This window comes from Cervus elaphus, chromosome 14, assembly GCF_910594005.1.
Source record: "Cervus elaphus chromosome 14, mCerEla1.1, whole genome shotgun sequence".
Lineage (NCBI taxonomy): Eukaryota > Metazoa > Chordata > Mammalia > Artiodactyla > Cervidae > Cervus > Cervus elaphus.
In genome coordinates, this window is record NC_057828.1 from 76355322 (window position 1) to 76425289 (window position 69968).

General features: G+C 51.1%; 2 protein-coding genes across 8 annotated transcripts in view; both read left to right on the plus strand.

The window, feature by feature from the left end:
* Positions 1–11323, plus strand: part of CD34 (CD34 molecule) — a 23028-nt gene extending 11705 nt beyond the window's left edge. For 2 of the 3 annotated variants that reach the window (XM_043923458.1, XM_043923457.1), the window contains exons 4-8: positions 247–327; positions 8234–8372; positions 8600–8652; positions 8958–9122; positions 9829–11323. In XM_043923458.1, coding sequence (XP_043779393.1) covers positions 247–327; positions 8234–8372; positions 8600–8652; positions 8958–9122; positions 9829–10014 — 624 coding nt within the window. In that variant the 3' untranslated portion in view covers positions 10015–11323. Of the gene's footprint in view, positions 1–246; positions 328–8233; positions 8373–8599; positions 8653–8957; positions 9123–9676 lie in introns of all 3 variants that reach the window. The other variant, XM_043923460.1, reaches the window with a different exon arrangement.
* Positions 11324–29292: 17969 nt separating this feature from the next.
* Positions 29293–53636, plus strand: LOC122707640 (skin secretory protein xP2-like). 5 transcript variants are annotated; one of them, XR_006344871.1, is made up of 4 exons: positions 29293–30205; positions 30905–31148; positions 34826–34927; positions 53052–53636. XR_006344871.1 is itself a non-coding variant. In XM_043923355.1 (4 exons), the coding sequence occupies exons 1-3, from the start codon at positions 29418–29420 to the stop codon at positions 34916–34918; spliced, it is 675 nt and encodes a 224-aa protein (XP_043779290.1). In that variant the 5' UTR covers positions 29293–29417; the 3' UTR covers positions 34919–34927; positions 53052–53636. The 5 variants fall into 5 exon arrangements, 4 of the variants coding, with proteins under 4 accessions (XP_043779290.1, XP_043779288.1, XP_043779287.1 ...); XM_043923355.1 differs by having other exon boundaries at positions 29293–29755; XM_043923353.1 differs by lacking the exon at positions 53052–53636 and adding an exon at positions 41985–42381 and having other exon boundaries at positions 29293–29755.
* Positions 53637–69968: the final 16332 nt, after the last annotated feature.

Here is a 69968-nt window from a genome sequence, read left to right on the forward strand (position 1 = left end):
TTACCAAGATTGCAAATAGCTACTTGCCTGCAAGCCCAGGCTAGTAACTAAAGTTTTGACTATCTGATGTGTTAAGAAGTGAGGTGAAAGAAGAGTATGTCTTATAACTTTCTAGTCTCCTAACAGCATGTTTAAATTTCCTTTTTTTAAAAGCCTCTTTAAAAAGTAGCTCATAGAAATCAAACCAGAAAAGAGGTGGGGAAGAAATGATGCTGACTTGTTTACTTTTTTTTTTTTTTAATACAGAATGAAATAAAATGTTCCACAGTCAAAGAAGTGAAATTGACCCACAGCATCTGCCTGAAGCTAAATGAGACCTCCAGCTGTGTAAGTCAAACCCCCCTGCCCAGTCTATCCCCCTCCTTCTCCTCCCGAAATTACTTCTGAACCTCCTTAAAGTGAGTCTTGGAAGGACCGAGTTGGGTGGAGGCGGGGCAGTTTAACATGGACAGGCTGCTTTGAATACTGAGCTTTGGATTTAAGGGAGTAAGAGGCCCCATCTGGTGGACAAAGAAGGCAAAGATGATTTTATTTAAATTTACTTTTCCCGTTCCTCTATTGTACTATATCGGCTTCTCAGGTGACTCAGTGGTTCAGAATCTGCCTGCCAATGCAGGTGACATGGGTTCCATCCCTGAGTCGGGAAGATTCCCCTGGAGGAGGAAATGGCAACCCACTCCAGTATTCTGGTCTGGAAAATCCCATGGACAGAGGAGCCTGGCAGGCTACAGTCCATGGGGTTGCAAATAGTTGGATGTGACTGAGCACGCACACGTGCATATTGTAATATATAGTCCGATTTAGGTTTGCTTTTATGTTAAGAAAGTCCTTCAGGAAATATAAGCTAGTCACCTAAAAAATCAATTTATTTATTATTATTTTCATATAACTCTTTAGTACAGAAAGAATTTTTTGCTGTAAATTCTTCATTCTCCATATAACCAGTTCCCGTAACATTTAATATTTACTCAGTGATTCTCTCCTTTATTGACTGGAGTTCCCCCTTTAGTTTGTATTAAATTTTTATGTGCCCTGTGCCGTGCTTAGTCATTCAGTCGTGTCCGACTCTTTGCGACCCCATGGACTGTAGCCAGCCAGGCTCTTCTGTTCATGAGGATTCTCCAGGCAAGAATACTGGAGTGGGCTGCTTGCCCTTCTTCAGGGGATCTTCCCAACCCAGGGATCGAACCCAGGTCTCCCACACTGCAGGATTCTTTACTGCCTGAACCAGCAGGGAAGCCCAAGAATACTGGAGTGGGTAGCCTATCCCTTCTCCAGGGGATCTTCCCGACCCAAGAGTTGGCCCGGGGTCTCCTGCACTGGAGGTGGATTCTTTACCAGCTGAGCTACCAGGGAAGCCCTTATACTTTTATACATCAACACTTTCAATATCTAGCCAAGTAGATCTTTGCTATACAAAGACCTGTGTATAAGGTCTTTCATCTATTTTTTAGAAAAATTTTAGAAACAACAAGTCAAAAAACCCCACAAGACCATTAAAATTTTAATTGGAACCGCTCTGAAATCTCACTGTTTTTTTTTCTTCTGATTTTCCTCTGGTATTGTTCTGTGTCTTTTTATTTTTTTAATTTTTAAAATGTTTTTTCCTATAAGTTTTATGGATTTCTTAAGATTTGTTTATTATATAGATTTTCCACGATATATTCCAGTTGATTCTTTCTTGTATATTAGAACGTTCATTGAGTTTTTTATATTTATCTTGGGTCTAGCCATTTTCTTTAACATGCTTATTAATTCCAGGAGTTTTTTTAAATGGCTATTTTTCATTTTTAAGATAAACCATCATGCCATTTCTCATAACATGTTGGTTTTCTCTTTCTGTGTAGTAGTTTCGCCTCTTCTTTCAGTTTCAGGCCTTATTGCGTGGCAGACTGTACAGCATGGTATTAATTTTTGATGATGATAGCAGGTCTCCTTGCTTTGTTTCAGTAAATCCAGTTTCCTGACAGCAACAATATCCTGGATGAAAGATGGGATGATAGGAAGAGTGATATTTACTTACAGAAAAAAGCATTTTCTTACAAGTTGGGAACCCATTTAAGGGAACCATCTATATGACATGTGACATGCATGTATTGGAAAGAGTCTGGGTAAATACTGTAGTCTGTAGAGGGTGTTACGTTACTTATTTTTGTCTAATTTGACTATTGGTATCTTGTGGTTATCAGCTGGGTCATTCTGACTCACAGGTCTTCTAAAATAATACCTAAGAAAACTATTTAACTTACAGTTTTAAGAAACAACAGAAATTTGAAAGACAGAGGTTCAGGCAATGGGAATAGCTAAGTGCAACTTGTAAAGTAGTTAAGCGTGAATGTACCGTGTGTACACGTTAAGATTCTGTGTTTCTGATGCTGATTTTAAACTCATTTAAAAAACATTTTTTTTCCCCCAACAGTTTGCTAATTATAGACCAGAAAAATGATCATCTTCTCTCTCTCTCTCTCTCTCTCTGTATTATCTTGGCTGAGCACTTATTTTCCTGTGCATCACAGTGGTCTGTGCCAGAATACTAATTCTTCGTACAAACGATTTAGAGCTAATCGCACACGATTTATTCTAAATGTCTGTCCACTGCTCTTCAAAGTTCACATTTAACGAGGGTCATCCTACAAGATAAGTGCCAGAAACTTACTGCTGCTCCAGAAATAACTGCGTTTACTGCGCCGCAGTCTCTCTCTCTCTGTCTGAGGCCTTTACTGTCTAACCTACTTTGTGCCACAGCTGAAAAGATCCGCACTCTACTGTAATTTGGGAAGAATCTGGGAGTAGGGATGTGGAAAGATGGTAATTCCTCCAATATCCTAAAGAAGGCTTCTGCGCTGCCCGTGATCAGTCAACTCGATAGCAGCACCTCTGCAGTGCTGTTTTGTCTTTTCTTTTTTTTTCTTTTCCTTCCACCACTGTTGACCCCTCTGTCTTCCTGGGGTTTCCTCTTCCCCAGCCCTCAAATAGCATTGCCTCCTGTTTTCCTCAGTCGGAAATCATTCTTCCAGAATTTTGGGCCACAGCTCCTGTTTCCGATTCCTTTTCTGTGAGTCCTACTGTGTGCCTCTCTGATAATCAGCCTCTGCCCCAAAGTGGTGTGGTGCCTCCTGATTTTCCTTAGGTTGCTTTTGTACCTTGGGCGTCAGAGGGCCTTATGGCCCTGGTTCTCATCGAGGGGAAACTCAGGCCTAATGAGAAGCATGAAGGACATGGGTCCCCCTAACATCACACCCTCGAGTACTTATGTACTGCTGTCCTGCTCTTCCATCTAATGTGTTCCCATAACAGAAATAGGCATTGTTTCCAGCTCTCCAGACACTCATTTCACACTGACAGTAAGGATCCAGCCTGTTAGCTCTTGCTATGGGATTACTGGGCCTGCCTTCTGTACACGCGTTCTCTAGACATTTCTATCCCAGCTACTCTCCTTTTGCTGCGGTGCTTCACCTCTAGATAGAGGTCACCTACGTCAGCCAGAGGACAGTAATCCCATCCTCTTGTCAAGCAGCTGTTACTACATCTCAGAAGCCTCATTAGCAGAACGTATAACCCACGTCTGACGTTCATTCTCTCTGCTGCAGCGTCAGGTTAATTTACTCTTTGGTGGTTGTGGTTTCCCACATAGTTTCCAGAATGTAAGCTTACTTTATTCTGGAGTGTGTGTGTGTGTGTGAGTTGCTCAGTCATGTCTGACTCTTTGTGACCCTGTGGACTAGGGCCTGCCAGGCTCCTCTGTCCATGGAATTTCCCAGGCAAGAATACTGGAGTGGGTTGCCATTCCCTTCTTCGGTGGATCTTCCCCACCCAGGGATCGAACCTAGGTCTCCCACATTGCAGATAGACTCTTTACCATCTTCTTTATCAGCTGAGCTACCAGGGAAGCCCTTATTCTTATTTCATATCTATTGATCCAGGGGAATCTACCAAGGAATCATTTTAATGGTGGTAAAATATACATAGGATGAAATATACCATTTTAAGTGTGCAGTTCAGTACTGCTGAGTACATTCACCTTGTTGTATGATTAATGTTTAGAAGTTTTTCATCTTCTAGAACTGAAACTCTCCACCCATTAAACAACTTCCCTTCCCCCCCCCCGCCGCCTTCTCCCTGATAACCACTATTTTTTCTCTCTCTATGAATTTGATTATTCTAGGTACCTCATGTGAGTAAAATCATATAGTATTTATCTTTTTGTGACTGATACATAATCACTTAGTCTAATGTCCTCAAGGATCATCTATGATGTAGCATGTGTCAGAATTTTCTTTTTTAAGGCTGAATAATATTCTATTGTGTGTTCATATCCAATTTTATTCATTCATTGACCTATGAACACTTGGGTTGCTTCCCCCTTTTGGCTTATTGTTAATAATACTGTTATGAACATGTTTGCTCAGATATGTCAACACTCTTATTTCATTTCTTTCGCTATATCTCCAGAAATTGAGTTGCTGGATCATATGGTAACTCTATTTTTAATATTTTGAGGAATCACCACACTCTTTTCCATAACAGCCGCACCATTTTATGTTCTCACCAATGGGACACAGAAGTTCTAGTTTCTCCTCATGCCCACCAACACTCATTATGTTCGATTTTTTGATGGTAGCCATCTGATTGGATGTGAGGTGCATGTGATTGCCATTTCCTAATGATTAATAATGCTGAGCATCCTTTCATGTGCTTACTAACCATTTGTGTGTCTTCTCTGGAGAAATCTCTATTCAAGTCCTTTGCCCTCCAGTTTGTCTTTCAGAACTGCCTTTCTTTAGAAGCACATATGTTTACAGGCAGAGATGATATTTACTCATTTAGCTCACATCCCCCTTGCTCTGTCACATTTACTTCATTGGAGGCAGGCTGCCTGCAGATAATGTCCCCCAGCCCGTGTCTTCCTTGCCTTCTGCTCAAACACTAAAGGTCAGTTTCCATGCAGAAAAAATAACTTGCAGATGGGTGACTGATGAAGACAGCGTGTCTTCTGGAAAGAACCTGAGACCTGGGACACCCTAACTTTTGGTCAGCTGCCCACTTGTGTGACTTGTAATGGGTGCTTTAATTATTCCAGTCTCTATATGAAAAGAGGTGTTTCAGCTGCATTGTCAAGCTCACACCAAAGTCGATAAAATACTGAGAGAGGGGGAGGAAGGGAGAAAGAGAGGTGACTGATCTTAGAGTCTTAACATTGGGTAATATCTTAAAGTTTAGAAAAATACCTGTCCCTTTCTCCCCCTACTCCAATATTTAATGTGCTTCTTTAACATGCTGAGAGTCTTTGCAAAGTTTGAGAATGTTACTTTAGAAAACTTAGGTGGTTTTATGATGATGATGATAATTGGTTTTATAAAATATCATGTGCTAGCCAGCGCAGTTAGGGGTCCATAGTCTGATTCCCATGAGCAACATGGTGAGACTGTGGCCTCCTCCTGCCCACTCTCCCGTGATGCCTGCCTGCAGCCTCTCTTGGGGGAGGATGTTTATTTCAAGCATCCGGAGGCGCATTGTGCTTTGTTCAGGATCCACCTGCTTCTGTCCAGGCCCAAACACAATTCAGTGATGCTGTTGGATTCCAGAGTAGGAGGGAGGCTGGCTGGCCACTGTTATTCCCCTGAATCGAGTCCAGGAAACTAAACAAGGGGCGGGGGGCCCCTGTGTGGAAGTCAAACCACTTGGGACCTTAAGACGAAGAACAGCTCACTGAGTTCTTGTCTCTCTGGCACTGTGCTCTGTGCAGTCTGGGTTCAAAATTGTTTAGTGTGCACCCACTTCCCTCCCCCTACTAAGAAGCCTAGCAATCTAGTCACAGAGAAATGATAATAGCAGTAAGGCAGAATGTGATTCAACATCGACGTGTGGATTCTAGACGATGTGGTCTGGGAGGTGTTGCTTCAGGACAGCTGCCATTTAACCCGTGCCCACTTGGTTCCGAGCACCTTGTCGGACGCTCTTCACAGAGCAGCCCTCCAGTCTCCACCCCTGCTGAGTCTTCAGCGGAGCAGCCTCACTCTCAGATGAGTTGTACGACTTGCAAAGAACCTAGTAAATAGCAGAGAAAGGACAGATACCCAGTCTGCTGGAAGACAGGGACTGGCTTCTTTGAGGAGGTGAGGTGGAATCCAGTCTTGAAGGATGAAATTCCAAGGGGCAAGGCCATGTGCTTCATTCCCCAGGCAACCCGTATTGCGAAGGCTGCCGGCTCATACGCGCCTGGGCTTCCTCCGGGTGGCACCCACTCTCCCAAGGCCCTTCCCCAGCTTCTCCTGCATACATTCTATCCATTCTGTGAGGCCTATTTTGAGATGTTTCTGATAACCCCGAAGCAGGTGTGTGCCTGCTTACCACGTGACTAGCGCTGTCAACTCTGAAGTCTCTTTGTGCCTCAGTTTCTTCATCTACAAAATGGGGAGAATAGTCTCATAGAGTTAGAACCAGTGTCTGAGACATAGGAAGCGGTGTCTATCTTCATGGCCGTGCGTACACACCAACAGCTCTGACCGTGTGGAATTCATTGCTAGCCCCGCTCCACACACAGACCACACACACGACGCACGCAGAGGGATTCACGCAGTCCTGATCACCACCGGAACAGCTGAGTCTGATCGAGGCGGAGCTTCTTAGGACTCGGCACACTGAGGAGGTGCCTCCTTGTTAGGCTTGTTTAAGATTGTGCAGGAGCCCCATTCCCCTGCCTCTCTTGGGAAAGAGACACATGTCAGCCCGAGACAGCTGAGAAGCCCAGAGTCATCCAGGCAGGGAATTCCCTCCTCCTCATCCACAAGGTGCTCATGGGGTAGCAAGACAAGTCCACGGGGACGTGGGCCCAGAGAGGAAGGAGACTGCTGATCACATGCAGTGCGGTGCCCAGACTCCCCACAGCGAATGCTGTTGTGAGGAGCTCCTATCCTGGGACTTCCCTGGAGACCTGCCTCATCAGGAGCCGTGGCCTGAGGACTCATCTCTCTGTAACCTTGGCTCCTGGGGACCTTCTGAGGTTCCCACTGGACTCCTCTCTTCTGTGATCCGGAGGTTAGCTCACCCTGCTGTCTGGCCTCCCCAAAGCCTTGAATTCCAGCTGGCAGAAGAAAGCTGGGACGTGAGGCCAATCTTGACCTTGCCTTGTGCGGGAGCAAAGGAGCCTGGGTTTCACTGCCTTGGGCCACAGCAATAGGAAAATACCCAGGCTGCTTGCCAAGCTGGGAGGGCCCTGTGGCCTTGCCCCCGGAGCAGCGCCGCTCCGCAAACAGGAAGCTTTCTCCTCCACGGAGGCTCAGCTCTGATGCCCCTCACACGCCCCAGCAGTTTTCCCCTCACAGGAAAGCTGTCAGAGCTGCTCAGGCATTTCCTCCCCCGCCATCTGCCATCCGGACAAAGGAGAGAGTCTTGGTTTTGATTCCTTTTCTGGGTAGAGCAGGCCACTCCCTTCAGAGGCTGCTGGAATAAATCCTAGAAGACTGAGGAGGGGGAACAGCCAGGGCTTCTAATTCATCCCTTTCCTGGGACTTGTCAGAAGAATTGTCAGAGTCTGTCTCCTGAGTCTGAGTGCCTGACTCCCGTGGACCAGTCAATCAGCAACCTGGAGCGACCTGTCCACCTCATGTAAAACTGGGTTCCGTGTCTCTAGTGGGGACAGGGAATGGAAGACTAGACAAGAGCCCCACTTGAATTTGAGCCATGCTGTCTGTGAGACCCCTCGGAGACTAAGAGGGAAGGGACGAGGATCTATAGTCATAAATTTGTTGCATCTATAGTCATAAATTTGTTCTCTACTCCTCACCTCCCTTGGGTTTTCTGTCAATATTTGGGCCTCTTATAACCTTGAAACAGAGGGTTTTATCTTCATTTGTATTGCACTGTTAATATTTTGTGTTATTGGTGATTTCTTTTGAACTTAATTTGGATAGTGTATATTTACATGGGCAATCCTTCAATAAGGTAATAGTTCCTAAATTTGTTCTCTGACATTTTAGAGCACCGGCTAAGACCACCTTTTGGTCTTGGAAAATTTTGGAGTTTGTTTTTTTTTTTCCTTATCATGTTTTTGCACATATGAAGTTTGCAAGATTTTTTTTTTCACTTGGAATTTTAGGGGGAAAAAAGGATTATTTTTGTTTTGAGGGTAACAGTGTGACTTTAATCCGAATTATTGCCTGAGCCCCCAGATACAGTGCAAAGGATACCAGCAAGCTCGTCTCCTGCTCACCACTTTTCTCTGTTGTCCCAGGAGGAGTTTAAGAAGAACAATGAAGAGAAGCTGACCCGAGTCCTATGTCAGGAGGAACAGGCCGAGGTGTGCTCCTTGCTCCTGGCCCAATCTGAGGTGAAGCCTCAGTGCCTGCTGCTGGTCCTGGCCAACAGTACAGGTAAGGGACAGGTCTGTGCTGAGGCCAAGAGGGGGACAGGCTGAGGTTAGAGGATGCTGGATAGAAACCAGGCATCATAGCTCAAGGGCACAGGTGCGGGGGAGCAGGGCCGTGCTGAGTTTGGGAAAGACCTTCCTGAGATCTACCCTCACCATCAGAACATCTAGAACAGTGCAGGATGAGCTGTTCCAGCTTCTAGATTCAGCATACTCCTTTTCTCATTCCAGAATGTTCCAGCAAGATCAAACTTCTGAGAAGGCACCAGTCTGACCTGAGAGAGGTAAGTTCTCGGAGATGAGGGGTCTCAGGGGAGAAAGTAATCATATTCCCCAGACCTACCCTTCCTACCTCTCCACCCTTCTCCAACAGTCTTTGCCCTTCTATCTTTGGAACAAAAGTTCACAGTTCGACTTAATGAAGAGATACCAGTCTTAAGTCCTGTTTAGAACATCCCTGAGGTCTATGTCTCCTTGGGTCTATTCAGCGTTGAGTCACACAGAGGGGTCTAGTATGGGCTGGGCTCCTCTTCTAGAACCCACGTTCCACAAGTGGAAGGCTCCCTTTTTTCTACGTCTTCTCTTCAAGATGGGCATCCAGGACATCTCTGAAGAAGATGTCAGCAGCCACCAGAGCTATTCCCGGAAGACCTTGATTGCACTGCTCACCTCGGGGATCCTGCTGGCCGTCTTGATCACCACGTGCTATTTCCTGATGAACCGCCGCAGCTGGAGCCCAACAGGAGAAAGGCTGGTCAGTTCTGGGCTCCAGGGCAAAGAAAATGAGGAAGCTAGGTCTCCTGGGGAGGTCCATGAATGTCACAGAAGGGGAGGAGAAATAGCAGAAGAGGTACTTCTGTGCAGGAATGTGTGTGCACACACATCACTGTATGCGTGGATGAGGAAAAACAATATATAATAGACTGGGGAGGGGGGCATGAACTGGGGCCCTGCTCCCCACCCCCATGGTAACAGATGGTTTATGTCCTCTATTTATTGTTTTCCCTGGGATAGTTTAGCTGGGTACAAACCAGAACAGGCAGCTAAAGCAGCCACTTCTCTGCAAGCATATTAAAGCCCCACGGGTACCCAGCGTCTCACAAGACGGGGACGTGTGGAAGGAAACTCGACTCTTGAAGTGGTCTAGCGGAGGGTGGACAAGGCCAGGGCTTGCCTGTTGGTCTCTGGCCCCTCTACCTCCTCTGGGGAGGTTATTCCACCCTGGGGACGGCCCAGTTTCTGGCGCGAGTTGGCTCTCAAGCTGCCGTGGCACGGTGAGGTGCCTCTCCTCTGTCCTTTCTCCTCTAGGAGCTGGAACCCTGAGCGCTCTTCAGGAAGAAAGGAGCCTGCACTTGCAGCTGCAGCCCCCTCTCCCCTGCCTCTGCCTCTCCTCTTCCCCCTACCCCTCCTCTTGCTCCCGTGCTTGCGAGATAATGCTCCTTTATTTATACACCATCCAGGGGGAAGACCCTTATTACGTGGAGAACAGTGGAGGCCAGGGCTATAGCTCAGGCCCTGAGGCCTCCCCCGAGGCTCAGGGAAAGGCCATTGTGAATCGAGGGGCTCAGGAGAATGGCACCGGCCAGGCCACCTCCAGAAACGGCCATTCAGCGAGACAACGTGTGGTGGCTGATACCGAACTGTGACGTGGCTGGGGAGGGGCGAGGCCGGGTGGGATCCGGGGGAGGAGCCCCTCCCTGGGTCTGAGCGCTTGCGGCCTCTGCGCTGGAGCGGTGCCCCCTCACCGCCCACCCTTTCCCACTGCACACACCCACGGAGGCCGTCCTCGGAGCCCCGCCCTGTACCAGGCCGAGGGGTCTTCCGGCCCTCGACACATTCAGCTCCCTGCACCCACCTCCGGGCTGCTCTGAGGAAAGGTGTGATGCGCACAGCCAGGATGCTGAGAAGCTCCTCGGGGGTGGGGGTGGGGGTGGGGGGTGGGGGGGTGGGATGGTCTTGCAGCTTCCATGCGGGGGGCCCCTTTCCTCCCCTTCCTCTCTGCCTCATTATAGGAACTCCCAGGGGAAAGCAGGGGCTTTTCTGGGCTGTGACTTCGTCCCAGGAGGTGTTACCTTTTCCTGTTTCTTCCTTGTATTTTTTCTTTCTCTACTTTAGGAACACCAAAGCAATCCCTCACACTTGCCCCTTTGTACAGAAAATCATGCCGTCTTAACCCGTCTCCGTTATCCCCCTCTGAGGCACTGAACGTTTGCTCATCAGCACCCTCTTGCTCTCTAAGTTCCCCGAGCTCCAAGGTAACCCCCCCCCCCCCCCCACCTCTGTGGGCCGAGGCCTCTGCAGCTTTTCTGGCTGAGCCTGGAACCAGACTCCAAGTTTTAGAACAACCTCCAGAGTCTGTGTGTTTGGAGGACCTGGTAGGGATACATGTGGACACGTGTTCCCACTCAAAGGGCAGAGGGGTGAGGGCCCACAGCTTGGTCCCGGTCCCTGCAGGGCCACACGGAGCCTCTGCTTGGGCTGCTGTTTCTGCCAGCGGGTCAGAGTGGACAGGACCATGGGACCAGATCTCTGAGCCAGGCCTCTTGACCCATGCGCTTGGAAGGAAGCCGTTTGCTCTGAGGCTAGGTTCTGACTTTCACCTCTGTCTTGACGGCCTCCTCCCGTCTCTCCCTGACTCCTGGGTTGAGCTGTGGCCTCAGTCTCCCAGCAGACTCCTTTCTATCTCTGTCTCCCCAACCCTGGACCCTTTCACCGCTCTGCACCCCATGCAGTCAGGGCCCCAGGACATCTCCAGAGGACCCTCACCACAAGCCACCTTTTCTGCAGGTGACCCAGGTCCTCGTTTGTTGTTTTTTCTTTTTCCAGAAGGGTGAAAAGGGATCCTGATTTCAGTGGACGGTTGGAAATAGAACTTTCCAGAGATAGGAAGATGGGGTGGATTTTTTGTTTTGTTTTGCCTATGTAAATAATGTAATAAAGTGATACTGAAACACATCTGTTCTGTGTTCTATGCCAGCTGGGTTTGTCTGAAGACCAGAGCAGAGGTCTCCCCACAAGACCTAAGGGGACCATGTGGGGACATGGGGGGAGGGGCTGGCCATCTCAGGGTACCAACCAGGATGCTGCCTTTCGTCTGGGCCTACTGACTGCTCCCCTCTCTGGCGGGGAGACAGGAATGCTCTCAGGGAAGCTGATGCTCCTGGTTGCAGAAGGAAAAGCAGAGAGAATGCTGACAACTTAGGAGCCACGCCCTTCGTGAACACCTTCTGAGAAGAGGCACATATGCAAAAGATGCCAGGCCACGGAGAGGAACCAGGGCCTGTGAACCCTCAGCTGTCACACCATCCCTGCCCCCAGGTGCGGGCACAACAGTGAGGGACAGTGTGGGAATGTCTTTCTGAGAGATCTGGCTGCCAGCCCCTGGAGGGGGTGGTTTCCACCTCTGCATTAAGACAGCAGCCTAACTGCAAAACTATCCGTAAGCCCCCACCACCCGCAGAGCCCAGACACCCCCAGCTCCACCCAAGCCCATAGGAAGTGGGGGAAGGGGAGCTGTCGGACAGTCAGGACCTTTGGGAAACGCTCCCAATTGTGTCAACAATGGCAGCGGCGGCTGGGGCCAAACAAAGGATCCTTCCAGGCTTATCTGGCCCAGGCCAGACCTTTCCCCTCAGCAGCACACCCCCCACCACTTCCCCCTTGCTTTTCTCCCACTGCTCTAACCAGACATTCCTCCCCAGGACTCGGGGAGGCAAACGGAGGAAGTGTTGAGGTTTCCCTAGAAGGTGACGGCTGGGGGTTGGAGAAAGGGAAGACGGTTAATCAAAAACGTCAGGCTGGCCTCTGTCTGGTGACACAGCCTGCCCTGGGAGTGACTGGAGGAGAGTGAGGCCAGGTAAGACCGGTGGACAGGGTACAGACTCCCGGGAAACCAGGAGGAGGAAAGGCAGCTGGGTCTTTGAAACCCCTACAGCCTCAGGCTCAGTTCAGTTCAGTCGCTCAGTCCTGTCCGACTCTGCGGCCCCATGAACCGCAGCACGCCAGGCCTCCCTGTCCATCACCAACTCCCAGAGTCCACCCAAACCCATGTCCACTGAGTCGGTGATGCCATCCAACCATCTCATCTTCTGTCATCCCCTTCTCCTCCTGTCCTCAATCTTTCCCAGCATCAGGGTCTTTTCCAATGAGTCAGCTCTTCGAATCAGGTGGCCCAAGTACTGGAGTTTCAGCTTCAACATCAGTCCTTCCAGTGAATACCCAGGATTTATCTCCTTCAGGATGGACTGGTTGGATCTCCTTGCAGTCCAAGGGATTCTCAAGAGTCTTCTCCAACACCACAGTTCAAAAGCATCAATTCCTCTGCGCTCAGCTTTCCTCACAGTCCAACTCTCACATCCATACATGACCACTGGAAAAACCACAGCTTTGACTAGATGGACCTTTGTTGGCAAAGTAATGTCTCTGCTTTTCAATATGCTGTCAGCCTCAGGCTCAGCAACCTGTAACAGTACATTACCCTGAGTTTGTCAGAATGTGTAGGCTTCGGGAGCCAGCCGTGTGTGTGTGTGTGTGTGTGTGTGTGTGTGTGTGTGTGTGTGTGTGTGTGTGTGTGTGTGTGTGTGTGTGTGTGTGTGTGTGTGTGTGTGTGTGTGTGTGTGTGTGTAGGGGACAGCGTGGGGTGGCAACTAGTTCTTGATGCTGGACAGCTTGCCCTGAGGGACTCTGCTTTCTCGAAAAATCAGAATCCGCCCCCCCCCCCGCCCCTCACGCTTTGCTTTGGGCATCTTGGTGTGGCAATGGCTCCACCTGCTGGCCACGCTGAGCTCCTACCGCTCAACGGGCTTCAGTTCAGTCGCTCAGTCGTGTCCGACTCTCCGCGACCCCATGAACCGCACCACCCAGGCCTCCCAGTCCATCACCAGCTCCCGGAGTCCACCCAAACTCATGTCCACTGAGTCAATGATGCCATCCAACCATCTCATCCTCTGTCGTCCCCTTCTCCTCCTGCCCTCAGCCTTTCCCAGCAGCAGGGTCTTTTCCAATGAGTCAGCTCTTCGCATCAGGTGGCCCAAGTACTGCAGTTTCAGCTCCAGCATCAGTCCTTCCAGTGAACAGTCCTACCGCTCAGTTTGGCTCAACTGCCTCCATGTTGGGTTTCTCTCCCCTGCAGCCCGACCCTTCAAAGAGCCTAATCCAGAGGATTCTACACCTGAAGCTCCTTTAATTATAGACAGTGACAACTGGAAGGCATTTCAAAGATATTTTCAAGTCGACAACCTATGGCATAGTTACAGACTCAGGCCCTGAGAGGGGAGGTAGCTTGCCCAAATCACCTGGAATTCAGAAGTCCTGAATCCAAAGCTTTCCCCACTCTTCCGCTGGGACCTCAGGGTTCCTGCAGTTGAATGTCCTGAAGCTGGTGAGGGCAGGGTCAGGATAGGTCTGGGGCTTCATGTCTGGGCATTTCCTCAGGGGGCGCTCTCCCAGGTCTGAGCAGCCAAGCAAGTCCCCAGGCCTTGGTTCCCTCTGCTCTGCCTGCAGTCAGCCCTGGAGAATTCACCCTGGACTGTTACATAGTTCACTGTGGAAAATGGACCTAGACGTATCTTCTGCTAGATTTTCATTTCATGGATAAAGAGGACTGTCCCCTAAGCCTGGATATATGTGTTGGTGACAGGGTGGCCCCCTGGTTTTTCCCTTGAAAACGCTTTATAATAATGCAGAATAATTATATATAGAAATAAACTGCACAGTAAAGGTAACGTGCACCCCCAAACCATTCCTCTTCCTCAGCCCGTGGAAAAATTGTCTTCCACAAATCCAGAAAGGGCTGGGCCCACTGGACTGCAGTGATGGGATCAAGAATGGTCACAGCTGGGAGCAGGGTGATAATAGTGGCGGTAGGGAGACGAAGTGGAATTCAAAAGGACGTTTTGAAGGTAGAGTAGGTAGGACTTGCTCCATCATTTATTCCTTCAAATGATAATAACAAGAATCATTCAATCACTTATTGAATACTGACTGTATCAAAATTTAAATAGTGTGTTTTTGGTTTAGTAGCCACAGAACCCCTATGCAGTAGGTACCGTGATCTCAGGAAAAAAAATGGAAACTCCCTGAGAGTAACAAGGACCATGCTAGGGACTCGGTGGCAGAGGCAAAGATGAACAGGATGTGAGTTTGCACTCGCGGACCTTTTCTGGCCCCGCGGTGCCGCCTACTGGCGGGATCCTAGGCCCCCAACCGGGATCAAACCCGCACACCCCAGCCTGCAGTGGAAGCATGGAGTCTTAACAGCTGGACTGACAGGGAGTCCCAAACCCACAGAGTTTTAAATCTTGGGGCAAATACAAGTGCATTCAAACAAACAAATAAAAACAAAGACAGAACTTCCCCGGTGGTCCGGTGATTAAGAATCCGTCTGCCAATGCCGGGGGACGCAGTTTCAATCCCTGAGCCAGGAAGATTCCTCGTGCCAAGGGGCAGCTAAGCCCACACGCCAAAACTTCTAAGCCAGGGTCTAGAGTCCGTGAGTCTCAGCTGCTGAGCCCGCAGGCCGCAACGACTGAAGCCCTGGGCTCCGCAGCAGGAGAAGCCGCCGCGACGAAAGCCCTGGCAGCAGAACAAGGGGTGGGCCCTGCCCGCTGCCCGCTGCCCGCTGCCACTAGACAAGGTCCGCGTGTAGCAATGAAGACCCAGCGCAGCCAAAATAAACAAACGTATGGCAGAGAAAAGATTAAATGAAGTGCCGTGTACCCAGAGGCGGGCGGGACCCCTTCCAGCAGGGGAGAGCAGGGGCTGGCTGGTCACGGCGAGGCGATGTCTGAGTGGGGCTGTAAAAATGGGTGAGAATATTTGAGGCTGAGAGAAATGCATACATATGTGTATGTGGAGGTGGGGATATAGAGAGATAAAAGGTCCTTTCAGAACACTGTCTTCTGGGCCTTCCCTGGCGGTCCAGGGGTTAAGACTCTGCTTGACCACTGCAGGGTCTTCGGAGTCTACCTCTGGTTGGGGAACTAGTAGCTCACCAGCCCCATGGCACTGCCAAAAAAGAAAAAACAAAACGAAAGACTGTGTTTTCAATCTTATGGTTACCAGAGGGGCAGGGGGGAGGGATAAATTGAGAGACTGGGACTGACATATACACATTAATTGTATAAGATAGATGACTGGTAAGTCCTTGTACAATGAAGTCAAAGTGCTAGTCACTCAGTCGTGTATGACTCTCTGCAACCCCATGGATGATAGCCCGACAGGCTCCCCTGTCCATGGACTTTTCCAGGCAAGAATACTTGAGTGGGTAACCATTCCCTTCTCCAGGGGATCTTCCCGAACCAAGGATCGAATCCGAGTCTCCCATATTGCAGGCAGATTCTTTACCATCTGAACCATCAGGGAAGCCCAGTAGGTCCTCATTAGGGACCTACTCAATAGGGAACACTACTCAATACTCTGTAATGACCTATGTGGGAGAGGAATCTTTTAAAAAAGAGTGGATATATGTATAAATGATTCATCTGGCTGTACATCTGAAACAACATTGTAAATCAACTTTACTCCAATAAAAAGAAGCTTTTTTAAAAAGAAAGAAATTAATAATTGTATGTGACAAATAAAAATTGCTTTGAAGTTCCAGGAAAACACAGCACTGTGTTTTCCAGTGCGGCAGAGGAGTAGGAGGTGTGAAGGGAAGCCAAATACCAAAAAGACGTGTATCACAGTTTGTGTAGGGCATCTACTGCCTGACCACAGGCATTAATTAGATTTAATCAATCAAAGAGAGAGTCACTGCAGAGTTTCCATTTATTCACAGATTTCTTCATTTATTCAACAGCTTTCTGAGTGCTTATTTTAAGCCAGGTACTGTGCCAGGCACCTGCAATAAGACACAGGCCCTCTGGAAAGTTTTTACACCGGGCAGGTGCGGAGGGAGAGAAGACAGAATAACTGGAGTTGAGTGTGAGTGCTATGGTGTGGGGAGCTTTCAGGGGGAAGGGGCAAGGAAGTCAAGGAATGCTTCGCAGAGGAGGTGACATCTCAGCTGGCCCCAGGGACAAGCAGGATTTAAAAAGGAGAGATGGGTGTTCTAAGAAGAGGCAGACACCTTGGCCCAGGCACAAAGAGAGGGCGGTCATCCCAGAAACACGAGTGGTACTTTTAAGGCCCAAGTAAAGGATATGATCCTTCTTTCTATCTTTTATTTCTGTGCTGAGACTTTCTATTTGTTCCTTTAAGTCATCCTTTATTTTAAGTTATTGAGCAATGCTATCATTGCTCAGTGAAGCATGTTTATGATGGTTGTTTTTAAATCCTTGTCAGATAATTCCAACATCTCTGTCATCTCCGTGTTGGCATCTGCTAATTGTCTTTTCTCATTCAAGTTGAGATTTTCCTGGCTCTTGGCATCATGCACGATTTTAAATTGCATCTTGGACACTTCAGGTATTGTGTTGTGAGACTGATCTGTTTCATCAGGGCCCCTTTTCTACTGCTCTGCTGAGGCGGGCGGGGCGGGGCGGCAGGTGACTTCCTGGTTACCGCCAGGTGGGGGGTAAAGTCCAGGGTCTCCATTCAGCCGTCGACACACTTGCGGAGTGGCGGGCGTCTCATTATTGCTGGACCAGAGCAGAAGTTCAGCAGCCCGTCTGGGTCTCTGCTGATACCACCTTGGTGACGTGTCACTCCTTGAGTCCTGAGGTCCCTAGCCTTTGCTTTACCTTTCAGATGTTGGTTGTATCTGTGATATTCAGGATTTTAGGAAGCACTTAACCAGAGGAAAAGGGAGAAAGTGGATTTGCTTCATCTTGGCTGGAGCTGGACGTTCATGTGAAAAGTATGAGGGAGGAGAGGAAATCACTGGCCATGAAGCTGGAGAGTCAGGCTGCTGGAGGCCAGCTCTTCTCAAAGCCCTCTTACACCATAGAGAAGTGAGAGTTCTCGCTATCGATAATTACTGTATCAGAAAGTAAAACCGAGAACACTTCAATCTTTTCATTAATTCATTTAAAAATAATCATCTCATTGAGTATAAAAATATACACATTTTAATGGAAGATAATTATACTTTCCAAAACAAAAATAAGTAAGGAGAGGAGATGCCTTGTTTCACAATTTGGTAAATTTCTTCACTATCTGCTGCTTCTCTTAAACGCTTCTATGTTCAGTCTGTGGTCACACTACATGTTACGTGGCCTCTGGAACACTCCACTGTACTACACTGGTGGAAGAAAAAAAAAGTGAAAGAAGGCAAATAATGTCTAATTATATGGAAATAATTTTGACCTTAGTGACCCCCTTGGAAAGGCCTTGAGGACCGCCGGGGAGACCCTGGATCACACTGAGAACTGCTGCTCAGAAATTCCCTTTTTCAGGATCCACTAGTCCCTGTGGCTACTAAACCCTTGAGATGTGGCCAGTGTGAAGGAAGAACAGAGCTTCCCATTTCATTTAATTTTAATTAAGCCAGCTGGAACAATATAAACTTTTTTTGTTGAATATAATCTTGTTATTTTGGTAGGAATTCATTTTTAGTTTACCCTTGGAAAGTGAGCATCTGAATTGAGGTATGCTGTACATACGAAATAAAGGTCAGATTTTGAAGACTTAGGGAAAAAAGTAAGACATCTCATTAATAGTTCTTGTATTGGGCTTACGTTGCTATGATAAGATTTTGAATATATTGGATTATATAAAACATATTTTTAAAATTCATTTCACCTGTTTTTTAAGAACTTTTAAAAATGTGGCTACATTTAAAATGTAAGGTTACCAGACTTCTCTCCTGGTCCAGCGGTGAAGAATTCACCTGCCAATGCAGGGGACACAAGTTCGATCCCTGGTTGGGAAAGATTCCACATGCCCCAGGGCAACTAAGCCCCAGCACCACTGAGCCTGAGCTCTGGGGCCCATGAGCTGCTGCTACTGAAGCCTCTGCAAGGCAAAAATAAATGAATAAGTAAATTTTCTGTGAATAGTGACTTATGTAGCTCATATTACATTTCTGGTGCTGGGCAATACTGCTCTAAATGAATCTAGATGATGAAAGCTTATATGCCATGTGAAGTCTATCTTTATTTTGAAGGTAATATAGAGCTACTGACAGGTCCAGAGAAGGGAAGTGACATAATCAGATGTGTATTTTGGAAAGCTCACCCTGGCAGAAGTATGGGACATGGATCAGAGGAGGAACTAGTCAGGAGATGACTGCACAAGTGATGTAAGGAAAGCGAATGGCCTGAAGGAGACAGAGCAGGAAGAGTGGTCTTTGGAATAATAATGGCATTGTGGTTACGTAGGGGAAGAGTGTCCTTGTTCTTCGGAGCTGTTTTGTTGTTTAGTCGTTTGTGTCGGACTCTCTTGTAACTCCATGGACTGTAGCCCGCCAGGCTCCTCTGTCCGTTGGATTTTCCAGGCAATAATACGGGAGTGGCTTGCCATTCCCCACTTCAGGGTTCGACCCAGGGATGAAGCCTGTGTCTCACACACTGCAGGTGGATTACTTACCACTGAGCCCCAGAAAAGCTAAACATTTTAGGAAACATATGCAGAACTCTCTAGGGATGAGGTGTCATAATATCTTCAACTTTCTTTCTTTATCATCTATCAATACATTTCATTTCTTTTTAATTTAATTTTTATATTGGAGTCTAGTTGATTTACAATGTTGTGTTAGTTTCAGGTATGCAACAAAGAATACATCCACATATACCCACTCTTTTTCAGATTCTTTCCCTGTAACTTACTTTCAGATCCACTGTATTTACATGGAAACTTTACACACACACACACTGCACATCTGTGAGAGAATGGCAAATAGCATCTGAATGTTATTACGGAAAGACATAAACCGATGGGAAGAGGAGCAGGGAGAGAAAGCAGATGCAACACGACATACCAGCAATTGTGAACGCGGAAATAATCCAATCAATAGGGGGTCGTTTTACTCGTCTTTTAACTTTCCTATATTTTGACACTTTTCAAAACAAAAGATGAGAAAAACAATGGAAAAAGCAAAGAACCTTAACATGGTGGTTGGATGTGAGAGAAAGGGGAAAAGGAAGCGACAAATAATTTTCTGTTTCTTGTAGGACAACAGAGTGGACCGTGTTGTCATTCTTGAGATTGAAACACAGGAGGAGAAAGGAACTCGTGGGCTGAGGATGAGTTCAGCCCAGATCTGTGGACTCTGAGGTGCCTCTGGGCTCCAGCAGAGAGTGTATGAGGGGCTTCCTCAGTGGCTCAGCGGGTAAAGAGTCAGCCTGCAATGCAGGAGACAGGAGACGCGGGTGCGATCCCTGGGTCGGGAAGATTCCCCTGGTGGAAGGCATGGCAACCCACTCCAGTATCCTTGCCTGGAGAATCCCAGGGACAGAGGAGCCAGGCCAGCTACAGTCCATGGGGTCGCAGAGAGTCGGACACGACTGAGCGACTAAGCACCCATGCACACATGCAGAGAGTGTACAAGCTGAAGTTTCTGAGAGGGACCTTGGCTAGAGATACAGACTTGGAGGACTTTAAAATTTGGATGTAATTGAAGGGGAGCTCCACACTGTCAAGGGTGTGTGTGGAGATTGAGAGGAGACGGGTGTGCAGACAGAACTCCAGGGAGCACTGACTTTTCAGGGTCAGCCAAAAAGGTTGCCATGGTAGCCAGCGTCCAGGATGGCCCCCACGGCTGTCTCCGACCTTCATACTGGTGTGTGGTCCTCCCTGATGTTGTACCAGGGTCGGGCAGTGTGATGAGGGCGGAAGTGATGGGACGGCACCCCTGAGCTCTCACCCACATGCGCTCATTCTCCTTGGGTCACTCACCCTGGGGAAGCCACCTCCCCGTCACCAGCAGTCCTGTGCAGAGGTCCACGTGTGAAGAACGGAGACCTCCTCCCCAGAGCCAGGCAAGGGAGCTTGGAGAGCTTGGAAGAGAATCTTCATGAATGAATAATGAGTAAGACTGCACATCAGGAGAAGGCTGAAGTCAAAACAGCTCAGTTAAACTGCTCCCAAATTCCTAACCCTCAGAAACGATGCTGTTCCAAGCTGCTAAATTTGGGGGTAATTCATTATGCAGCAAAAAATAACTAATGAGGATGCCTCAAATGGAGACTTAAAAGGATGGTCAAGGAGACATGCAAATTTTCAGCCTGACACTGCCCACTCTAGCTGGTAATCCTTTGCATAAATTATTTTACTACGGGAGGCCCTGGGGTCATAAGGAACCAGGGAAGAGATTATTTCATGGAGGAAGTTCTGTTATTCAGTGTCAAAAGCCACCAAGCGATGGAGAAGTGGAATTTTCAACAAAGGGGTGATCAGTAATCTCAGTGAAAGCAATTGGTGGGGTGTGGGAGTGCAGAAACCGGATTATAGTAGACTGAAGAGTAAGTAAGGATAAAAGCTAGAATTTTTCCATTGTCACACTTAATTGAGGGGGAAACCCCTATGATAAGTACCAAACCCCCATTTTAGGGATGAGAAATCTGGGGTCACGTTGCTACTATGTAGTAAAATCTGGACTCTGCCCCAGAAGCTTGTTAAAGAACTCTAACTACATTCATTACTCTTTCTGGGAAGAGAGTGGATAAATTCCATTTCTGTAGCCTCATCCCATTTCTAGTGATGTTCTTGAATCAGAACAATTTTGGTGCTCCTGCCAGTTGCCCAGCTGGGATGGATGCTCCTTTGTCTGTTTCTGCCTAACTCCTGCCTTGGGAAGAGAACTGACAAATTAAAGATAGCGAAGAGCCTTTCTTTCATTCATTCCATAGCTATTTATTGAGCTCTTTATAAGAGCCGCAGCAACCGGCCAGCCTTCACAGATGAGAGGAGGCTCCCAAAGTGATGTTTTACATATGAAGCCAGAACTTCATAAGCAAAAGAAAACCTTCTTTATCTTCCTGGAGAAGAGGCCCTACCCAAGGTTGAATAAAGCACAGCAGAGTCAGCAACTGCAGCATCAACAAAATTGAAGCAATCAGAGTAATCATTCAGCAGCGATTAATAGCAACAACTCTTGGGTTTCATACATGAAGCTATAGATACGTAGCTATTTCTAGCTCTAAATCTGTTTTAATGTCTTGGGTTGTCAGTCAATCAATTCACCTTCCTATGACCCACACTGCCTCCCTCACAGAAAGATTTCCTGAGGAAGTTTTGCCCTAGGAGTAGAACCACTTCAGACCAGTTGGAGCTGCATTAAGTGACCACACGGTGTCGTGGTCCACCTCCCTGGCTTTGGAAGCAGACAGGCCCGCCCTGGGAGTCCAGCTCTGAATGAGCTGCGTGACATTGAGTGGGTCACTTTTTTTTTTTACATCTTTCACTTCCAGGTTCCTCATCCGGAAAAAAATGGAGATAATATTATCTACCTCCTACCATGACTGTTAGGGGAAACACTGACTGACACCACCCACTCTGGCCCGTAACCATTTATTTGCATGAGTTATTTTGACAGCAGGTCCCGGAAAGGAACATGGTGCTACCCAACAAGCCACCACCAACCGGAAGAATTTGGGAAAGTTCAAAAGGAGACGGCAGTCCATATGTCCTACCAACCTCCCAGAATCCTCTTCGCTGGAGTCCATCTTGGCTGAGCAATGTACACACCACTAGAAGGACCGAGTCCCAGTGATTAGCCAGAGACAACCTGGAAACTAACCCCACAACCATAAAACCCAAGACTGTGAGCCACGTGGCGGAGTGGTCCTCCTGGGTTCCCTTACCTCCTGCGCTCTCTACCCTGGCTCCCCTTCCCAATAGAGTCTCTTGCTTTGTCAGCATGTGTCTTCTCGGACAGTTTGTCTCTGAGTGTTAGACAAGAGCCCACTCTCAGGTCCTAGAAGGGGTTCCCCTTCCTGCAACACGACCACAAGTGTAACAGGAAGAAAAAAAATTATGCGAAAATAGGACTGCCATATTTCTTCACTCTAAGTGGGGCAGGAGTCATCTCAGAGGCGCGTGGCTCATGTGTTGAGGAGGACACTTTGGTAAACTTTCATGGCTGAGACAAGCAGCTCTATACCCCCACCAACTCCTTAGCTCCTCTGACCCAGGACTGAGAACAGCCTGGACTGGAGACATTTGTTCAAAGAGCTAGATTTATTTGTGTGATAAAGTAACAGGAAGCTGGTTTTCAGGGAAAGGTAGAGAACAGCAGAGACATGGAGACATGCTTGCTCTAGGTGGCGCTATAACTTCCTGTCTTGCCTCTTCACCTTCAGTAAAAGTCTTCCATTCAAAATGGCCCTGTGCTCTGGGAGCTTTAAGGACAGAAGGAAGAGTTCAACTTGCTATGAGACTAAGAGGATTCAGGAAAATAACCTTGATTTCAGCTTGAGCAGGAATTCATAAGAAACCAGGATCGTGAAAATGTCAGCCCATCCCCCAAGAATCTTTGGAAATCTTCGGGAGGCATGGACAACCCACAAAATTTGCTATGAGGGCTCTTTAAGGAAAACATGTTCAAGAAGGCTGGTAAAATTCACATTACATAAGGATTAAATGAGAGAAAGTACAGAAACCAATTAGCTCAGAGCCCAACCCGTGATTAGCACTCAACTAAAGGTGGCTTCTTCTTATGATTTAATGGGCAATTTCCTCTTTTCTTCACCCTTTTGAACTTCAAGGACTCACAGTCTACTTGAAAATTATGATGTAGTCATTCATTTATTCTACAAACATTTATCAGCTCCCTCCTATGTAGCAGTCAATTTAAATAATTTCAGGCAGTAGTGATGGTCATAGCTCATCTGTTTGGGCTGAGTATGTGCTAAGTGCTACACTAAGTGCTTTACCTGGCTTGTTTCATTTAATTCTCATGACAATCCTAGGGAAAATTCAAAGTGTTAGTCACTCAGTCGTGTCTGACTCTTTTTGACCCCATAAGCCTGCCAGGCTCCTCAGCCCGTGGAATTTTCCAGGCAAGAATACTGGAGTGGGTAGCCATTTCCTTCTCCAGGGAATCTTCCTGACCCAGGGATCAAACCCAGGTCTCCTGCAATTTTAGGTGGATTCTTTACCACCTGAGCCACTACAGATGCCCAGTCCTATGGAGGAATGGTTATATTCCTACTTTATAAACGGGCAGGCTGAGGCGCGGTGAGGTTGAAGGACTTGCCCAGACCACATGGCGAGCCAGTGGGAGGGGCAAGATTTGAACTCAGGCAGTCAGATTTCAGGGCATTCTGTAAAACTCCGTACTGCGCTGTTTTTGAATGCACCTGACATGTGTGAGTTATGGCCTACGGGGGGCAGGGATCATGGGCGAAGGGTCTTGGGGAAATAAGCCTACAGTTATGGCTAGGAATTTCTTGCCATCTTTTCCCTCCTACCTCCCATCCCCCTTCAAACTGTCGCTGTCAAGATGCAGGTGGCACCAGCATTCTGACCCTTGCTTCTGCTCATCCTCTGGTTTAAGGTCTCCCATCCTGCCTGTGCCCACCGTTAGCAAACGGACACGTGAAGAGAGAGAGAAGGAAAAGACCCACTGAATCAACCAAAAGATAATGAGAAGCTGACTACTTTGCCATAATGCAGCACAAGAACAATAAATAAATCAATCACTTGGGGGGGGGGTGGGGAACGACTTTCCTATAATCAGCTATTAAAGGCTTGTACCACTTAATTAGTCTATTAATTAAAACTGTTCTCCTCCTTCCACATGTTATCAGCCTGCCAAGGCAGAGAAAACTCAAACCCCGGGGGCAGAAGATAAGAGAAGTAAGAAAGACTGGAGTGCGCAGCAGATTCAAACAGCTGGGTCTGTGTGTGTTTTAAAAGCACAGCGCTTAGTGCCCGGGGCAAATCCACCTGCTAGTATGAAGGGAACGTTTATCAAAAACCAAAAGGCTGTTGTCTTTGTTGAACAGAAAGGGAAAAAAAAAAAATGATTTCATCTTTAAAGAGAAAAACCGCCATCACCACACACAGGGATCTGTGAAGGGCAGATCCACCGGGTGTTCCCTGGGGCACCGTACACAGTGAGAAACAAACATGCTTACGGCAAAGGCGGCATCGTCAGAAGACTCTGGGGCAAGGGGACTCTGCCCCGATGCTGACGCGGGTGCTTCTTAGGGAACTCACACACTGAGTTCCTACTACGTGCCAGGCACCACCTCCGTTCTCTATGTCTGCAACATCGTGCTCTGATGACTTCAGTGACATTCTTAGAGTGCCCTAGAGTTGCTTTCGTGCACTCAGCGGCTCAGTCATGTCCGACTCTCTGTGACCCTCTGTCCAGGGGAATTCTCCAGACGAGAATACTAGAGGGGGTTGCCACTCCCTCTTCCAGGGGATCTTCCCCACCCAGGGACTGAACCCACATCTCCTGTGTCTCCTGCATTGGCGGGCGGATTCTTGACCGCCACACCACCAGGGGAGCCCAGCGTATTTCTGGGAGTCCCCAGAAGGACGCTTCCTATGAGCTCTTACGGCTGTGGGCACCGCAGCAGGGCGGTTCAGCGCTTCCCCTCCTGTTCTGGCTCACAGTGGTCCGTGCCCTCGGCTCACCAAGAGCTCAGAGAAGCCTCTCATCGCAGTGGCTGACCATGTCAAGCAAACTCAAAGGGCCCAAGAACTTACAAGTCATCCCTGAGCAGCTCAGATAGACTCTGAGCCCCGCAGCGCTCTCCACGATCCTGGGAGACCGCGGCCTTCGGACTCCTTTCCTCTCCTTTCCAGCCTCTCCGCCGCCCTCTGCCCTCCCCTGGCTACTGAACACACACGCCCGTGCACTGGAATGGCGGTGCGTAGACACAGACAGGGGGCTGGAGGCAGGGGTCTCCATCAGCAACAGCCCACCAGCAGGGGTGAGGATACCATCTTATTGTAACCCTCAGCCATGTGACCGACCATTAGCCACCCTATTTTGCAAAATGGGGACACTGTCGCTCAGAGAGGGTTAGTTGTTTGTCCAGGACTCCACAGGCAGTGACGAAGCACTCAGGTGAGCTCAGTAAATAGTTGCTAACATACAAAATTGAAAATATGGAGGCAGGAGAAGCTCACCAGCTTCTGGGAACTTTAGGTCCTGCAGGGGGTCCAGCTATGTGATAAAAGGGGACTGTCAATTGAGGCTACCCCTCAGGGTGGGAGAAGGGGCAGAGATGGGGAATACAGGGTGAGCTCCAAGGTCAACTCCTTCTGAACCCAATTCTGCTGGATACGTGTTGCTATATAATCCACTTTCGGCCAAAAACTCATCACACCTCCCCCCAACCTGGGCCCCACTCCCCAAAAAACCCCTTGTAGAAATGGTTAAGTGGACATACGTTAGCTGTAGGACGCTCAGGATGTCAACACATTAGAAGGGAGGGGCAGTGGTAACAGAGCAGGCAGAGAGCCTGGACTTGGAACCCAGGGACAAGCTTCTGTTCCTGGTAACCAGCTAGGTGCCCTCAGGCAAATTATTTCCATTGTCCACCTTCAGTTTCCTCATATGCAAAATGGGAAATGTCAGTCGCCTCCGTCAAAATGTTACTGGGAGGATTAAGATAAGTAATCCAATGTTACTATTATATAGAGAGAACTTCAAATCACAAAGGGCTTCTACATGGACACCTGGCAACCCTCAGAGCAACCCAGAGGAGTATTAGCCCCACTTTTCAGTTGAGAGAAAAGTCCAAGACTCAGAAAGATTGGAACTCATTGGCAAAACAGTGAGTGGTGCGATGAGCCTGGCCCCACCACGTCTGACTTTCGGGTCCTGCAGCCCCGAGGGGTCTGCCCCAGAGTCCTCATCTGGGCTGGGTGTCACGTCCCCAGCTTTCATTCACCAGGTAAGCAGGAAAGGTCTGAGCTCCTATCTGGCATCAGGGATCATGCCCAGCATTGAATACTCTACTGCAGCACTCCTAGAGGGGCAGAGAGCGTGGGTGTCAGCTAAGTGAGGAACAGTCTCTGTGACGGGTGTTTCCAGGTAGGGAAGGACAAGGTGACATAGGAGGAGACAGACACAGAAGGGAAACTTGCAAGAATGAGGAGGACACGCGTGCGTGCTAAACTGTTTCAGTCCCGTCCGACTCTTTGCAACCCTTTGGACTATAGCCCACCAGGCTCCTCTGTCCATGGGATTCTCCAGGCAAGAATACTGGAGTGGGGTGCCATCTCCTCCTCCGGGGGATCTTCCCAACCCAGGGATCAAACCCACGTCTTGTATATCTGCTGCATTGGCAGACGGGTTCTTTAGCACCAGCACCACCTTAATGAGTAGGACGTCGCCTCACAAACCAGGGAACAGGGTTCTCACCTCAATGTGGGGAAGAGCTTGGTATTTGGTACGAGTGAAGCCCAAAGCGGGAGAGGGAAGCGGAGAGAAAGGAGGCCAGGGGGTTAGCGAGGGCCAGAGCCTGGAGGCTGAGAGAGCTGGGTGAAGGACTTTGGACCTTGTCCTTAATAAACGCAGAGCTGCCTGAGTGCTTTCAGCAGGGAAGTGGATGATATTTTTGGAAGATCTTCTGGCTGGGATGTGGAGACTGGATCTGAGCCTGGTGAGACTGGAGGCAGGTAGGCCAGCTAGGATGGAGACAGACGCAGGAATTGAAGCAAGAAGGAACGGTGGTCTGAGCTTGGGACGGGGCCATGGAGATGGAGAGAAGGGCAGTCTCTGAAACAGACTGAGGGCATGGTGACTGGTGGGGGATGTGAATGTCGGGAAGGCAGCGGGGGAGGGAGTCAAGCATGATACCAGCTTGTATCTGGCTGTGCAACTGGTGAGTGGAGGCGTCCCTTATTTGACAAGGGGGCATTTGGGGCAGAGTATCTGCTATTTGTCAGGTGTATCCTGCATGAGCCTGCACCCCAAATTCACCCAGGGACCTGTAAATTATGTCTGTCTTGCCCAGAGGAGAAGCAATGGATGAAAAGATCCTGCTAACTTGAGAATGCCTGAAGAACTATGGACGGAGGTTCATAACATTGTACAGGAGGCAGTGATCAAAACCATCCTCAAGAAAAAGGAATAAAAGGCACAATGGTATCAATATCAATAACCTCAGATATGCAGATGACACCACCCATATGGCAGAAAGCAAAGACGAACTAAAGAGCGTCTTGACGAAGGTGAAAGAGGAGAGTGAAAAAGCTGGCTTAAAACTCAATATTCAGAAAATGAAGATCATGGCATCCAGTCCCATCACTTCATTTCAAATAGATGGGGAAACAATGGAAACAGTGACAGACTTTATTTTGGGGGCTCCAAAATTGCTGCGAATGGTGACTGCTGCCATGAAATTAAAAGACGCTTGCTCCTTGGAAGAAAAGCTATGACCAACCTAGACAGCATATTAAAAAGCAGAGACATCATTTTGCCAACAAAGGTCCATAATAGTGAAAACTATGGTTTTTCCAGTAATCATGTATGGATGTGAGAGTTGGACCACAGAGAAGGCCGAGCACTGAAGAACTGATGCTTCTGAACTGTGATGCTGGAAAAGACTCCTGAGAGCCCCTTAGACTGCAAGGAGATCAAACTAGTCAATCTTAGGGAAATCAGCCCTGAATAGTCATTGGAAGGAATGATGCTGAAGCTGAAGCTCCAATACTTTGGCCACCTGATGCCAGGAACTGACTCATTAGAAGAGACCTTGATGCTGGGAAAGGTTGAAGGCAGGAGGAGAAGGGGATGACAAAGGACGAGATGGTTGGATGGTGTCACTGACTCAATGGACATGAGTTTGAGCAAGCTCTGGGAGATGGTGAAGGACAGGGAAGCCTGGCGTGCTGCAGTCCATGGGGTTGCAAAGAGTCAGACACGACTGAGCGACTGAACAACAACAAACTTGAGAGTTCTACTTGCCAGCAGCCAAGGTGTGGAATTGTGTTGGTGGTGAAGCATCTGATACAAGGGGCATCTGGTTCTTCTGGAGCTGGTCTCCCTGGGTCTCCAGCAGGCCTCCTGTTCCCTTAACCCAGCTTCCCTTTGATTATTTAAGAGCTATATGTCAAGGGCATACCATGTAAAGCACCTTCATAGATGCAGAGGGAGACACTATAAGAGCTTATAACCTAGAAGGTACGAAAAGACAACTAATCAGAAAAGTAAATACAGGTCCACATGAATAGGATTAATAGTCATAAATGGCATAGGGAACATGTTCCCAGGAGGCCGTGGTCATAGACACTTCTGAATGGGAAAACCAGGGAGGAAGTGGTATTCAAGCTGGTTGTAAAGGAGAGGTGGAATGTCTACAGGCATAAACGTGGGATTGCAGTAGGCAGGTATTCCTGAAGGAAGAAAAAGCATTAGCAAAGATGGCAGCGGGCACAGGCAGTCGCCAGCCCCATCTCCTGCTGTCTTAGGGTACTGGCAGAGGGGAGTCCTTAAGCCAGGGGGGCAGGGAGCTTTGACAAGTCTGAGAATTCCCTGATGGTGCAAAATTACGTTTAGGGATGAACGTGCACTTTTCTGGAGAGAGGGCCCACAGCCCTCCTACAATTCTCTGAAGGCTCTAGAGTTGAGAAAAGGTGTTATTTCACAGGTGGGTCTGAGGCATCTAAAGGAGATCAGTCCTGAATATTCACTGGAAGGACTGATGCTGAAACTGAAGCTCCAATACTTTGGCCACCTGATGGGAAGAACCGACCCATTGGAAAAGACCCTGATGCTGGGAAAGATTGAAGGCAGGAGGAGAAGGGGACGACAGAGGACGAGATGGTTGAATGCCATCACCGACTGGATGGACATGAGTTTGAGTAAATTCCAGGAGCTGGTGTTGGACAGGGAGGCCTGGCGTGCTGCAGTCCATGGGGTCTCAAAGATTCAGACACGAATGAGCGACTGAACTGAACTGAGACATCTGTATGTTTGTTTTAAAACAGAAACCTCCTTCAGGAACTGTGCAGTGCGCGCCTCCGGTCTCTAGACAGGCCCAAGAAGGCCCTGAAATGGTAGCTCACGCGGGCTTCCCTCTGTGCCCACCCTTGCCCCCCGCCCCACCTCCATTCTACGAGTGGTCACCGTGCTCACCAGTCCCCATCGCCCTGAGATCAAATAGGAGGCAAGGTCAGAGCGCCAGACGGGAGAATCGGGGACTCACGCAGAGGCTCTGTGATCTTCTTCGGAGACGGGGCGGGCGGGAGCCACTCTGCGTTGATGAAGCTGGAGCCGGCGAGGTCTGCCTGCGGGGACCCCGCCCCGTGCGAACCCACCGCTGCGTTCTGGGCCGGTCCGAGGCGGCCGGCCGGGCTGCGGCAGCGCCCTTTGGCCGCGGGGCTGCAGTGCCGGCGGCGGCCGCTGGGCGGCGCGGGGCGGCGCGCGGAGCGTGGGAAGCGCGGGCGCGCGGGCGGGCCGGGCTCGCTCACGCCCGGGCAGCCGCGGCCGCCGCCGGGCCCGAATGCGGAGCCGCTGCGCAGCTCGCGCCTGCCGCGGGGCGCGCGGGGCGCGGCGAGGCGGTCGTGCGGCCCCTGGCGGGGAGGGGGCGGCCGCTGGAGGTAAGAGCCGGGCCGCCGATCGGGTGGGAGCGGCGCGGCGGCCAGGCCTGCAGCCGGTCTCCCGGAGCCCCGGGCAAGGCTGGGGTGCTCCCCTACCCGGCCCTGGGGGGGCGATGCTCCGGGCCCACCGCGATCGGGCGGCCCCCACGCCCGCTGCGGCGCCGGCCTCCCGCCGCAGCTGCCCTGGCCGCGTGGGTGGGAGCAGACTGGGGCCGGGTTCTGCCCCGGCCGGCACCCCCGCACCCCGGGCTCTTGGGGGGCCCGGGGCCAGCAGGGCGGGGGAGGAGGATGATCAGCCCCCACCCCCACCCCGGGGCCCGGCCCGGGAGCCCCTGCCCACTCCTCACCTTCCGCTTCTGGGCTCCGCAGTGGGCGTGGTGCCCCCCTCTGCTGCAGAGGGGGGCGCCCCGGAGTTGAGGAAGGCCGTGGGGGAGGAGAGCGCAGAGACAGGTGGTTGAGGGGGCGAGCGATGGTGCGGGAAGGCTTGTGATCTTATTGCGTATTTCTTTCTCGCCCCTTCTTCGCGGTGGGGTAGGAGGGGCGGGGGGCGCGGAGGTGCGCGTGGAGGAGGAGGCGGGAAGGCCAGAGGCTTTAGGCTCAGGAGAGGCAGGCGCAGCCAGAGATGCCACTGGGCAAATGTCCCTGTTCAGTGCCCGCCGCCCCCCAAATTAATGAAGTGGGTGTGGCGGTGCAGGTAGAGGAGTTGGATGAAGACCGGGCCCAGAACTGCCCGGAACTGGCCGCGACCGGCGGCCGGGCTCCCCGCTGCATGCCTGGAAGCCGCATGCACTGAGCGCTCTGCAGCGGCTGGGGGTGGGGGCGGCGGGTGGCCATGCCCTCATCCTCCTGGAAGCTTCAGCCCCGGGGACAGCTCCGGAGAGGGGGGCTGGGAGAAGGACGAGGGGGTGGGGGCGGTGTCCGAAGGGGAAAGGCAGTCTCCAGGCCTGCAGACTAAGTTCCTAGGTGGTGGGTGGGCCGGGAGATGGTGGGAGGTGGGAGCTATAGGGAAAGCAGGTAATGTCCTTAGGACCACCCACCCCCCCTTCTAGCTTTGTCTGTAGCCATAGACGAAAATTTGGGATTTGGCATTTGCCAAATGTGCTTAATTTTGTTTTTTCTCTTTCCCTTTCGGTTTGTTTTGTTTTTTAGAGGAACGGCAAATGACAGAGCAGAGGGAAGGCTGGCCCAGCCAATCCCCGAGCCGCTGCAGCACCGGTTCCCCACACATTGCGGTGCAGGGACAGAGGGGAGGGGGCGGCCGGCCCCGCGCCTCCCCTGCCCAGGGGCCCCCGCGCGCTCCCCGGGGAGAAGGGCAGCTGGACAGAGGCTGCCGGGGCCAGGGTGCTGCCGCCCCTCCCTGCTGCCCGGCGTGGGAAGAGGAACGCGGAGCCAGGCAAGTCTCCCTCTGTGTCCTCCGGGGTGGAAGGAGCAGGTAGAAACAGGGCTGGGGCGGCCAGCGCCCGGCCTTGCTCTGGCATCGGCGGCCAGAGAGCTGTGCCTCCAGCCCCTTGGGTTTGGTTCTGCTCTCGGCCCGTCCCTGGCACTTGACAGCTGCGGCGTCGACGTGCTGATTGGTGCCACCATGTTATATAACGCTTATATAATCTCCCGGGGCGAGCGCTGCGTCTCCGCTCTTGGGTCACACAGACGCTGTGTCCCTGTGGGAGTCCGCATCTGTGGAAGCTCGTGGGTGGACCGACACCCTCATCCTCACCCTGGCTCCCTCTGCTCATCCCGGCTGTAGGTGGGGACCCGGAGAGCCCACTCCAGCTGTCTGGAGCTGACCCGGCGGGTTGGCCGGTCGGCGTTCCTCCCGTTCTTGTCCCTTCCATGTCCCCCTTGCCCTGTGGATCTTCTGGTGGACTGGGTTCCATTCTTGTGCCCTGAGGCCACTTTTTTGTTCTTGGGGTCCCTTGGCATGGCAGATGGGTATGGTGAGATGACCCCCCAGAACGTTGCAGTGGAAGAATATACGGTACATAAGGTTGGATAAAGAGAGCGAGAAATTGAGGTTTTGAGCAAGAGTGACTGGAAGGATGGGATGATGGCGGCCTTCTAAGAAATTTGGAGCTGGCCTTGGAGCTAGAGGATGGCCAGGGAAGGGTGTACAGGGAAGTGGATCAGACAGCAAAGATAAACATGGTGTTCTTTTACTGTACTCTCCACTGGGCTGTCCCTGGTTACCAGGGCAACAGAAGCAGTGATGAAAATCATGCCTTTCGTTCAGTGGAAAAATCTGGCTCCTCCTCCCGCCTCTTCCTTCTCTAATCATGTGCAACCTATCGGAGGAGTGAAGGCTCCAGGGATCAGAGACCCCAGCGCGTTCATATCAGGCCCCCTCCTTCCCCATTTTTGGTCATCTTTCCCCTTCCTGCGTTCCCCATCTCCCCCAGAGCTCAATAATTGGCAGTTGCGGAGGAGTTGGACTGGATGGAGGGGGAAGGGCATGGACGTCATTGCAGGGCAGGATGAGCAGAGCGCGTGGGCAGCGATATGGATGCAGGAATGACTGGCACACGAGGAGGGTCAGGCATCGATTAGCTGGATGAAGCTCGTGCCTGGGATGGTAGGAGCTGGGGGGCGGGAGGGTGGAGGCAACGATGGAAGGCCTGGAGAGCGGGGTGGCCTGGGTGCGCAGTGGTGGTAGGAAATGGGAAGGCCCTGAGGTTTCTGGTGTGGCCGTGGCTCCCGAGGAAAGCTCAAACTCATTCATTCAGCGCTTTTTTGGGTGCCTCCCATGTGAGGTAAGGTTCTGGGAACTGGGAAGACACAGGTCAGTAGGACTGGACTTTGACCTTGAAGAGATCATGGTAGATGAGAGTGGGATACGTCTATAGGGGAAGATCAGCTGGCATGGTTACAAGCCTAGACTCTGGGGCTCCAGGCAGGAGACTGGCAATATTCCAGACGGGAAGTGGTAGATTAAGGTGGAGCCTGTGAGAATGTGAGGAAGAGGTAGTTCGCAGAGCCCGCTTGACTTGGGGACAGGACACGGGCAAGAGAAGGTGCTGATCTTTTGAGCTTTCGTGATTGACAGAAGTTGCAAAATCAAGGTTCAAACTTGCTTGGGGGAGTCATGTTTGATTTGCCTTTGGACATACTGCCCAAGACAAAGGCAGGGTGTCTGAGTAGAAATATTTATGGTCAGGCAAAGAGAATTTGCGATGAAAATCTGTCCTGGGAAGAGATTTGGAGGAAACCGTATTATTACGAAGCTTTGAAGGTGTGAGGTTGCTGAGAAGGTGTGGAGAGAGAGATCCCAGAGCCTGGGACATGGACCTCGGGCTGGGTGAGGCTCTGAGCCTGGTACTTGTTTATTACCAGGGCCCGCCCAGACTGCTGGACCAGATTTCTGCTAATGAACGCCCACGTCTCCTACCAAACCACACCCCTTTTTGAAGTTCAGGTTTCTGTTTGAGTTTTCTTCTCCCTGGTAACTATGTCCAGGAGGATATGTCCTGGAAGGATAGATGCGTACACTTACCTAACCAAGGTCTCTCCGTGACCTTTGCTCTACCGTTCACTTATAAATTCCTGAGAGGCCCTGGCCTGTGCTACAGAGAAGCGCCATGTGCCTTCAGCCTCCACCAGCAAGGCTGTTCTTTCTGGCTCCTTTCCAGTTACCACTGCAGGAGTAAGAGCGCTCGACAGAGGTCTTTGCCAGCACCATGATCGTGAGCACTTCACTTCCTTCTCCAGGCTAAGGCCTAGCCTAAGCGTCTAGTTTCTTCCTAGCTCTGAAGCCTTCAGATAGGACGCCCAGTTTTTTCCCTGCATTTGCCCAGGTTTCTGTTGAAGATCAGCCATTTGAAACCAGCAGCCCAGGTTTCTTGGTGCCTTGTGGGAGGGGGTGTGGGAGAAATGGAGCCCTGGTCCCTAGAGCAGGCCCCTGTCTCCAGAGTGGGCGGGAGCCCTGCAAGTAGCAGGTGGCCCCTGTTCTTCTTGGGAGTGTGGAAATACTAGAAAGGTAGTTTTTCCCCAGCGACCAGGAGTGGGCCAACTATGGCCTGTGGGCTGATGCCTGCTTTTGTAAATAAAGTTTTATTGGCACACAGGCCCACCGTTTATGTCTATGGCTGTTTTCATGCCGTGTTGGTACAGCTGAGTTGTCGCAACAGAGACCGTATGACCTGCAAGCCTGAAGTCTTTACTGTCTGGCCCTGCAAGAAAAAAAAGTGTTCACGCCTGTCCTAGAACACCAGAAAAGTGCTTGAGTCACCACTGAGGGTGCTTACAATGGCCAGATTCCTGGGGTTCTTGAGGATTATGCTTTGGGCCTTCCTTGGTGATCCCGTGAGAGGATGAGACAGCAGTTGAGGTGGTAGGTTCTTAGAGTCAGCCCCAAGATCATGCTCCTGTGTCTGGGAAGCCCCTTCTGTTTGCATCCTTTTTCCTGAAACCTTTCTGCCCCCAGCCCCCCAACCCCCACACATACCCTTCTTTGAGCCCAGAGGCCTGAAGTCCTCATCAGGGATGTCTTGGGGCCCTGGCGTGACAAGCTACCTCCCCTCTCATTTCTCAGGCCCCTGCAGAGGAGAGGGGACCAACGGGTGTCTGGTGAGGAGGAGGAGGAGAGGCTCGTTGGTTCTGACAAGCCCCGCGGCGTGGTTCTCCTGATACCTTTGCCTTGCCGCTTCTTGCCTCCCTGTGCCCTTTCGTCCGGAGGCCCTGGAGATGCATCTGCAGAGAGGGTCTGCAGCCCAGCAGGGTCTGTCTGCCGGAGCCTGGCCCCGCCGCCTGGGGTTGGTGGGGTATGTGCCTGGGTGGCTGGAGGCTGGAATCCCAGCGCTCGGGATTCTTGCAGCCGACTGTATTGGGTCCTCTCGGGTCCCGCTTTCCACCTTTTTTTGACTCGGTCCTCCGACTGGAGTCTCAGGGGGACTCCTGGCGAGGAACAGGATGAATTTCAAATTCTCCCTTTCACGAAACAGCAGCAGCAGGGCAGTCGGGTCGCTTCTTCTCAGGGCCGAGGTAGGAAGTGAGACACTTTGGTGGTGAGAGGAAACAGTGTGCGCAGAGCCTACGGGAGGGGCGCAGGAGGGTGGTGACTGAGGTTTATTCCCGTTGCAGCTGGAAGGGAGGAGGCTGGCCAGGGGAGGCGGGAGCCGACGACCCAGAATAGCAAAGAAGACAGAAGCTAAGCACACCCAGAGCTGCTTTTAGCCAGCAATGGTAAGCCCGGCTCTAGAAGTCTTACTTCTCACCTCTTCTACACACATTTTCCCCAGAGGCCCCGGGGACGTTTTCTTCTCATTGAAGAATAAAGAAAAAAAGGTCTTCATCAAAAACCCTCTCTAAATACCTTTCAGTCCAGGGTGACCCCACACTACGCGGGTTTCCACGAATGTTCAGACAAGTGAACTGACTTGGAGGAGCGTTCAGTTGCTACAGATTTATTACGGATCAGTTCTGGGTTGGGCGTTGTGCAAAGCTTGGGGGGATACGGAGGTAACTGGAGGATTCACGGTGTAGTCTGGAAGGTATGTGGGCAGTTGAACCAATTTTAATAGGAGCCTGCCCCAGATCATTTGAAAAGACCCTGATGCTGGGAAAGATTGAAGGCGGGAGGAGAAGGGGATGACAGAGGATGAGATGGTTGGATGGCATCACTGACTCAATGGACATGAGTTTGAGTAAACTCCGGGAGTTGGTGATGGACAGGGAAGCCTGGCGTGCTGCAGTCCAGGGGGTCGCAGAGAGTCAGACACGACTGAGCGACTGAGCTGAACTGCCCCAGATCATAAGCTCCAGGCGAGCACATTTGTGTCTGTCGCGTTCATTGCAGCGGCCCCGTGTGGCAAACGTGCACCTTGGCAGGCGTGCACATCCCTGAAACTGGCTGGCCCATCGTGTAGGCTCCCACGTCCCGGTAACGGACTCACCCAGCCCATTTTGGTGTCTGTCCTGGAAAGCAGGAGGGGCCTGAGGAGGTAAGTGGAGCAATACAAGAGTTCACAGCAGCCCGTGTGGCAAACCTGGGCAAAGATGAACTCTTTAATAATAAACCGGATAGACTGGTTATGTGGGTGTCGTTAAGGAGAAAGGATGCAGACAGACTGACCCTGTGAGAGGGAGGGACCTTTGACCTTCGGACCGTGAGAAAGGAGGAGCGTGACCTGGGACAAAGAGGTGGGACAAAAAGCCCCACGTGACCGGGTAAAGCCAGGGGGGCTAAGGAAGGGAAGAAACCAGCCGGTGGCAGGGGAGGTAAGATGGAGTCAGGAGAGGAGAAACCGGAATGGGAGGGAGCCTGGAGGCATTGCAGGCCCAGGGTGGACTGGAGCTGAGGCAGGTAAGTCCCAGGGGAAGATGCTGGCAGTGGCTGTCTGCTCTGACCGGCGGGCCTCCTCCAAAAGATGTGACCATGACCAGATACGACCCAGAATACCACGTTTCTCTGCACTGGGCAGGCACGGGGAAAGTAACTGCAGTTTGAGGTTCTAGTTACTATGGAAGTTTTCATGTATCTGCAAAGGTAAAGAGCGCATAAGAGACTTCAGTGCTCCCATCACCCAGTTTTATCTTGTAATCAACACATGGCACTGTCTGTTTCTTTTGTACGTTCATCAACCTTATCCCTTATTCCCCTTTTGGATGATTTTACAGCAGATCCCAGATATCATACTTCATCCATAAATACTCCATGATGAATCTTTAAAAAAGTATTATTTTAAAAAACATAACCCCTGTAGTAGCCACTCCCAGCAAAAGCACTGTCATTCTTAATGTCACCGATTATCCATTCACTTACGTCTCCCTTGCTTGTCTCAATTTTTTTTTTTTTACACAGTTGGTATTTTGCTTGAATCAAGCTCCACATAAGGTCCCCATGTTTCATGTAGTTCACGATGGATCTCGGTGTCTCTGTTAGGAAAGAGGATGCTCTTTCGGGAAAGCTCGATGCTGTGCAGTTCTGCCGTTCGGATTTACTTCGCTGCCCCGCCCCCACCTCCTGTCGGCTACCGTTAACAGCTCTCCTGAGTTTTGTGAACCGTTTGGTGATTTTGGGGCATCCTTCATTATGCCGCTTGTCTTGGTGGTGTAACGTAACTAGTGGTTTCTTCCTTCCTTCGAGAAGTGTTTCTCAGAGTCCGCTCGGTGCCAGATACTGCAGCAGGCACACTCTCTGGAGGAGCTTCTAGTCTGACCGCGTGGGCGCTGTCGAGGGCCACCCAGTCCAGCCGGCCGAACTGGGTGGCCGCGGGCGTCCCTGCTGGTCCGATGGATCCGCCGCGTCCTCGGGCTTGGTGGGGTGTTCTTGTGTGGTTCTTTCAGTGGTGGATCAGCGGTGCCCCCGGGCGTGGTGGCTGCGGCAGGTCCAGGTGCCAGTGGCCAGGCCCGGGGGTTCCGACAGTGTGCATCCGCAAGACGCTCTTGGGCCTGAGCCTTTGTCGCTGAGCCAGTGAACGCGGAGCGCTGGCTTGGCTGGTGGCTTGTAGAGGGGTGAGTGGAAACCTGTGGGAGGTGCTCGGAGCCATCAGAGGGCTCAGCACACAGCATGGTGCGGGAGTGTCCCTCGAGCAGGTCGGACGTTTCTGTGCCTCTGTGGATTTCTGGGAGGACTTGGGTCTTTGGTCCTTAATGGCGAGGCTACCTGCCTAATTAGCCCCGCTTTCTCGACCTCCTGGTCTCTGCCGAGCAGCGCGACTCTGGGTGGCTGTGTTGTCTCCGTAGCACTGTTCAGGCCTGCCTTGCTAATAAGACCTTTCACTGATTTGCATTTCTCTGTGGACAAATAATCAGACTTTTTGGGACACTGTGACTTTTGATTTTGAGAATGGCCCATGGTTCCTGTTGCAGTTTTCGAGTTCACATGCAGGTATATTGCAGTTCCTGAATTATAGTGTCTGAGCCTTTAAAAAAAAAAGATCTTCGTTCATAAAAATTAATGTATCCTCAGATACAAAGACTTTCACTTTCTCTAGATCTTTTATTGTGCACTTAAGATAATACCGATTATATGAATATGCCAAGATATGTATTTCTGAAGGCTGCATAGTATAGACTTTGGTGATATGGTTTTATTTTCTTCTAATTAATCTTTATTTTGATTATGCTCCGGTATTGGTTAAAACTTTTAAGCAAATTTCCTTGTGTGTTGTGTTTGTGTGCGTGTTTATATACAGCATGTCTGTGCTAATAATACATCATATACCTTATAAAATAAAAAGTAAAAATGATTGGGTGTCTTGTGTTCACGCATGAACTACTTACGGTTCTGTCCGAGGGCAGCCACTCTTCTTTGCTCTGAATTTCATCCTGAGACGTATTCAGGATGCTCTTTCAGCACTTCCCTCTCCTCCTTGCATCACCGTTTCTCCTCTCTTAACTGGATCGTTTCAATATGCTGCTATTTTTCCCATCTTAAAAAAAATATATATCCTTTTTTGACCCCATTCATCTCTTCCAACTACTGCCCCAAAGAGTTTTCAGTCCTTGTTTCCTTCACGTCCCCTCTCTCGTCTCTCCAGTCAGGCTTGTCCGAACCCCTCTGGACAGCAGTGCCCTGGCCACGGCCAGCGGTGACCTCCGTGCTGCTACACGTAGCGGGTCCTTCTTGGTCTTCACCCTGGGATCAGCAGCTCCAGCAGCACTGGCCCAGCTGGTCATACCCTTTTCCTTGGGGCTCTTCCTTCAGTTGGCTTCCAGGGAACGTGTTTCTGGTTTCCCACCTGTCTTAGCGGCCGTCCCCTTTCAGCATCTCGGCTCTCTGACTTCTCAGTGATAGAAGGCCCGGGGCCTCTCCTCTCCCGACTCCTGGCATTATACACCACCTGTATGAATGCTGCCTAGAATTCACTTCCAGGAATTCTGTGAGCTGAACAAGACTGACCAGGAGTTGATAATGGTTGAAGGTGGGTAGTAGGTACCTGCAGATTTATCATACGATTATCTCTAGTTTTGTCTATGCTGGAATTTTCCATACTGAAAAAAAAAATCTACATGCCAATGACCACCCCCCCCAATTATTTGTCTCAAGCCCAGCCTCTCCTGAAGTACTGTTCTGTATGTCTGTCTGCCCACTCAATGTTCCAACTTGAATGTTAATAGACATTTCATACTTAACACACCCAACACTGAGCTCCTGATTTTTCCACGTAAATATATTCTTCCCCCAGTCTCCTGTCTTGGTTTTACTCAGCCACAATGCCCGTGGTCTTGCTTCACTTCTCTCTTTCACGTCCTTCATCCAGTCTGCTGGTGAATCTCAATCACTCTGCCGGTAACATATATTCAGACATAGGGTATGACTAGTCAGAGCTGCCTCCCCTGCCGTCACCCCCGTCCAGGCCAGCGTCATCGCTCACCTGCTTCTCCTCTGCCCTGTACAGGCTGTAGTCCTCTCCGTGGTCGGGAGGATCCCATGACGTGTAAGTCACAGCATGCCTGCCGTGCTCAAAACCCTGCCGTGGCTTCTTTTGCATTCGGTGAAACCCACGGTCCCCAGAGTGGCCTGCAAGACTCCGTAGCTTATGAACAGAGTCCAGTAGAAATACAACGAGTTACACAGGAGTGCCACATTCATAATTTAACACTTTTCTGGTAGCTAAATTTAAAAGGAAAAAGGTGGAATTAATTTTGATAATTTAACCCAGTATGTCAACACTGTTTTCATCTCTGATGTCTATCTCGATGTTCTTTTTTGGTGCTACGTCACCCCCATGGCACATGCGGTTTGGACCAGCTCCATTTCACGCGCTCGGTGTCCTCACGTGCCTGGCGGCCGCCGTGGTACAATTATAGGCCCACGTGGTCTTCGCTTCTGTGTCGCTCCCTCCTACCGCTCTTCTCTTCTCTCACTCTGCTCCAGCCACACTGACCTCCTCGCCATTCCTCCTGCTCCCTCTGTCTAAAATGCTTCTCCCCAGATAGCCGCACAGCTTTCTCTCCCTTCCTTTGGGTCTGTGCTCCTATCTGCTCTACCTTCCAGCGCCCCGCCTGCTCCCACACCCTTGCTAGTATTTCCTGCATCTCTTCCCTACAGTAGTTTTCCTCCATAGGGTGTGTGTACATCCTAAGTTGCTTGGGTCATGTCTGACTCTTTGTGACCCCATGGACTGTAGCCCACCAGGCTCCTCTGTCCATGGGATTCTCCAGGCAAGAATACTGGAGTGGGTTGCCATGCCCTCCTCCAGGGGATCTTCCCGACCCAGGGATTGAACCTGCGTCTCTTACATCTCCTGCCTTGGCAGGCTGGTTCTTTATCGCTAGCACCACCGGGGAAGCCCTTTCTCCACAGAACTATTACCATTTAACATACTGTGTACTTCTGTTAGATTTTCTCTCTCTCCCCACTGGAATCTGAGCTCTATGAGGTAAGAGATTTTTGTTTGTATCATTTCCTGCCATATTTCAAAGGCATGAAACAGTGCTTGGCACATATAAGAAGTAGATGGATGTTGTTGAGGAATTAAATATGTTAAGAATGATTTTTTTTTTTTAGTAAGAACCATGCAATTGAGTATTATTGTTTCAGAATATCTTGGTGTCATATTTTGCATGACAGTTGAACCAGACCTTCAGACAGTTTGAAGGTCTGGTTCAAGTCACAATATTTTGAAAGAGTCCTCTCTATAATGATGTTATTATGGGTTCAACTTATGATTTAACTGGATTCAAGACCCCTGAGACACTGTATTTCATTCACTTCATTGAGGGATTTAAAAACAAGTTGGGATATTCTGTTTTATGGATGGACATAGATCCTTGGTTTCAGAGACAACTTCCTTCCATCGAATTTGGTAACATCATCCTGTAATGGTGGAAGTGATTTCCAAATGCTGGTTTTTGAAATGGTTTTCCCGTGACATAAGTCTCTTTCAAAAAGGAAATGCTTTCTTACCCACTTTTAAGATGTCACTGTATCTTAAAGGGACAGATTAAATATTTGTTTGTTTGAATTAACGATACCCGTTAATTGACGTTCTCCTGACACATTACTGAAAAGGTCAGCAAGTCCTGGAACCTTGTTTTCCACGTTAAAAAGAAACATCACTTCTGCTTCGGGTGAGCTGCTCTTTCAGGGCCCCCACCGTGGGATAGTCATGGCAGTGTGGTCCCGTGCCTTGAGGGTCCCGCCCGCTCATTACAGAGGACTGCCATTTACTGAATTGAAGAGGATGTCCTTACATTTACTTAACCAGGCACAGGTAAACTATACTCAAGTGTGGCTCAGGCGGTGAAGAATCTGCTTGCAGTGCAGGAGACCCAGGTTCGATCCCTGGGTCAGGAAGTTCCCCTGGAGAAGGAAATGGCCACCCATTCCTATAATCTTGTCTGGAGAATTCCCATGGACAGAGGAGCCTGGCGGGCTACAATCCGTAGGATCACAAAGAGTAGGACATGACTGAGCGGCTGACGTTTTCACAACAACAACCGGGCTGTCCTGTCCATCCCTCCTTTGATGGTTTGTGTCTCCTGCCCAGACCCAGGATGCAGATGTGGTGGCTGCTTGAGGCACCAGCACGTTTTGAGTGAGGAGGTGGATGGTTGTGCTAGGAGGTGAGCGTGGCTGGGGTTCCTGGAAGAGATGGCCGAACTGGCTAGAGTAACCAGCTGCCTTCCTTTTTATTTTATTGAGGTATAATCGGTTTGCCATGCTGTGTTAATTTCTGTCCTACAGCAAAGTGATTCAGTTATACATATGCATACACTCTTTTTATATTCTTTGCCGTTGTGGTTTACCTCAGGATATTGAATATAGTTCCCTGTGCTATACAGTAGGACCCTGTTGTTTATTCAGACTAGATGTAAGAGTTTGCATCTGCTAACACCAAACTCCCACCCCATTCTTCTCCTACCTACCCCCGCTTGACAACTCCAAGTCTCTTCTCTAGGTCTGAGACTGTTTGTTTCATAGATAGGTTCTCTTGCATCATACTTTAGATTCTACATATAGATGATATCGTATGGTATCTGCCTTTCTCTTTCTGACTTACTTTAGTCTGTACGATAACCTCTAGTTGCATCCATGTTACTGCAAATGGCATCGTTTCGTTCCTTTTTCTGGTTGGGAAATAGTCCATCGTGTGTATGTACCGCATCTTTATCGGTTCCTCTTGTTGACAGACGTTCAGGTTGTTTCCATGCCTTGGCTGTTGTGAATAGTGCCCGCTGTCTTCTTAGAGAGAGAGGTGGTATGTCTTTGAAGCACGGTGCCGTATCTTCCATCCGTTGACCTATTCATGGAAAATGCTCGTGCAAGTTCGCTTTCCATCCGTTTTGACAGGGTAGGTGGTATGTCAACTGGATACGTGTGCTTGAAGCTGCTTTCCAGCTGCTGTGACCAGAATCACCATTTAAAAGATGAGCATCTGGATGGAGAACCGCAGCTCCAGCCAGGCACAGAGGCCCCGGTTACTTTCTGCTGCAGGAGAGACCGTCCCCCACGTGCCCTGGGCCCGCATCAACGGCAGGGCTCGCCCCTAGCGGGCTAGTCCTCGCTACTTAGACCATCAGCCAACCATCAGCTTCTGTTCTGGACACACGTTTGTACAGGGCCTCCTGTGGGAAAGGCTCTGTGTCTCCGGGTGGAGTGGGGTGGGCATGGGGAAGGAAGGAGCGTGCCAACGTGAATTCGAGCTGGGCTCTGTCCTCCGGGGGCTGACGCTGACTGAGGGGGCAGACACCCACGCTGGACATAAGACAAAGCGTCAGAGCGATGTGGATGGAGTGTGAGACAGTGTTCTGTTAATCAGGAGGGGTTGGGACTTGAAGGAGTGGTGCGGAACCGGAGCAGGGGGTCTCATCCATCTTGTTCGTGGCTGAATCCTCAGAGCCTAGCTCCGCACTGCATGCCCATCAGGTGCTCAGTAAATGTGTGTTTGTTGGAGGTTGGGATGGGCTTCCCTGCTGGCTCAGATAGTAAAGAATCTGCCTGCAATGTGGGAGACCTGGGTTTGATCCCTGGGTCGGGAAGATTCCCCTGGAGAAGGGAATGGCCACCCACTCCAGTATTCTGGCCTGGAGAATCCCATGGACAGAGGAGCCTGGCGGGCTACAGTCCATGGGGTCGCACAGAGTCAGACACGACTGAAGCGACTTAGCCCACACAAGTGTTGAAGGAGTGGCCTTCATCACCAGGGACAAAGGAGGAAATGTCCTGTCGGGAGGAGGTGGCTGGTGTGGTAGGAGAGGGGCCGTGTGCCGGGAGAGGGGCTGTGTGCCAGGAGGGGGGCCGTGTGCCGGGAGGGGGGCCATGTACCTGGAGGAGGGCCGTGTGCCGGGAGAGGCCTGTGTGCTGGGAGCGGGGCCGTGTGCCGGGAGCAGAACCGTGTGCCGGGAGAGGGTCCGTGTACCAGGAGAGGGTCCGTGTACCAGGTGGGCCAGCCATGGGGGGGCCTGGACCAGCTTTCCAGGAATTTGGTTTTGGTGGTTCTTAACCTCTTTGTATTCCAGTTCTCATTAGGAATTGCCTGGGAACTATAGTTTCTTTCTCCAGGAGGAAAGAAGCGTCACGACAGCACATGCTTTGACGTGTACGGTCAGAGCACTCACAGACCCCAAGTCATAAACTCCTGCCGTAGGCTGGGGCGCCGTCAGTCCTTACTGAGCTCTTCAAAGGGGTAAGACCCCCCGTTTCCCCCCGCCCCCCCGCCCCGGAGTCTTTGGGAGTTGACTCAGTTGAGTGTGTACCGTGTAGGCGTTCTGGGTTTTGAAGGCGCTGTTAAGTGACGGGCTTAATAGTGGTTCTCATGAGTCTGAGGAAGCAATAGAGAATTGAGGGCCGGGGGTTCTGTGTACTCACGTGGAGAGATTCAGTGTTTCCGTGTTTGCTCCATGAGCAGGGGACAAAAAAATTTACCTGAGAGAAGATAGGAAAAAAAATTAACTTTTAGGACTGACTCATTCAGGGACTTCCCTGACGGACCAGTGTTAAGACTCTATACTTCCAGTGCAGGGAGTGCGGGTTTGATCTCTGGTCAGGGAACTAAGTCCCACATGCCCTATGGCACGGCCAAAAAAAATTTTTTTTAAGTTACTAATTCAGAATATGGAATGCTTATGCTGGTTTTTGTTTGTTTGTTTGTTTCCTGTGACATGGTTTCCAGCCCAGATACCCAGCTAAGCAGTAATTACGGACATAGAGAGGCAATGTTTTGCAATTCTTGGGCCTGAGACTGTGGAAGGGAGTCATTAGAGTTTCTTATCACCCAGGTATCGGGTTGAGAGAACTCCTTAGCAATCCTGACCCATCATAGAAGGCTGCTTGGAGGAGGAATGTGGCAAGAGTTCACAGGCTATCTTGGAAAACTTTGTTCCTGTTATCATAAAAATCTTGTCAAGAGTATCTGTGTACCTTCAATTAAAAATAAGTTAAAAAACCACAATTTTTGTCCTCTAGAAGTTTGTAGTGGATCTGCTGTACAGATAGGCAGTCTGGAGAGTTAAAAAAAAAAAATCAGTGTGGGCAACACAGTGCTGACCTTTATGTGTCACAGGTGAGCTCACTCGTGGAGGGGCCAGGTTCACGGGCAGTGTGGCCCTTTTTCTTAGGGAACAATGTTGATTGAGCATTGGTCCTGCCCCAGGCTGGGTTAGAGACTGGCCAGCACCAGCAGGCACTGCTGGAGTGGAAGGGGGAGCCCTCGGTCTGCCCCAAGCACAGCCACAGACAGACACGGGGGTCTTGTGAGAAGCCCCTGCCCGAAGCGTACAGCAGGAAAGGGGCTTCTGCTCACGTCCCCCACCTGTGGGATTTTGGAGAGGTTGGTCTGGACCGAGTTTTAAAAGTTCTTTCAAAGGGAAGAGCCCCTCCTGTTTTCCCACGAGTAGTCTTCAGACTGCAAGTCCAGGCACCTTAATGGGTGGTAAAATCAACTTGGTGGGTTGGGACCAATTTGAAAAAAAAAAAAAGAATGTAATAGCAAATATTAGATGGCATAGTATGTAGTAAAGATGAGTATGATTTCATGATAGTTATTTCAGTGGTGTATGTAGATGTAGATATCTGTCTATGTCTGTATCTACGGATGTGTGTATCTGTATGCACACAAGTGCAACAAGGGGGCGGCAGAGGATGAGATGGTTGGATGGCATCACTGACTCCATGGACGTGAGTTGGAGCGAACTCAGGGAGACAGTGAAGGACAGGGAGGCCTGGCGTGCTGCAGTCCGTGGGGTCGCAAATCGCCGGACGTGACTTAGCGGCTGAACAACAGCAACACACAAGTGCACATGCATCCCAGTGTATGCGGGTACCAGGCCACCTTGTCAACTTTCCTATGGCGGGTCAGGGTCCACCAAGTTTGAGAAACAAGTGCGGGAAGGATTTCTTTGCTCTCAGGGGAGGCAGCAGGTTCCAGCCGCTTCCCCAGAGGCCATTGCTATGGAGACAGATGTGGTGAGAGGGCTGTTTCTTCTTTTTTTCTTTTTTAAGAGCTGCAGAGTCAGGCTCTCTCAGCGTGATCTGAGGCTCGTCTGTGGCTGCTCACCCACTCCTGCCCCTGCTTCCCCGTGCCCGGTGTTTCCTGCTGCAGCCTGCTAGGGACAGAGGCCCGCAGACCTTTCCAGGGGTGGGGGCAGAGGCCGCCCCCCTCCCATCTGTCGCCAGGTGTGAGCCCCTGGGGAGCAGTGTCTTCAGCCCCGCGCCTCTTCTCTGGCTTCCTGACTTGATTAGCTGTTTCCATACCAAGGTCAGGGCTGGGAGAGGAAGGCCATCCCGACCCATTACTTTGCCCTGTTGTTCTGTTTCACAGGTGTCCTGGGAGGGGAGTTTCGAGTTCAGGCTATCTGGGGAGGGGATTCCTGGGAGATTGGATTGAGCCAGCTCCCCCCCGCTCAGAACGACCACTTAGCTCGGTAATTCTCTGGCTCCATCTTTCCTGCAAAGGCCAGGAGCCTTTCTCGGATCTTGCTTCTCCTTCCGTCAGCTGTGCTGACCGGCCTGCAGGGCGCTGACCCACTTGTGGTACCTCAAATAGAGGTTTAAATTAGGACCTTTAATCTGTAAGAGGCTTACAGCCTGTTGGCTGGCCAGCTGCTCTGGACTGCCCTGTGGGCAGAGCTGGGTTCATCTGGCTCTTGTTGGGTCGAGGGAACCAGGTGGGTAGGAATCACAGTGGCTTCCTTGCAGGAGGGACCCGACTTGCAGCCTCATTCACGAAGGCCTGGGAGCAGCCAGAGTCCAGGGCGGCAGAGTTGCTTGTCCAGCACTCCTTCTGCTGTCGGCGCCTACACACACGTCCCTGGGAGTGGGCGGGCGCCGTCTCTGGGGATGGGACGGGGTGGCGGTCTGTCCTGGTAATGATGGAGTGGGTGCTGGTGCTCCCTCTTCTGGGAGCTGAGCCCGACTCCTCCTGATACGCAGTTAGCTCTGTTTGCGTTTCCATCTCCCAGGTGCCTGTTAACCAAGAGCTGACTGTCCAGGACGTGTGGGGTGCCGTGGGGCACATGGGGGCATGAGACTGGGGGCCTCCCCTGAATTTCTTGTCTTTTTGAGGAGACCTGACCAGCACGTATCACTTCCCGCGGACACACATTTGTGTGGGTGGTAGCTGTGGACCGCAGCAAATTATAAAGTTCCAAAGTCACAGGCATGGTGGTGGCGGGGGGAGGTTCTGTGGGAGGTCTGGGAAGGGAGAGGGCTCTGGGGTGGGGAGAGCTGGCTGTGAGTGGTGGGGCTCAGCAGGATGTGGAGTGGGGAGGATGGGGAAGGAGGGAGGAACCCCACAAACAGAGGCCAGGAGAGAGGGTGGTCCCCCAACTAAGTGCAGGTCACCAAGGGTCTACCTCCCCGACCACGTCTTGAAATTGCCCCAGTTTCGGTCCTACAGACTCTCACCCCTTGATAATGTAGAGATAGACCTCAGGTTCCCACCTTTTTCTCCTCCTGTTTATCATTTATAATAACAATAATCATTCTTGATTTTATTGAGTGCTTCCTACACACCACTGTTGTTGTGCTTTCCGTAGATGGCCTCACTAAGTCTTCCCAGCAGCATGCTGAGGTCATTGTCATTTTACGCATGTTGCTGAAACTGAGGCAGAGGAAGGTTAAGTGACTTGCCAGAAGTCTGCCTGAGACGACCTGAAAGCAGAGGCCATGCTCTTAACCCGCTGGTTCCCAAACTTCTCCGAACGGTGAAATCACCAGGGGCTCTTTTAAAATTTCCAAAGCCTGGGCCAATTACGTTACATGAAGACCAGTTACATCACAGTCTCTGGAGGGTGGGACTCTGGCATGAGTAGTTTTTGAAGTTTCCCAGGTGATTTCAATGTGCCAGGTTTAGAAACCACTATCTGAACCCTCTGAGTTTTAGGGCCTGTGAGTATTTGATTAAATACATTTTCATCTTCCCCCAGGCCTCTGTCACCCGCTGTCCCCTGGTGACTAACTCCAGCTTCCCGTCTGAGGGAGCAGCACCGATGTCACCACTGCAGCCGGGACTCCCCAGGAGGGAAGCCTGGGTGGGCTGGAGTGGGCAGAAGGTGGGCTGGTCGCTTGGCATCAGTGCCCGCTTCCCCCCTCTGAGCGCCACCCTGGGGCAGAGGCTGCTTGCAGAGCCCCGGAGACCTTCAACCGTGGCTTCTCACGTCTTCTGCTCCCCTGGGCCCCTGACTTCATCGGGGAAGAGAGAGGGTCACATGAGGGCACAGCGCTTCTAGACAAGTCTTGCTCCTCTCCCGTCTGTCCCTGGGTGAACCTGAAATGGACACGCAGCGCAGAGTCCTTTGGGTGCTGGGAACAGCACTAAATTTAGCAAAACTGTAGCTGGTGGGGGGCCGGCCTGTAGTGAGCCAAACCCAGCCCCGAGTGGACTAGATTTACAGTCAGCAGCGCAACTAGCGTCATCTGCGGTTGGCCTTGCCTGTGGTTACACGGGATCTTTCCATCCCTAAGACCTGGGCGCTTATCTGGCGTCCTGCAAGTTCCCCGGCTCTGCCCTGGGATGCTTGGCTCCACTGCCACCACCCCTTGGGGTTGGCCTTCTGTCCATCCCTGCCTTGTGTGTCTGAAGTCCCCCCTCCAGCACCTTGGCCTTGGCCTGCACAGTCTTCCTAGGCCTCTTGGCCAGTGTTGCCAGCCTTCATCCCCAAGGCCCTGGAGAGCAGGACCTATTTGTTGTTGTTCAGTTGCTCCGTCATGTCTGACTCTTTGTGACCCCATGGACCGCAGCACGCCAGCCCTCCCTGCCCTTCACCATCTCCTGGAGTTTGCTCAGGCTCATATTCATTGAGTCAGTGATGCCATTCAACCATCTCATCCTCTGCGGTCCCCTTCTTCTCCTGCCTTCAATCTTTCCCTGCATCAGGGTCTTCTCCATTGAGTCAGTTCTTTGCATCAGGTGGCCAAGGGATTGGAGCTTCAGCTTCAGCATCAGTCCTTCCAATGAATATTCAGGGTTGACTTCCTTTAAGATGGACTGGTTGGATCCCCTTGCTGTCCAAGGGACTCTCAAGAGTCTTCTCCAACATCACAGTTCAAAAGCATCAATTCTTCAGCATTCAGCCTTTGGTCAGTTTTTCACAGGGCATCTGGAATCTTAGGAACTTTTTGGTCCAGGTTGTTGAGTGGAGGTAAGGGAAGAGTGGGGATGGGTAGTCGAACAGAGCTGTGAGGGACCAAGACGGTCTGTTCCTCCCTAGCAGGAGCTCAGACAGGTACACGGCACCAGGGTGATCTGTGACGTGGGGTGGCCGTGGGTGGGCTTTGAGGCTCTTCGGTCCTTGGGGCTGTCTTTGGTTGGCTCGGTCTTCTGCCCTGACGTGGACCTTCTCTGAGAGGAAGTGAGTTTTGTGGAATTGAAGGTGGAAATCTGCTGGTGGCAACACCATCTGGTCCTGGGCCTCCTCCCCGTCCCAGTCTCCGATCTGACAGTGGTGGTTTGTCTCGTGGAGACTCTGCTGTCTTAATGCCCTCAGATATAATGACCAGGCTCCATCTCTCAGCCTTTTCCAAGGTGGACGATTACACTTTGAGTAGGGCTGGGGTCTTGCCTTGGTGACATGATCTGTCAGTAAAAGGCAGTGGTTCTCAACTAGGGGCAACTTTGCCTCCAGGGGCCACTTGGCTGTGTTTGGGGACAGTTTTGATGGTCACAGCTGAGGAGCAGGAGGGGTATTTATTATTGGTGTCCAGTGGGTAGAGGCCAGGGATACAGCAAAGTACTGAACACGGGGCCAGGCAGCCCGCCCCACAGCAGAGAATCATCCAGTCCAAAATGATGACAGGTCTGAGGCTGAGAAGCCCTGGTCTAGGAGGGTGGTCTTGTCGAAATGGCCCTGCCAGGTAATTTCACCCGGATCCCTGCTTCTTGAGGAGGAGGAGCTATTTAGCCATTGCCTTTGCCCTTTGTACCCTGACTTCCCGGCTTCTCAGCAGGTACAGTGCCCTCTCATCATTGTGTTCAGGAAGTTGTTTCTGGGGAGTTGCTTCAACCTCATATGGCCCGGTTTCCGTAGAATCCCCTCATCAAGCACCCATGGGCGCCAGGTGGTCATCTGGGCAGCTTGGTGCAGCCGTGTCCCTGGGGCCTCCAGAGTCCTGTTCAGTGGAGATTACCATCTGGATGGATCCAGGGGATGTCTGGGTGTATATTTAGAGAGTCACACCCAGCAGAGAAAGAACCCCTGGGTAAGCCTGGCTTGCTCATCCCAGCCGAAGGTCTGAGCACACCCAGGGTCACATCCTCTTATTCCATAGTCAGCTGAGGTCACTTCCTTGTGTACCCAGGGCTGCCCACACCCAACCACTATTTCCTGCCCTGGGTCAGGGCGTGCAGCTCGTTCTCCACAGAACCTCTTTGGCAGCTTATCGTCGCCCAGCAGCATTCTTCGGCCTTGGGCCCTAAGCCTCCTTCCCGCTCAGCTCCCACCTTACTCCGCGTCCTGAACTTGCCTTGGAGTCTCTGCCTTCTGCGTGGACTTCCTGGCTTCTGGGTCCACAGCTACTTCAGTGCCCTGCCAGCCACTGGATGTGGAAGCCCTGGGTTGCTGGTTTGAAGCTGAGTCATCTCCTCAGTTGTCTTGGTCTTTACTCTTCAGCCCCTGACCTCTACCACTTCTGTCTTTAAAAAAAAAAAATCTTGTTTCTTATAAAAATTACTCCATAGTTCACCATGCATCTCAAAAATCCAAATGCATTTTCAAACTGTGTCTCAGAGCAAGCTTGGCAAACTAATTGGGAGTTTTTAAAACACATGTTTATTTAATATAGCTTTGAAGTGTTGTAGAGTAATATTTCTGCCATTTATTAAAAGGCAATAGGAAAGCAATCAGAAATGTGTATATCTCCTTACGTCTCGTGAGCAGAGATGGTAGGCCCTGAAATCTGTTGATGTTGGGGCAACCACCCGTTTGGATAAAAGTCCATTGTTCTTCATTTTTTTCTCATTAGCTATTTTTTTTTTTTTAAGGAAACTTTGTAACCGACATATAATACACATACAGAAAAATGAGCAAATCGTAAGTACTGGGCGCAAAGTGCCCACAGCCTGTAACCAGCACCCACGTCAAACCAAGGAACAGAACATACCAGACCTCGTTCCAGAACATGCTTTGGGCTTCTTTCCAGCTCCTGACTGCCCTTCCAAGGGTAACCACTATTTTGACTGCTAAAATGACAGATTAGTTTTGCCTGCTTTTCAGCTTTATATCAATGTAATCATGCATTTTGGCCACCGGATGCAAAGAGCTGACTCACTGGAAAAGACCCTGAAAAGACTGCCGGGAAAGACTGAAGGCAGGAGGAGAAGGGGGAGACGGAGGATGAAATGTGGCATCACTGACTCAATGGACTTGAGTTTGAACAAACTCAGGGAGGTGGTGAAGGACAGAGAGGACTGCCGCGCTTCAGTCCACAGGGTCGCAAAGAATCGGACACGACTTAGCGAGTGAACAGCGGCAGCAACCACGCCGTGTCTTCTCTCGTGTTCAGCCGCTTCCACTCATCCTTCTGTCTGTGATGTTCATCCATGCTGTGTGCTGTTGTAGTTTCCTGCTCTTCTGGCTGTGTAGTATTCCGTTTTATTAACAGAACACAGTTTATTATTTGTTCTATGGTTGATGAGTATTCTCGCTGTGTGTAGAGTTTGACTTTTTGAAACAGTGTTCCTATGAACATGTTCGAATATGTCTTTCAGTGAATGAATGTATGCATCTACACATGTTTCTGTGTATGTATGCATAATTTATGTGTGTGTTTCTGTTGGGAATGTGCCTAGGGATGGAACTGCTGGATCGTAGTTTTAGTTGCCATTCAGTTGCTAAGTCGTGTCCAACTCTTTGCACCCCCATGCACACCAGGCTTTCCTGTCCTTCACTATCTCCTGGAGTTTGCTCAAACTCATGTCCATCGAGTTGATGATGCCATCCAACTATCTCATCCTCTGTCGCCCCCTTCTCCTCCTGTCCTCATTCTTTGATGGCATCAGGGTCTTTTCCAATGAGTAGGCTCTTATAACATCAGGTGGTCAACGTATTGTAGCTTCAGCTTCAGCCCCAGTCCTTCCAATAAATATTCATGGTGGGTTTCCTTTAGGATTGACTGTTTTGATCTTGCTGTTCAAGAGACTCTCAAGAGTCTTCTCTAGCACCACAGTTTGAAAGCATCAGTTCTTTGGTGCTCAGCCTTCTTTATGGTCCAACTCTCACATCCGTACATGACTACTGGAAAAAGCATAGTAGAGAGTGCCAAATGGTGGTACAGTTACACTTCCACTAGCAAAGTAGGAAAGTTCTGGATGTTCCATGCCCTTGCCAGGATTTGGTGTCATCCTCTTTCTTCATTGTACTCTTTTAGTGGGTCTGAAGTAATGTTGGACTGTGGTCTGAATTTGCCTTTCCATGATTGGCCATTTTAGTATCCTCATTTTTGTGAAGTGCCTGTTAGCATAATTTACTCTTTTTTCTATTGAATTACCTGTCTTTTTCGTATTGGTTTGTTGAAAGGTCTGCATATGTTGTTGAACATAGGCATCACACATATTTCCTCTCTTGCGTAGCTTTTGATATCCAGTCCTTTAGTGTTATTCCTGAGGTTAACCCTCAGGAAACCTTTAGATTATATATAGTACTTTGCATGGGGATCTTTTATTCTTTGTTAGTGATGTTGACACTGGGACTACTTTCTGCCAGTAACTTGTCTATAGAGGTAGTATCAGGGTATTGGTTGTATGGGGTGGGACAGAGACTCTCGAAGTTTTGGTGTATGTAGATATTGGCACCTTTGAGATCATATTAAAGGAAAAACTGTTCACATCCAAGTGCTTGCTGTGTGCCACATCTTCTGCTAAGCTTTTACCTGGGCTCATTTATTCCTCATATATGCTTGTTATTACTCCCACTGGTCACCACTATTTGTGTGTCATGGTGCCTGTGTGTGCTCAGTCGTGTCCGACTCTGCGACCGCATGGACTGTAGCCCACCAGGCTCCTCTGTCCATGGGATTCTCCAGGCCAGAATACTGGAGTGGGCAGCCATTTCCTTCTCCAGGAAGGAGATCTTTCCCACCCAGGGATCAAACCCGTGTCTCCTGCATTGGCAAGTGGGTTATCCATCACTCTTAACCCCATTTTCAAGTGAGGAGACTGAGGCTCCACGAGGTCTTGTAATCTTGTAATTACTGAAGGTCACATAACTGGGAGTTGGGATGCAGAGCTCAGGCTCAGTAATCAATTGTACTGCGTAAGAAACTGCAGTTCCTGAAATCAATGTTTTATTAGGGTGGCTGGCATAGTGCCTGGCACATAATAAGTGCTCAATAAATACCTGTCAAGTGACAGGGTTTGACAGTGGTGAGTTGGACGATGGCTTTGTCTGGTAGGGAGGCTGGCTGGCAGTCGGGTATGTCGTGCTCCATCATGATGTACCCCTTGCCTAGAGCAGTGCCCGTCACGAGTAGACATCACGGTGGACTTTTGTGGAGTGAATGCCTCAGTTACAGACAGGCTGTAAATCCTGCTTCGCAGAAGGGGTGCCTTCAGAGGATGCTGCACGGAGGGCCCCAGGGCCCAGACAGGCACATCAGGAGGGGCCGTGGGCAGGGCCCCGGGAGAATTCAGAGTCCAGCTCACGGCCTCCTGGCTGTCCAGCCGCAGGGCAGCCCACTTCGCGGAGGCAGGCCGGGGGCCAGTGTCAGCAGGCAGGCCTGTCCCAGTTACAGGCTGTCGGGTCAGAAGAGGTCCCAGCAGCAGTGCGGGGCTGGCAGGCTCCAAGGTCAGGTAATCCAGAGTCACAAGGTTGCAGGCAGTGAAAGTTCAGGCAGGCAGGAGAGCGAGCCAAGGAGCGCTCGCAGGGAGCCGCTTCCCCGGGCCGGCCGGCCGGCCTCCCTCCTGAATGAGGCCTTTCTTCTCAGGCTGCTGAGGGCCTGCGAGGAAGACACCAGACTTTGGGCTGGGCCGGGCCAGGCCAGGAGACCCAGAGACCAGCCTGCGCTGGAGCCTGAAGAAGCCATCGTGAAGGTCTAGTCAGACTCCTCACCCAGCAGGCGAGGAAATGAAAGGTTAAACACAACGTTACTCAGAGCCAGGGAAGAGCCAGCCCGGGGAACGTGGACCGCAGTGTTTCCGGCTTCCTCGTGTTTTCCATCAAAAATTAAGAGGTGGCGGGGATTGCGATCCTGGGAGGAGGACGGACTGGGGTGGACGCCTTGGAGAAGAAGCAGGGAGAGCCCTCGGCTGTGGGGGAGAAGGAGGAGACGCGTGACTGCAGCAGAGCCCGGGAGGACGGCGGCTCCAGGGAGGGAGAGTGGGTCGGAAGCTGCCGGATGACGAACACAGCCACGAGCGGAGAACATAAAAGTTCCAGGAAGACAGAGCCTTTTCCATTGTTACTGACGCTCCAGTACTTTGGCCACCTGATTCAAAGAGCTGACTCATTGGAAAAGACCCTGATTCTGGGAAAGATTGAAGGCAGGAGGAGAAGGGGACGACAGAGGATGAGATGGTTGGATGGCATCATTGACTCGGTGGACATGAGTTTGAGTAAACTCCGGGAGTTGGTGATGGACAGGGAGGCCTGGCGTGCTGCAGTCCATGGGGTTGCAAAGAGTTGGACACGACTGAGCGACTGCACTGAACTGAACTAAAACTGAAGAAACATACAGAAAAGTACACAGAGAGTGAGGACCTTTTTTTTCTATTTTTTTAATTGTGGTAAACACGTATAAAATTTACCATCATAACCATTTTGAGTATACAGTTCACTGATGTTCTGTACATTCATATTCTTGTACAGCCATCACCGCCATCCATCTTCAGAATTCTTTTCGTCTTTCAGAATTGAAACAGTACCCATTAAATACTTGGCTTCCCTGGTGGCTCAGACAGTCAAGAATCTGCCTGCAGTGAGGGAGACCTGGGTTCAGTCCCTGGGTGGGGAAGATCCCCTGGAGGAGGGCATGGCCACCCATTCCAGTATTCTTGCCTGGAGAATCCCGTGGACAGAGGAGTCTGGTAGGCTAGAGTCCATGGGGTCACAGGGAGTCGGGCATGACCGAGCGACTAAGCACACAGTAGACATTAAATACTAACTCCCCATCCCCTCCCCACAACCCCTGACAAACACACCCCCCTACTTTCTACTACTCCAGGTACCTTATAAAAGTAGAATCATAAGGTATTTGCTTTTGGGGGGGGACTGGCTTATTTCACTTAACATGATGTCTTTATCTGTGCTATAGCACGTGTCAGAATTTCCTCCTTCCTTTTAAAGCTGAATAATATCCCTTTGTATGGATATACTGCATTTCATTTACCCATTCATCTGTGGAAGGACACTCAGGGCAAGCACTTTTATATGGTTTGCTTACCGGTGAATGGAGAAGGTCCTGGCCTTAGTATGTGTTCATCAAATAATTGTTGAATGAATTTTAGTTATATTGAACATGAACTGACGGTAGGCTACCTAGGTGGGCTGTCCAACAGGTGTTCCCAGATGACTGAGGACTGAGGGCGAGGTGACGGATGAGGCCAGCCGTGAGAAGGTGCTCTCGGCGCGGGGGGCTGAGATGGGAGCCGGGCCTGGGCTCAGCACGCGTGAGGGCAGAGCCACGAAGGATGCGTTAAAGGTGGTCTCAGGGAAGTGCCATGTGCTTCACAGTAAGAGAGGTTTTCAGAAGGGCGTGCTGAGTACCATCCAAGTCAGGAGGGATGACGTCTGAGCAAGGAACACAAGTTGGCAAATAGGGGTGGGGCCAAGGTGAACTTGACTCTATCTGATGTCACTGTTGACCTCGGAAAGAAATTCGTGGTGGAGGTACAGGCCAGAACCTGCAATCAGGGGGAATAACACCTAAACAGCCAGAGCTGTTAAATGCTGAGCGCCGGATGGCGCCAGGCCCCGCAGCAGGAGATGCAGCAGCAAAGACGCGTGACGCTCGGACCATTCTAGAGCTTCATGCAAGTCTCGAACTTGAGTGTGGCCTTGGAATACTGTGGGGCTCTGGACAGTAAAGAGGAGAGAGACGGCAGCCCCAGAGACACAAGCAATGAGAAGAAGAGCTTGGAGGAGGGAGTGGGGTCCTGCCTGGGGACCACAGGGAAGTCGGATCCGTGAGGCAGAGGATACATGGGGAAAAGTGGGAAACCTTCTGTTCTTTGCTTTTAATGTTGATTAGAAGATGATGATGGGAAGCTTGAGTGATCTACATCGAAACGCCGCATCTGGCATAACTTAGCAGTCCCACTTACAATTCCTGGACACTAATCCCCAGGACAAGGTTACCCTGTAAGTACAATGGAATATTTTATCAGGGACGCTGGTAGCTGTCAAGACCTAGATGCGTGTGACAGACATACCTTGCTCAAACGTGCGTGCGGCCGTTTCTGGGCTGTGTGCTGGAGAATCCGAGCCCCCGTCCAGTGTAACTGCTACGCAGCGAGCTCCCGCCGAGAGCCACGCCTGGTGCTAGATGCTCGGAGGTCAAGGCGAAGCGGCTGAGAGATGAAAAGTCAGACTTGAACCGGGACTGTCGCGGGACTCGCCTGCGTCTTTAAGACTTTCCGTGGGGGAGATGTTGGGCTGGAGACTGAGAACGTCGATGCCCCCTGTGCCACCACCTCCCTCTTCAGCAGCTTCCACACAAGCGCTCGCTGCCACCGCTGTACCCTGGGGCCAGGCCAAAGCCTGCCCTCTCACACGCGGGAGTGAAAGTCACTCAGCCGTGTCCGACTCTTTGCGACCCCATGGACGCTACCGTCCATGGAATTCTCCAGGCCAGAATACTGCAGTGGGTAGCCTTTCCCATCTCCAGGGGATCTTCCCAACCCAGGGATCGAGCCCAGGTCTCCTGCATTGCAGGCGGATTCTCTACCAGCTAAGCCACAAGGGAAGCCCAAGAATACTGGAGTGGGTAACCTATCCCTTCTCCAGCGGATCCTCCCGACCCAGGAATCGAACCAGGGTCTCCTGCATTGCAGGCGGATTCTTTACCAACTGAGCTATCAGGGAAGCCCACTCATACATAGCCCCCACTGAGAGAACAGTTTGGTGAATTCCTATGTGCACCCACATGTTCTCCCCAGATCTCAAGGAAATATTTAGAAATGTTTTTTAAAGATAATATCCAGTTAACGTCCCCAGACCCAGTATGCCTGCAAGCTATTCATCTCAAGGAAAAGGCCTAGAGCATTCCCACAGGACATAAACGCGGGATCCAAGTGCGCGGGAACGGGGATCCTCTCTACAGGGTACCAGTCAGATGCCTCCCCCAGGGCAGGAACCAAGGCAGAGGGTGTGAGGCTGGAGAGGCCAGAGGCCTTAGCTACCTGCTTCTGAGTACCAGAGTAGCTGGCAGAGCTGAGAAGCGCAAAGCCTCACACTGCCTGCCTCTAGCTCTGAGATGCTGAAAGGGAAGCTAGGACGCTACCAGGAGGCTTTGAGTCCCCGCAGGCTCGGCCTGTGTGAGCTCTTGACACCATTGTTCACGCCACAGCAGATTCCCTTGGCACCCGGCCTCGTCTGCCTGGCGTGAGTTTTAGAGAGCCTTATTCATTGATGCGGGAGAAGGAAATGGCACCCCACTCGTACTCTTGCCTGGACAATCTCATGGACAGAGGAGCCTGGTGGCCTGCTGTCCGTGGGGTCGCAGAGAGTCAGACACGACTAAGCGACTTCACTTTCGCTTTCATACAGTGATACGAAGAGTAAAATAATGACAGCCAAGTTTATCAAGTGTTTATGGTGTCCGGATGCCCGTTTCTGGCTTCTGTGTTATCAGCTCATTTAAACCTTACGGTGACTCCACGGGATGACTGCTGTGTTTGCCAGATGAGGAAACCGAGTCACCGAGAGGCATGGTCTCTTTCCTGAAATCACTCAGCTAGTGACAGGTGGAGTTGGAAACTGGAGCCGTCTGTCGGCAGAGCCAGTACTCTTCAGGGAAATTGGCCCCCGTAGGGTGTGTAGGAGCCACCCAAGCCGGGGGCAGGGAGGTCAGCTGCTGACCAGTCAGGCGCGGAGATCCGGTTTCTCCCCGTCGGAGCCGCTGTCCCCGCTGCTTCCGGGAAGGGCCGGCCACCCTGCTGTGTTACCCGTGTTTGCCCAGCGGATTAGCCTCTCTCTTCCTTGTGTCGAAACAAGCCAAGCAGGAAGGAAAAAAAATCAACCAACAACACATGATTTCCAGCAGGAAAAGCTCTGCAGCCTCTCGGGCAAGAGGGAGATCTCTGCTGCGGAGGCTGAAATGCCCCAGGTCGTGTCCCAGTTGTAGGAGTGTGCTGGGGGGACCCGAGACCCTGGGCTTGACAGGTCGTTGCCCGAGACCCCAGCCCACCAGGCGCTCAGTCCCTGCCAGCCGCCTTCCTCCTCTGCTCCCCATCATACCGCTTGAGATTTGCTGGTGTCCCGTCCTGCCAGGAGCTAGCTCTGGGTTGCGGCAATCTCGGTTTCCATCTGCAGTGTGATGAGACTGGGTCTGAGCAGTGGTAATTAAAAAAAGAAAAAAAAAATTTTTTTTTTTAATTGCAGAGGAACATGTTCTTCCAATAAAACAACTTTGGATAGGTGAAGATGATGAAGCAGTTTAAAGCAGAGGTGTAAATTTTCAAAAAATAAACAGGCAGGGAAAACAGCTTAGGCCACGAATTCTCTGCAGATTGTTCCCTGAGCCTGACTGGATCTGTGTCTAGGCTGTTCTGCACACCATTCCTTGCCTCTTGGGTTGCTTTTGCTCCTTCCATTGTTATTGGAAGGTTTGGATTCCTCAGAGCGCCCTTCAGCTTCCACCTCCTCCGTGGAGCCTCTGCCTCCCATGAATCCTGCCCCCTCCAGGTTCCCATTGCATGTATTAGCTGTTTTAATCTTTGGGCTCCCCCATACTTCCTAGTGGTGGCTTCAAAGAATTTATGTGTATAAGAAATTTGCATATTTTATATATGCAAACAGAATTTAGTTGGATACATATATATATATATATGTACATGCATGTACATATATATGCATATTAAATATATATGTGGCTCAGATGGTAAAGAATCTGCCTGCAATGCGGGAGACCTGGGTCCGACCCCTGCGATCAGAAAGATCCTCTGGAGGAGGAAATGGCAACCTGCTCCAGTATTCTTGCCTGGAGAATCCCACGGACAGAGGAGCCTGGTGGGCTACAGTCCTTGTGGTCACAAAAAGTCAGACGGGACTGAGCGACTAAGACTTTCACTTCATATGTGCCTATCCATGTGTGTTTGCACACACGAAGCCTGTAAAGAAAAGACATGCCTTCACGCCTCTCGGCACCTGGTCAATGATAAGTCCATGGTCAAGTTTCGGCCGTAGGAATCATTTCTGTGTCCTCTGGAGCCTCCAGCCCATGTCACATACCCAGTAAATACTAGTGTCAGAAACGATTGCGTGATATGCTGTGTCGCACCCGGGAAGTTCTGGTTCTGAGTCTTGATTCTGCCATAGACTAGCTGAATAACCTTTGGAAATACTCTCAGATTTCCTGTTTGTAAGGTGGAGGGGTGGTCATGCTTGCCTTCCACAAGCATTTACTGAGTGCTTACTGTATTCCAGGCATTCTTCTCGACTCCCGGGGTTTAGCACTTTACAAAGCAGACAGAAGCCCCTGTCCTCATGGAGCTTACACTGCAGCCGGTTTCAGGAGGCGCCCCCACCCCACCCCTCCAGAGTTGCTGGGAGGAGAGGAGGAAACAGTCGCTTCTGATTGCTCAGACCCCTGCCTGGGTGGGACTGTGGCAGGACGGAGGCAGCCCGGGTGGCCTGCACGGAGGGCCGAGATTGCCGGGGTGGGGTTTCCACTGTGAGAGAAGGGGAGGGGCAGGAAAGGCCCCCTGGGGGGTCCTGGGGGCGCAGCATGTCTCTCTGCTCCGCCCCAGGCATCATCGGCGCCTGACCCGGAGGCTGCACGCCCCGCACACACACAGCCTCCGTGGGGAGGAGAGCAGCGCCAGGTGGAGGCACCCCGGTCTGAGGACTGCACCCGAGAGCCCCATGCCGACCTGTGCCTCGGAGTTGTGCCAGCTTCCCCCCCACCGGCCCTCCCGCTGCTGGGGAAGGCTGGCACCGGTGCAGAGCCAGCCTGGCTAGCAGGGGCACGTGGAGTCTTCCTGGCCACACAGGGCCCCTGGAAGAAGAGGCCGTTTGATAGACCCCAGAGATCCACCCCCAGCTTGTGCCAGAGGCAGGACTCTGGAGTCGCTGAGCCCCCAGCAGATCGGGGGCCAAGTTCCCCCACTGGTGGCTCAGTGGTAAATGGAGATGCTGAGTGGATTTGCTGTGGATTTGGGCTCCTCCTTGCCTCACACTGTGATTGTTGGCTATTGCTCATACATATATCCCTTCCTGCGTTCTACTTTCTGTCTAGAATCAGGGAGGGCAGCCTTGGGTGATGGTTTACCTGCCCTGTCCCTGCGTCTCTTTTCTGTGTGGGGGGTGTTCATCTCCAGCGTTACCTCTGTGGAGAGCAGAGATGGGGCCGTGGCTGTGGCCATCCCCGCCTTTGGTTCTGTCTGTGGCTGTGATCACCTCTGGCTGCCCTGCTGGGCCTCAGAGCACCCGCTCCAGCCTCTCTGCCGGCCGCAGGGTGACACTGAGTAAGTTTACTTGGCCTTTGCTAGGCTTTAGTTTCCTCATCTGTAAAATGAGACTTGTAATATTAATCATTGCCCTTGGGCTTCCCTGGAGGCTCAGCTGGTAAAGAATCCGCCTTCAATGCGGGAGACCTGGATTCGATCCCTGGGTTGGGAAGATCCCCTGGAGAAGGGAAAGACTCAGCCACTCCAGTATGCTGGCCTGGAGAATTCCATGGACTGGATAGTCCATGGGGTCGCAAAGAGCTGGACACGACTGAGTGACTTCCACTTCACTCACTCTAGCTCACGGAGTTATTGAAAGGATTCAATGAGCCTGTGAAGTGCTTACCACGGTGTCTGGCTCGTAGGAAGGGCTCTGTCTGTTGATCCTGGATTGGTGACCACATCGTGTAGCAGCGGTGGGCTTGTCTGCTCGGGCTGTGACCACGGGCTCACCGCGGGCAGGACGTGTCTTGTGTGGTCCTGGGGTCTCGATGCCTGGCACACCCAGGGCCTGGCATGTGGTAGGCACTCGGCAGATCTGTGTCAGGAGAAGAGCGACCTCTCGATTTGGGCCAGGGGGCGGGGCAGACTCCGTACTCGGGAAGGCACCTAGGAGGGAGGCGCATGGAGGAGCGGTTCAGCAGCGCCTGAGTGGGTGCGGGATGGGAGAATGGGAACACACGGTCACCCTGGGATCAGTGTGACCCGACCTTGTGGTGGATCAAGCTCTGGGGGTCGATCAGGACTGGAACGGCCAGGAGAAAGCCCGGGGGCGGGGTGGGTGGGCACCAGGAAAACAGTGGAAGGTTTTAGAGAAAGAGCAGGACAGGTGGGTCCAGGACTTCAGGGAAGATCCTGGTCGAAGACCCTGGACCGCCCTGGAGAAGAGAGGGCCTGGAACCCGCAGGGCGGCCGCTTGGCAGGTGCTGGGGCCACACTGCTGAGAGTCACAAGCCGTGTGCCCTGCTCACCGCCCCGCCCCCTCGGGCCCTGGTGCCACCAGGAACCAGGAACCAGGCCAGCCCGCGGTGACCTTCCCTGTCCGGGCCTGGCGCCTCCGGCCCTGGCGCCTGTCTGTTTGCAGCCTCCTGGCTCTGACGCACCTTGCCCAGGTTGCCCGGTCAGGGCAGCCCGCGCCGCGCAAGTCCTAGCGCCCTGGCTCCTCCGAGGCCGCTTGAGCTCCCTCTCCCTCTCCAGCCTCTGGGTGTCGGTGTTTATTATTTTCATCTTAAAGTGAGAGACAGCAAGGCTGCTGGAAAACAGGCCACGCGCTGTTATTGGCTCTTCTCGCCCAGGACAGGCCTGTTTCCCAAGCCCAGGAGCAGGACCCAGGGCGCGGGGTGGGGCGTCGGCAGAGCGCAGAGGCCTTGCCTGGGAGGGCCGGGGGCGCGGGGTGGCGGGGGCTTGGACCGTTCGGCCACATGGTCCTGCGATGGGAGCCTGCACCTCCTTGCTGCCTGGTCCCGGAACAGGCCCCTCGGGGCAGACACTGCTGCTCAGAGGCACCGTGGTGGGCCCAGGCTCCCCCCCGGCTGGCAGGAGGGCGCAGGGCCCTGCCGTTGAGGACACTGGCTTCTCCTTATTGCCCCTGCCCTGGAGTCTGGGCCCCTGACTCTCGGGAGGTGCCTGGCTGGTGTAAGAAGGCGCTCATGGCCCACCTGTGTTAACAAGCACCTGCAGTATACAGTGTGGTATGTGGGGAGCCAGGGCACCCCGCGGGCCTGCCGGGGCATGGAGTGCGGTGGCAGTCCCCACCATTTCATGAGCCCTGGCTACGTCTCGGCCCGTGCGCTGAGCCTACAGCATCTCACTTAATCCTCAGGGTAACCGCATGTCACGGTTGCCATTAGCACTGTTTTATGGATGAGGAAACTGAGGCAGGAGAAGGTTAATTAACTTGCCCTGCGTTGCACAGTCAGCCTCCCTGACTCAGAGCCCCAGGAGTCAGTCCTGTTGCCCATGCCGGGGGCACCCAGAGCTGAGGGCTTATCGCCGGGAAGACCTGGGGATGGTTTATTGCTCAGCTGTTCCTTCACTGGCTGGCTGGTCTCGGCCAGCTCCCCTCATTTTTCTCATCTGCTCATCTGTAAAATGTGAATAACTTCGTATACTTCACAAGGCTTCCAGCACGGGGGTGAAATGGGATAATTCGTCATATAACTTCTTTGTGCACTAGAAAGAGTTATACATACATGACACCTCACTTAAATGAGTCAGTAGTAAAAAACTTATCTTAAAAATTACTTACAAAAAAGGCACATGGAGATGTGCCTTTTTTTTTTTTTTTTTTTAAATAAAGGAAACGTGGTTGGTCCCACCTTTGTCCCTGCAGTTGTCAGGGCACGAAAATGGGGAGGAGTTCATCAGGGACATACCGAGTTCGGAGGAAGTCTCCTAAGAGAGGGATGTCGCCAGCTTGCCTAGCACAGGCGTTGTGAGTCTAGTCCCAGCTGCACATCCCCTCACAGGGTCCTCGGCTTCTAACCTGTGGATGGAGGTGGTGGTCATCCCGGCTTCTGAGCCCTGTCGTGAGGACCGGGCCGGGATACACGCGTGGGGCCAGCACCAGGCTCAGCGGATGTTGAGGTCCACGTTTGTGGTGAGGAGAAGACTGTTTGGGCAAGTAGGAGGGAAGGGGCGTCCTGATTTGGGGGCTTATCCTTATCTGAAGTTTTTCTCTAAGGGGGACCAGGAATATCTGTGTGTTTTGGGAATGAGGGCCTCAGCCACAGGGCAACCTTGAGGGGAGGCCAGACCCTTATTAAAGACCCTAAGCCAAATGGAGGCTCTACTTCTCCCAAATCGGGGGTGGGGTGGGGGGTTGGTGGGGGTCCGGGCTACAAGTCTTCCTGCAGGCGGAAGGGAGATGGCTGTGTCTTAAGAGGCCAGTGTGCCGGGTTCCAACTGGGGCCGGAGCAAACGGGGAGGTAAGACTTGGGGTGCGGGTGAGGGGGAGATAAATGTAGGCAGCAGCTCGTGGGGTCCCCTTTCTCGTTTCTTGTATGAAGGTGGTGTAAAAACTCTGGGTGTGGCCCAAAGGTACTCAGTGGTCAGGCAGTATCTGGGCCTTTTATGATTTCCAAAGTGAGAGGTAAACATTGATATTTAGGATATTTAGAAAAGTGAAAGTGTTAGTCGCTCAGTCGTGTCTGACTCTCTACAACCCCATGGACTGTAACCTGCCAGGCTCCTCTGTCCACGGGATTCTCCAGGCAAGAATACTGGAGTGGGTTGCCATGTCCCTCTCCAGGGGATCTTCCTCACCCAGAGATTGAACCCAGGTCACCTGCCTTGCAGGCAGACTCTTTACGGTCTTAGAAGTAGACCCCAAAGAAGCTGTACTGTTTCCACCCGTGTTCACGTGTCCGTCGGCCAGCAGGCGGTCACTGGAAGCAGGCGCACCTTCGGTGGTGGCGTGACGGACGGCCTGTGAGACGCGGTCCAGGGCCACAGGGAGCTTCCTTGCAGGCAGGCTGTTTTATAACTGTTCCCAAATCATGTTAGCTCTGGAATCTATTTTAGGAACTCCTTTGGTTATGAACCGTATCTTATATTTAATTTTGATTCTCTTTCTCCTCCTGCCCTGGATTCGGGAGCCTCATCCACAAACACTGCGTGCCTGGCATTATCTTGGGTGTTAGAAATATTTAGAAGAATCAGAGCTCCTTGGTAGGAACATGTTAACGAACTAGAGCCTACAGTCAGTAGCTGTGGGGAGCTAGTAAGGTCTCTGGTCTTTCTCTGGGAGAGGGTGAGTTTGACAGAGGGTGCCTGCCCACCTCTAAGATGAGCGGTCTCCTCCATCCTCAGCCTTGCGCGGGGCCATGCCAGAAAGAAAATCTCATGACTGATCCCAAGGTCTAGAGTTGATGATACACTGTGTTAAGCTCAGAGCAAGCCACCCTTAGCATCCTCGGGCCAGGAGGTGTCAGTGATGACGTTCTGTGTTCAGCCCAGAGCAAGCCACCCTTCGCATCCTCTGGCCCGGGGGTGTTAGTGAAAGCACAGGTCAGGTGTCCCTTTGACATCTGCTTGGGGATCCTTTCCAGAAGCTGGAGTAAAGAGGATTAACTTCATGTTTGACGAGTCTAGATCAGGGAAGAAGAGTTTCCCAAGGAAGATACCACAGCAAGGTTTAAACAGGGTGTTGGGGGGCGGGGTGAGGATGGGCGTGGGGGGGGGCGGTAGCCACCCCGCTAGAGAAGGCAAGCGAGAGGGAGTGAGAGCTTCTGCCGGAAGAAGGCTCTGCTGGAGACCGGTCTGCCGGCCCTCCTGCTCGGGCCAGTTTTGGAGCATTTGTTCAGGTCTTGATCCCAGCGAGGAGAGAAGATGTCAAAGCAGAAGCAGGGCAGAGCAGGGCTGCTGGTGCGTGAGGAATGGTTAGGGCGTGGGCATGTTTACCCCAGAAAGGGGGAGAGGTGGGCAGAACGGGTTTGCTGGGCGGTTTTGTGCATGGGAAGGACCATCACGTGATGTGGGTGCTGGGGCACTGCAGAGGACAAGCTGGGGCCGCTGGGTGACAGTGACCGGGGTGGGGGACCACTGCCGATGCAGGGTACTGGGTTACCGTCCCTCCCTCGGAGCTGGGAAGGATGTGAGTGAGGGAAGATGGGAGACTCTGAGGCAGTGAGCTCCTTCAGCTGGGGGGGTTGGTGGCGGCGGGGGGCGGGTTCTGGTGTTTGCAGGTAAATTGAATGGCCACCACAAAAGGATGCTAATAAAAAAAGCAGTCATCCCAGTTGCCACTTCCTGCAGCTTGCTGTGTACCGAGCAGTGCTACCAAAGACCCCCACAGCCCTGGGCAGTGGAGGAGACAGCAACCCACTCCAGTGTTCTTGCCTGGCGGATCCCAGGGACAGACGAGCCTGGCGGGCTGCAGTCCATGGGGTCTCAAAGAGTCGGACATGATTGACGCGACCGTCAAGCAGTGCTACCAAGTGTTTTACTGTATGGACTCATTTAATCTCATTTAAACTCATTTAATCTCCTACAACACTGTGGGCAGGGGTGTGAGGTTTTCATTAGCCCTACTTTAAGATGAGAAACTTAGCCTGAGATCTGAAGTAACCCGCCCAAGGTCCCACACCTTGGCCTCTAGCCCAAGACCAGTCTTCATGTATTGGTGAAAGGTGAGGCTGCATGACTCATAGGATGCCTCATAATACCAGCTTTCTAAGTCTTCTAAGTCTGGTGGGTCATCTCAGCCATTTGGATGGGGTCGGGTGGCTCTCTTGGGCCTAGGGCGGAAAGTGATGATTCCTGTTCTCCCCGTGACTTCATGGGGACTGGGAGGTCAGCAGGCGTGTGCCATTGGCTGTTAGGAACTGGCCTTGCGGGGGAAGTGGCTGGGGCGTCCCCAGACTTATCCCGGCATCTCCACTCCTCCCGTCCATGTCCTCTAGCCCTCTGGTGACAGTAGGCTCTCGGAAGCACCGGTGGTGGTTTCGTGGGTCGGCTTCCCCAGAAGCTTCCTGACCGCGTCACCAGCGCACTCAGCCTGCAGGCGTCCCACCACCCACATTAGCTCTGTCCCTCCCGTTAGCTCCGGCATCGCACAGAGCGAGGCCCAGGGCCTCAACCTGCCTTGTCTGAGGGCCAGGGTAGGAGTACAGAGCCAGCCGTCCTCTTACCATCCTCATGTCCTTGTTCTCCAGCCTCTGGCAGCCAGCAGGGGCCCTGCTTCCATGGGCAGGGTTACCAGGAGAGGGCCCAGCACCGAGCCTGACCCACGGTCCGTCCCAGACACTTTTCTGGGGGGTAGAGAAGATGTAGGACTCCCTGCCTTCTGAGTGTCCACCCTGGGCCCTGGGGCGGGGTTGGAGATGTTAGAGGGAGCGGGGTGGACCACTCGTCTCACTCCACGCTACACGGCAAGTACTGGGAGACAGTTCTCCGAGTCATCCTTTGTGTTTTAAGGGTGTCACTGCTGCTCTGTTTTGGGGGGGAGGAACCCTGACCTTCCCACCTGAGTGAATCCTACCCTAAGAATAATGGCGTCCCGCCAGCCTCAGAGGCCTTCAGGGAGCAGAACTCTCAGCATTGTTCCAACACCACCCCTCCACAAGTAAGACACCCACAGGGCCTCCTCGCACCTAACAGCTCTGGTCATCAGGTCCTCCCCCCTCTTGAGCTCTCTATATGCAGAAGATGTGCTCAGACATTTTGTGGGACCTTACTTTGGTTAAGGCTTAGTATGAAAATCATATAAAATGCATCTTCAGTATGGCCCCGAATATGACATTCAAGATTATGTTTTAGCCTCCCCCGTCAGATGAGAGCCTTGGTCCTGCCCCAGCTTCCGACAAGGCCAGCGTTTTGCTGAAAGTCAGGACTCGCGCCCTGTGTGCACGATGGTCCCGGCGTCTTTCCTCTCCTACTGAGGCTGCGGCCGAGGGCAGTGCATGCCCCTGGATGGGGGAGTAGGCAGTATGGAAATTAAACCTCAAATCTGAGTTGTTTGGGGAACTCCCATCCTACTGGTAATTTGTGACAACTTCTGTCTAGTTCTGACTCAGCTAAGTGAAGCAATAGTTGGTTCCAGGGCAAGAAAGAAACTGCACTTTTGAGACACATGGTGCTAAGCTCCTGTGGTCACAGAGAGGTCAGTCCAGCCCCATGAATCATCAGTTGCCCAGATTCTCTGTACCCTGGAGACGTCTCCTCCTGCTCAGAGCCTCCCTCTTCGATCAAGAACCCCAGGAGTGGCAGTAACATTTAAGGGTCCCAGCCTATGTGTGGAGGGCCCCTGGCCAAGACACCTTCATCTCCCAGCCACACCTGGTCCATGGCAAAGATCGCCAGTTCCACCGTCTAGGGAGGTGGTAGAGCTTCCTTCAGTCCAACTCACGTGGACCAGCCACACTCCATCTCTGGAAATTATTTCCATCCGGTGACAGGGCCAGGGTTTCAAGAGCAGCCAGCCAAGAGTCGAGTTAGGTTACTCTCTGAATCCCAGGAAAGACTTTGCCCCCTGCACGTTGGGCAGCCCTAGAAGCCCCTGGTCCAGAGCTTCTGATGAGTGGAACGACCATGTTTACTGAGCCCCAGCCTGTTGTCAGAAGGGCAGGTGCCCAGCACATCGCCAGCCTGGGTTTTGCTTGAGGCTGAGCCGTGAGCTCTTGGGGACAGTAGCTTGAAGATCAGTGGCCTAGGGGAAGACAGACATTTTGGCCTCTTTCATTTTCCCAGGCGGCGATGGGAGCCAGCTTGGGCAGGACACTTTGGAGCCTGGATTTTTGGCCCAAGAGGCGGACTGACTCAGTCTGGCCAGGAGAAAGCATCTACTTACAAACAGGGCATACTGGTCATAGTACCTGCCGCCCTAGGCCTGACCGTCCCCCTAAACAGACGTGGCCCATTGCTCTCCTGCCCTTGGTGTATTCCATGCGGACGTCTCTGTTGGTGCCAGGACTCACTTCTGTCTGTTAAGGCCCTGACTTGGCCGACACTCCTCTCTTTTCACTCTGCAGTAGGGGGGAGTCCCGTGTTCCCGGGGCCAGCGTCTGCCAGGCCACTGAGCGTCTGCTGCCTGGCTCCAGCTGCCCGCCCGTGGCGGCATCCGAGTCTGCATCTTCATGTCACCTCTGTCAGGACCTGCCCTCCAGCACAGGCTGTCCCCGGCCCTTGTCTCTCAGATTCTCACTTGGCACGTGGTGCGGCGTTGTGTCCTTGGGAGTGTTTGTGGTCACTGCTGGGGCCTTGTTTTGCTTCAGCTCAGCAGTCTGGGCAGAAGTGCCATGGCCCCCCCGGGTGGGGAATTTGATGGGAAAAACCCCGCCGTGGTTTTGGGGTCCTTGTCCCTGGAGATTGATGAGATTTTGGTCTTTAAAGCTGTGACGCTGACCACGTCATGGTCATTATTGTTGATCGAAACTGTTCAAGGCACTGTTCTTTCAGGAACCTTCTCCCCATGGCTACCATCAGACTTCTCATCTACAAGTACCATTTCTGACACACATAACCCACCCTCCTCCATTCGATTCAGCACATTTTCAGACTTTTTCCAATTATATATATTCATAGACTCTTGTGTTTTTATTTGTTCTTAAAGTTCCTTGAGATTAGAATTTCCTTACCAGGTATTTAACTGTCCCAGCACGTTTGACCTTTACAGGGCATCTCAGCCTTTTTCCTCCAAGCCCCTCCTCTGTCTTAAGCCTACTACCCACACACACTCAATCGTGTCTACTCGGTCTTGTCAGTATGAATCGAGTCGTGGCTATGCCTGGTTAGTACTTGGTTGGAAGACCCTGATTGCCAGGTGCTATAGGTCTTTTGAGGTGTTACTAGGCCTTTTCTCCCAGTGCTTGGCATGGTACCAACCAAAACATCATCATTGTCCGTCATCATCGTCATCAACATAGCGATACTGGTATCTGTTGAACATTAACTTTGTGTTGGGCATTGTGCTAAAAGTCTAATACCATCCTCACCAAGAAAATCCATAGGAAGTACAGAGGAAGCTCAAAACTAGGAACTTAGGGAGGTCAAACAAGTTATTCAAGTCTCTATAACTAGTAGAGACTGTACAAAGATACATATTCAATCCTGTCTCATTTTAGAGTCTGAATTTTTTTTTTTTTTTAATTTTAAGCACAATCTGTATTATCTTTGTTTAGTTATACGTACTTGGGAAAGGTTTGTTGAATGGCAAGATTGCTCCCACAGCCAGGCTGGTCTCTGAGATACCACTCACTGTGATGAAAGTCCCCAATATTTTTTAATACTTAGATTGCTAGGCTCTCTGATAATGGGATGTAAGTGATACACAGCAGATTAAGCTACATGATCTGCACAGCTCAATGAGGAATCTCTCCCCCATTTGCAGATTAGGAAACTGAGGCTCAGAAAGACTGAGTTAACTTGCTCAAGATCACACAGCAAAAAGTATGTAGTTGGGATTTCTATGCGTTATCTTTTGAACAATATAAGTCTTCTCTTGATCACTGTATTATTGTTTATGAAAACAGGATTAATTTCTTCCTCTGTCCCTTTCTTCTTGCTGCTGCCTTCCTTAGCTTGGGGTGCTTTTTCTGTGTCTGTTTCTTTTCATCCTATTCTTTCTGAGAGGCCCAGGCTGCGCTCAGACTGTGTCTGTTCACATCGAACTTTGCAAAGTCAGTTCCTAGATTTATCTTTTCTTAAACTTTACTTGCAGACCTATCTTAATGTTAAGAATCACCTGATTTAAGATTAGTGCTCCATACTATAATAGTAGAACTATCTGTCTATCTTATATCTGACCGAAGGAATGGAACAGAGAGGCTGGAGGCAAGCCCCTGTGTATCTGGACGCCTGACTGATGACAGAGGGGGCACTGCTGGGCAGCAGGGAATGGACGGTCATTTTATAATAAACAGCGCTGGGTCAGTTGGATGTCCACAAGGAAAGAAATGAATCTTGACTGCTACCTCACGTCATACACAAAAATAAACTCCAGAGAGGTCATCAATCTCAATGTGAAAGTTAAGACAAAATAAAACTTCATCTACAAGATCACTTAGCATATTTTCATAACCTTGAGGTGGCCATACATTTTCTTAAAGAAGACACTGAGAATGTGAAAAAATAAAGGACAGTATTGATAAGTTGGATGACATTAAAATGAGGAACTTCTCATTATCAAAAGATATCAATAAAAGAGAGCAAAGGCAAGCAGAGTGGAGAGGATACATGGAATACCTACCACTGGCAAGTGAATTTGTATCCAGGATGCGTAACGAACGAACAAATACATAAGAAAAAGACACCCCCCCCCAAAAAAAAAGGGGCAAGAGGATATTTCATGTTTATAAACTGAGTTGTACAGTTTTCTTCTCCCCATCTCAGGTTGTAACCAGTTTGTCCCGGGTCATTGGCACAGCCTGGTAGCTGGCCTTGAGAACTGTCTAAGCCCCTGCCCCATCTCGGTGTTTTCTCTCTGTCTGGACTGTGGACTCTTCCTTTTGCATGTCCTACGTCACTCAGCTGTTTTTCTGCCACTAGTGCCCCCTTTCTCATGAATGCATAATAACGTAAGTCTCTTCCTCTTTTCCTTTGGCTTGTTAACTTTTTGACCAGCTATTTTAAGAATATTTCTCTCTGGCTTCTTCTCCCCCACCATCCCTCCTGCCCCCCACCCCTACCCCTTTTTCATTTCCCTTTTTGTACCTCCTTGTTTAGCCTAAAGACTTATAAAAAGTTATCCTAAAATATCTGAAGGTCTTTGAAGGAGGAGGCTTGTCCTATGGGCTCCAGAG

Coding starts and splice junctions, on each gene's coding strand:
- LOC122707640 (XM_043923352.1), top strand. CDS start 29,659: ATGCGGAGCCGCTGCGCAGCTCGCGCCTGCCGCGGGGCGCGCGGGGCG. Junction 30,206..30,904: donor GGAGGAGAGCGCAGAGACAG/GTGGTTGAGGGG, acceptor TTTGTTTTTTAG/AGGAACGGCAAATGACAGAG. Junction 31,149..34,825: donor GAAGAGGAACGCGGAGCCAG/GCAAGTCTCCCT, acceptor TTCCCGTTGCAG/CTGGAAGGGAGGAGGCTGGC.